This window comes from Thermobia domestica, chromosome 7 (genome assembly GCF_964235325.1).
Source record: "Thermobia domestica chromosome 7, izTheDome1.hap1.1, whole genome shotgun sequence".
NCBI lineage: Eukaryota > Metazoa > Arthropoda > Insecta > Zygentoma > Lepismatidae > Thermobia > Thermobia domestica.
The window spans coordinates 221,361,432-221,433,520 of NC_137460.1; the positions used below are offsets into that span (position 1 = coordinate 221,361,432).

Below are 72,089 nucleotides of genomic sequence, written 5' to 3' on the forward strand. Positions count from 1 at the left end.
TAACTATAAATATTATACTAATCTTAAAGCTGAAGGTCACCAATTTTGTAACGGTTACTTTTCACGTCATAAAAAATGAAAACATACCAGACAAATACTGGATGCTACTTAAGTTCAATGTTTTTTTTATAACTACGGTTTTCTTTAGAAAATTATTTTTCCCGGTTTATATTCAACGCATACTGATTCGTCTTCCAGAGTCTTTCCTAAGACAATACCCGCTCGTAAGAATTTATAAAACATTACTTGATTACTTACGCTAGACTACCAATATTTGATTTAATTTGTTTATAAGGCTAAATTAGATAGTTCCATTTTATATCAGGGATCTCGTTTATTATTTTCAGGTAACATCATACAAAAAATTGACATTAACAATATAGCTTACATAAAATGTCATCTGATTGAGGGAGAATAAAAAATATCGAACACAACAGCATATTTATAAGATTTTCGAAAAAATATCTGTATTCCTTTGACAATGAAATAAAACTATCCAGTTTCATGTTTGTTTTCATAAGTACCTCATTGTAGTATCACGTGAAACGAACTTTGATGCTATTTCAGACTGATCTACGGCACATTGTAATGTAAAAATAAAGTATGGTAGATTGTAATTCTCCTTCTTCAACAAGATTTTTATTTCATAACTCCTCATGAAAATGCAATTAACAATTAAGCTGTCTTTACCAAAATGTGGGTTTATATGAGCGATTATTTATTCTCTATTGTGTTCAAAATGGCGATCATGCACTGGTAGTACTCCAACGTATAAATGCTCTATCTTGGTTTACAATACTGAAGTCAGATCTATCAAAAGCTTTTTCACTTTTGTGCCGAAAGGGAATTCTTGGACATTATTTACTGGATTTCAAGATGGCGTCGGTGTAGCAGCTCAACGAAGCATTTGCGCATCGAGTGACTATTACTACGTTACTTAGCAACTCGAACTGAATCTTGTCACAAATTTTCATCAAAATTCAACTATCACGGTTTATGGACCTTTCTCGTAAGTCACTTACAATATGTGTTTAAAGTTTACAACAGAACAGTTCGCCACCCGAGGAAGCATATGGTTGCTAACAGTCAAGGTTATTTGAATTAAAAGAAAGAACGGAACATACTTCCGGTGTTTAAAAAAAAGAGTAAAATCCTCTAGCTCAACCATAGCTGTTGTTGTGGTTGACTTTTGTGTTTAAAATCTAACCTATAAAAACAACAGGAACCACCAACATGACGGAACACGATCCTTGTAACTTTACGACGTAGATTTCCTTTTAACTGCAAAGAAATCCCTCTCGATTTCGTTTTGTATTTAGAAAAATAAAATAAAATACAAATGCTAATACCAATACTATTTCTAATAGGGCAAGGGGGTACAATTTCGAACAGGTACAATCCTGAACACAGTAAGCTTTTGCACCATTTTTCGAAATACAACAGTTTCCAACACAGTGAAGAATATGGCGTTGACAGTGACTCTTGTGCTTGTATGTTTCTGATAGAGTTGTGTCTTTAGGTGTTTGTTGAGGCCGTACAAAAATTATTCTTCAAGCAAAGGTATGTATATCAACCATAGAAAATGTCGTACTATAAAATAGCTCATTGTTTGACGTTGTATTGTTGCTTTAAATTGCGAAATGTTGGTTGTTAGTTTACTGTAGCATGTTGCACGGTCCATAATAGAAACAAGCATGGTACACCAGATGGCATCTATTAGCAGCATTTGTAACTGTTTAGTCGCAGATAAAGTATAGCGAAAGGTACAATTTCGAACACCAAACAGGGACAATTCTGAAAACTAGGGTGAAGGTACATATCAGCCAGTTTTGCTAGCATTCATAGTGTGCTTTTCGTGTTTTGTTATTACAGATGCCACGACGGAAAACTGAAAAGAAGCGTCTTTTATGGGATCCTAATATGGCAACAACAGTGAAGAGCATCTTATCGGGTGATTTATCGTTAAGAGGAGCATCGGCATTGCATCACATTCCACTAGGCACTCTTCATGACCGTGTAGGCAAGGAAAAGGAAAGGCAGATTGGACTTACTCTACGGGTGACACTCAAAATTGGACATCCTACAGTACTATCGGAAGAAACGGAGAAGTCTTTGGCGAAAAGGTTAGTGTATTTTGAGAACAGAGGATTAAGACGTACACCCTTGCAAGTAAAACGTGCTGCTTTTGATGTGGCTGTGGCCTGTGGAGTTCCGCACCCATGGAATCCAGCTGTGAAGATAGCTGGTGAAAACTGGTTCAAAGCCTTTATGAAAAGGCACCCAAACATAAGTTTGAGGAAACCAGAAGGACTATCGAGAGCTAGAGCTGCAGGTATGAATGAAGAAGAAGTGAGGAACTACTTTAGAATTCTGAAAGGTATAATGAATGACTTTAATTTGTTTGATAAGCCTCAATGCATATACAACATGGATGAGACTGGGATTCCCTTGAATAACAGACCCATGAAAATAGTAAGTCAAAAAGGAAAGCGTGAGATCGTGTCACTAACCAACGTTGAAAAAGGGGAAAACGTGACGGTCGTTGTTTGCTGCAATGCTTCTGGCTCTTACATTCCACCGATGATCATTTTCAAAGGTGTCAGAATGCGCCCGAAATTCAATGATGGTTTGCCACCTTGCACAGTTGTGGAGTTGAGCGAGTCTGGCTACATCAACGAAAGGCTTTTCCTTAGGTGGTTGGAACATTTTTGTACATACAAAACTCCTGGTAAAGTTTTGCTTATACTGGACAATCATGGAAGCCACACCAATTTCAATGCTTTGAAATTCTTCCAGGAGAATGAGATCGAGCCCGTGGGTTTACCACCTCATAGTACGCACGTTCTTCAATCTTCAGATAGAACTTTGTTCAAGTCTCTGAAGGCACACTACCACAGTAAAGCAACAAACTGGCAACATCGCCATCCCAACGAGGCTCTGTCGAAGCTCAGATTTAATCCTATCTTTTGCGAGGTTTGGAACGAGGCAGCTTCCGTTGGCTCGGCCATGAAAGGTTTTGCGTGTACTGCAATCATGCCCTTATCGAACGACATTGTTCCAAAGTCCAAATTTGCTCCTTCCCTCCTGTTCGTATCGTCTTCAGAAGAAAAAAACAGTCTAGAAGCAACACTAAAACTAATGACATTTATGCACCAGGAACATCGAAAATTGATGATTCACCTACGTCACAAGATCAAGATAGGCCCACTATTACCTCACCTACCCCAAATACCTCAGGTTCTCCTATGCCACAAGACTAAGACAAACCTACCATTCTCTTACCTACACCAAAACCCTCCGATTCTCCGGAAAATGCTTTGGTTCGTAACATCCTCAAAATCCCTGAGAAGAAACCTTCTACACGTAAAAGAAAACTCCTAACCTCGCTCCATCTTACAAGCAACGCTCACATTGTTGAAGTACAGGCTAAGAAATCCTGCGTTGTTAACCGGCCTACTGCAGGAAAAAAGCTTCAAGTTACAAGACAGCCGCAAAAGAAGTAGGGCATTAACTGCAACAAATGAGAACATATGTGGTTTTTGCCAGTTGAGCTATTACAGTGAAGAGAAGAGTCCCTCGTGAAAGGCGACTGGATACGATGCCAGTCTTGCCAAGTGTGGTATCATGAAGTGTGTGTAGGTGCACAAGGTAAGAAACAATTTATTTGTGGAAAATGTACGTGATCGAAATTGTACTTACCAGTGTTCGGAATTGTACCTGATGTGGTACAAATGTGAACGTTTCTGTGCTAACAAAAAATTATGTTTATGGACATTGTAACAGAGCTTTTTTCTTAATATTTCTGTAACGCAACACATAGATTACAAACTTTGTATTTACCAAAAATTATCCTGTTCTTACATCTAGTTTGTTCAAAAATAAAAAAGTTTCTAAAGTTCGAAATTGTACCCTCTTACCCTACTAATAATAATAATAATAAGAATACTAACAATACTAACCTATAGACCCCCCAAACATCCCCCCTAATTACGAATAAATTTTATAGCGTTTCCTTGTACAGTCCCTTTCAAAAGATGTACTCTACTATGGTTAAAGTAACTGCATCGCTGACCATTAGAATTAGTATCCGTTATTACCGTAGGCCATTAGGGCATAGACTAACACACAAACCATAGGGCCAGCTCTTCAACTCTTAAGTCTCCTTCTTGCTGACAGAGCCTCTCATAGAAGCTAGCTCCATAGTTATATGTATTCAATCCCTAGGTGCGTTAATGAGCTTGTAATGTCTGTATATTGTTAGTATAGGTATAAAATGCCAACGTGTCTGACGTGATGCATACCACACAGGATGAGAAAAACCAAATCAAGGTCGCGACAGCAAACAAGATGAGTAAATATATATATATATTATACTTTGATCACTGGTATAGGACAGAGTTATGCAGTAAGATTGTAATATATTACACTTATTGCAACCAATGTAGATAGTAATAGCTAGTAATGTTAGTTATATTTCTAGATAAAATTAGATTTAATTTCAATATCAATGTTTATAGACGAACTCAAAAAATTTAGTAAGCATTGTTTATTAATCGTTAGTTGCTCATTATTCAACATACAATACCATATTCAAGTTATATTACATACACGCTTTAAGCATTTAGCATGCGATCGATTCTTGTGTTACAAGAAATGTATTACAAGGTATGTAACATTATACTTAAATAATTTTCAAGTTCTATTTTTTCCTATATGCCATAAATATTCAACATTCACTTGATTCTTGTTTCATAGGAAAGTAGAGTATCGCCTATGCTTTGTTAATTATAAATGGTATATTGAGACAACATAATGAATTTTGTTCACTAATTGTAAGGCACAACCCCGCAAGGTTTTCAGAAATAGGGCGAAAAACGATCAAGTGTACTATTCTATATCGTTATGTTTCCCATTTGGTATACTATAAACAAGGGAAACTGCTCTTGTAATTTTGTTGTACAGATCAGTCAAACTTTAAAACGCTTCACGCTATTTCTTGGGTGTACTTAATTTTCATCTTTTTATTTCTTTGCTGAATCATGTTATTAGCCTGAGAGAATCACATTTAACACGTGTGACTATCTACACAAAGAACATTGGTTTCACGTATCTGAAATTGGTTAAAAAAATCTACTATTTTTGATTTCACACGAAACCTCTTGGCAATTATAAGCTAGAAGGATACCATGATTGTAAGGTTTCATTTTACAAATTTCAAATCATAGAGCTTCGTATATACTATGTACCTATTCTACTGAAAGTAATATTAGACATGCTTCTCTAATCTACTACTTTGTTAATGAAACTATTGTAGCATTTAAACGTAGTGTAGTCGAAAGACATGAAATCTTACAATTCCACTCTATCGTAATTCATTCGTCAAGAGCCTACAGATTCTCGGTTTTCTTTTTAGTCCCTTAGCGCCTTAAGTAAGGCCCGTTTTATATTAACCCTTTAAATCCCAGCAACTTGCCTTGGATAACCGTTTCCGTATTTGGATACATTCTATTAGGAGGATAACATTCGACATTTTTTAAAATTTATTTTATTTTTTTCTGAGGTCGGCGGATAACTGTTACACAGTTAAGCTTCGAAGTCCTAAGCCGGACTCAAATTATGGGGTGAGACGCCCGCTTTTCTAATTGTGTGTCGCAGAGAAAGAGAGGAAGGGAGAACGGAGTCAGGTGAGGCTTTGATTGTATTAGCAATCTGATGCCTCATTGACACCAACCCACACGCATGTAATAGTGGTATGACCCTGGCTTTGATTTGCCCATAATCACAGTGCTGAGTCGCGGCTGTAAATTTATTAAACATCACGCAAGCGATAAGTACATAAAAACATTATGTATTTGGAGCTAAACGTGAAATAGAGATGTATTAGTAAATGTAAAATAGATACTTCCCCCCGGAAAATCATAGAAATACTAGAAGTCTTGGCCACTATTGGGCATGCGCGTGAACAAGCTTCTCCAAGCTCGTCAAGGCTCGTGATGTAGCTCTCGAGCTCCGTCAGAACTAGCAGAAAATACGTGGGACGAAGTCGCTATATAAGCGAGGCCCTTCGCCGAGCTCAGGTTGTTCTTCTCCGGCGTTCAACGTGTGCACTTGACTCTTTGTCACGGACGCTCAATATCAGATCAGGTATGTAATTATTTTTCTAAGTCCCCCCCCCCCCCCCCCGATATGGGACGAGCACCTTGAGACTTGTTAGAAATTCACGTTAAATTCCAATTTAAAAATGAGACCAAAGTTTCACTTCGAAAATTATCACTTCCCCTATGGCCAATGCAAGTTGCAAGTACGAATTGTCAAATTTACTACTTTCAATAAATCGCGGCTTAGCGTGATAATCTTTTAGCACCCGTTTCGTAATGTAGGGGTTGTGCCCATACGTTATGTAGTAATAATCTAAAGTTGTAATTTCAAATATCCGAATTGTAAAATTCTTTGTATTTCATTTTTATTCTTTTATTCTTATAAATAAGAATTAACAATTGAAATGGTATCTTTAATTTAGTCATGCTATTCCTCCCTATCTGGATTCAGTTCACAGTCTTCATGAGTTACCTGGGTTTCGATTTCCAGTACAAGCTCTACCTCTGAAATACGAGTCTCCCCCCCATTGTTGAGACTTTTAGTGCACTTTCTCATCATCTTCGAACTAGTAAAGCCTAAGACGTCCCGATACTGAGGCTTAAAGGGAGTTGGACTCAGTACCAACTTTGACATGCTGGGTGGAAAGTAGAGAAGTGATCTCAAAATACGATTTCACGAAAGAAAGTGTATACAAAACATAACGACAATCTCAAACAACGCATAACAATTTATATGGTAGAACAACGTGAAGGCATAACTTTAGATGCAGCAAATATAATGACAAATTCAGCACGTCGTAGTCTTGCAAAACCCTGTTTGAATGCCTTCTGGGGACGACTCGCTATAAGAGACAATTTCAGCCAAACGACCATCATTAACGGCCTCAAAGACCTGTATCAGAAATTAACTGCTCCAGATATAAAAGTCAACCAAATTTTACCTGTTAATGATTCGTTGTTATACCTTTATTGGCAGTATGAACATGTTCCAGTACAAAATCACAATGCTAATGTTGTCCTTGGAACATTTACAACATGTTGTCAAGCTCGTCTGGGGGTCTACAAATATTTAGAATTGCTGCAAGAAAGAGTACTTACTATATTTCGATACAGATTCCGTGATGTTTACGTACCGACCATCAGAGCCCACAATAGAACCAGAAGTATTTCTTGGTTCAATGTCAAATGAATTGGAATCAATTGGACCAAAAGCATACATTAAAAAATTCGTGTCTGGTGGCCCAAAACAATACTTTTTAGAAATCTACGACCCCGACACGAACTCAACCAGTTAAGTATGCAAAATTCGTAGATTCACACTCAATTACACAGCCGGACAAAAGTTAAATTTCCAATAGTCTGGAGCAAATGATCGTTAGTCAATCCGGTGAAAAAATCTCCATTAGCACGCCAAACAAAATTTACAGAACCCACGATCATCATCTTGTCACAAAACCTGAAGAAAAGAAGTACAATTTCAACTATAAAAAACGCCGATTAATACCAGATAGATACGAGACATTGCCCTATGGGTATAAAAAAGCAAAAACAGAATAACAGCCATATTTCTCCCTAATCCCACCAACATCACCTCCCAAAGAGGGGCAAAGAGAGAACCGCAACACGAGACATGCTTCAACGATGCACGAGTTCCTTTTCATGCCACAACGGAGACAAACTCAGGTGACATCACCTTGCAGAAACCAGTGGAGAAAAAAAAGGAATTCAGGTACGTCACATTTGCTTTTCTTTTTCTCACCTCACTCTCTCTTGCTCAGTTAGTTTATGTTCTTGTTCGATGTTAATAATCTGTTTTTCTTCTTTCACAGGAAACAAAATAAATATAACCACGTATATTCATATGTTTTATTTTCTCTTTACAGAATTTGTACCCGTCACGGACACATCTTTCTTTGAAGAAAAATAAATGCACACCAAGGTGAAGATAAAAAGAAATTCTCTATTTTATTTTACATACTTAAATAAATGTACAGAAACATAAAAAAAAGTAATTCTGTATTTTATTTCACATCCTAAAATCAAATTCTTTTTCTGTACTGCGATTTCAATTTCTTTTTCTAGATCAGTTTAACGGTAAAATAAAGTTTCTGAAATCAATGTTTTGCGAAAAAATCTAACTAAATTTTTTGTTTCAGAACTTTTTTCGTGAACAAAATAAAATGTTTGTGTACAAAATAAAACTGTTTTAGAATTTTTTGTGTACGAAACAAAAACTGATTCAGAAAATTTTTTTGTACAAACTAAAATTCTGTTTCAGAAAAATTTTTTGTACAAACTAAAATTCTGTTTCAGAAAATTTTTTGTGTACGAAACAAAAAAAAAACTATCATAAAAATTTGAATACGAAACAAAAAATCAGTTTTCATCACGAAACTGCTCCGACTAAATGAATCGATTCATTCTGATAATGGTGGCAACACGAAAATCACGCAACTATTATTATTGTATCGCTCAGGCACTGAGTTACAGCGAACACAAATAGATTCGAACCAACCATCCTACACGTCTCATTCATCTCTAAATACATCCAACTAAACAATAAGGTTATGTTTATACGTTTTAATGCCAACGCTTAGAACCGAGTCAGCAAGGTTTCCTTCAAGGTCAAAGTCGCACACGAAGTAAAAAAAAAAAAACACAGATCTCCTTTTCTATATGAAACATAAACCTAGTGTGAAAACTGCTCGCACCGAAATGTGTAATGTAACATAATCTGCTCGTCTTCTTTTCATACGCAAAACTGCTCGCACAGAAAATTAGAAACTTCTCAATGGGGCATATGGCTCAGCGCTTATTCCTGATGTGTGAGGTCTCTGCTTCAATCTTCAGTCAAGTAAGTTCATGTTTCCCCTGTTTCGTCCTATCATTTCTCATCATCGTTTTCGCGGGGACGTTAAACTCAACATTTCCTAAACTAGCACGAAGAATCGAACTCGGGACGATTGCAACACATGTAAGGTATCCATGTTCACCCCTGAAGCGGAACAAAAATTGATCACAAAGTAATTATCAAATTTAAGTGAATAATTTTAAATACGTCTCCATATAATCATATAACGTAATAAAGCTCCAAAATCAATACTCATCAAAGGGAGCGATGACTCAAATTTAAAAAGTAAACCATTGTACTCTATTATATAACGAAAATGTCTCGGTCCCAAATGTATAATCAAAAGTGAAATAGGGTCACCCCGACGTCAAACAAATACATTAGCTCAAACCAAATACCTCTAATTCATTCCCACCAGTAGGGACGTGGTGGCTCAGTGGTAGAGCGTTCACCTCTGCTGTATGGGGTCCCTGGTTCAAACCCCGTGAAAGTAGTTTTGTGGTGGGCAACATTATGCTCAGGATATTCCAATTTTCTCCCGTACTTTCATTCCTTTCTCATCGTCACCGTCTCCTTTAGCCTAACCCGCATAATCGTGGGACGTAAAACTACAAATTTCATTTGCACCAGTGTTAGTCCATCTCATCAAAGGAATAACAATCTCCAAATTTCTTGCCATAAAAGGGAACGAAAATAAAAAAGCATTCATAAACCTGTACTAATTTATAACGTAATAAATCATCAAGAATATGTTTTTAATAATTTTAAAGAATCATCATAACCTCTAATCCAAAACTCCCAATTCAATGACGTCATAACCGGGCCAAGGTACCTCTAGGACTCATTGGCACCAGCGTGCATGGCCCCTGAATAAGCATATGCAAAAAATTCATTAGGTGACGCTATCCCGGTCCAAAGCATCCCTGACTCATTCACTATGGTCCATGAGGCCCCAAATTGGATAACCAAGAGATCGATCAAGTGGGGCCAGTACTGCTCACGTCAATGTTCACCGTACTCACTTCAACCTCCACCATCCTTTTGTAAAGCCCATTCCCTTCGACAAAAACATCGCCATATTCAGCTGAACGTTCTTCGCTTACAAAGGAAACTTCGTTATATTCGTCTCTAGCTTCATCACCATCAAACCAATCTCCTTCATACTCAACCCAACTTTGGTCATGCCTAATTCGACCTTCGCAATACACAAATCCACCTTTTTTATACTCAGCTGGACCGTCACTATCACAGTCTCTTGTGCCTGCGAGAGAACGAATCGAGCCTCAAGTTGATGCAGAAAATAACGGTACATCTACAGAAGCAATGCCATACTCTGCAATTTGTGACATTTTAAGTGACACACAATACACCTAACGTACGTATCTTTCTTTTATTTTCCACACAGAGAAAAGAAAATGAATGCGTAGAGGTGATATCTGATAGTATCTTTTTCAGTTGTATTTTACATAAAAACGTGCTGTACAACTACCTTAGTCCTTTCAACTTCCAACGTTATGTATATATTATACAAGTAAAAATATAAATAAAATTAGTTACCATAATGTTGTCTTTGAGAACTCTGATGATAGCCTCACATGTTTCTATAATAATGCGTCTGGGTTGCAATGGCTGTTCCAACTTTTAAGACCTCGTATGTTTCCGCATACAAGATAACGCAAAGTGGCAAATCACCTCTGCTTGGGAGACACCGTATCCCTCATATTTCTATCCTGTTTTCGAATAAGAGGTGTAACCATTTCCAGTATTTCACCAATTATAATTGAATCCATTCGTAAATAATTTTTATAGTCGACAGTTGATCTTATCTCAAGCTCGGCTATTAAACTTAGACCGTTTCTTGAACCATCATTTCATCCATGTTCTCTTCTTCCTTTTTGGTTTCACGGATCTTTCCGCTTCCAAAGCACAAGCAATGACTATCCCCAAACAAGCTGCTTCAGTGGACATGTTTACGCGATCAAACTCAAAATCGAACTGAAGTTTGTGCAAAAAATTGAACAGTGTGTGGCCAAGTCCTTGCACAAACATGATGTCTGCACATACCGTAAATCATCTATTGACCCCTTTACGCAACTTGACAATTTCGTCACTCTTGAACCGCATAACCGAGCACTAACAATATACTCTCTTTGGAAGAGGTGGCCCATTTTACGCTTCACTGCATAACGAGGAAATAAGAAATATTTTCGTTGAAAAATTCGAAGTAAAATATTCAAACGAGCAAAGAATAGACGCAGTAGGTTATCGCGAACACAAAACGCCTAAGAAACCATGTCTTACAGAGCAGATGTTGCAGAAAATGAGAGAAAGGAAGACGTGGTAACAGGTTGATACAGAAGAGGGCAGAAAGATGTACAGAAAATTAAATAATGAGTTACGGAGAGAAACAGACAGAGCGAGGGAAGAGTTTCACAAAAGAAAATTGTAGCAATACGTTGAAGACTTATATGAGAGTAGGGATAGACTATGTAGTCTAAACGTTGAAGTAGGCGAGGATGATAAATTATTTAGTATGAGATTGAAAAGGCTATATCCGAGATTAGGAATGGAAAGGCAACCGGGATAGATAATATACCAATCCAATTCATTAAAAATATGGGAGACAAGGGAAAGAAAGAATTGTTCTGACTATGCAATGGGATACACGAAAGAGGAGAGTGGCCAAAAGACTACTTGAACACGATCATGATACTAATGGCTAAGAAATCGAACTCAAAGATATGTGAGGATTATAAAACTATTAGTCTAATATCCCATGCAGCTAAAATATTGCTCCGAATACAGAACAGGTTATATGGAAGAACAAATGAAGAAGAGGAGGAGGAGCAGTTCGGGTTCAGAAGGAGCAAGGGCACAAGATATGCTATTGGATTATTAATGGCGATTGGTGAAAGATTTATAGAAAAAGAGAAAGAGGTGTATGTTGTAGTTATTGGTCTACAAAGGGCTTTCGACCTCATGAATTGGCAGTTGTTGTTAGGAGTTCTAAAGAAGATAGGGTAGGAATGGAAAGTTGATGAACCAACAAGTAAGTGTTAGGACAGGGGAAGAACTGACGGAAGAGAGTGCTATTGGAAAGGGAGTTCGACAAGGATGCTGCCTCTCGCCAACACTATTTAATGTCTATCTAGAAGAAATAGTGAAAAAGAGTTTACACGGTGATGACGGCGTTTCGGTAGGAGGTAGAATGATTAGATGCATAAGATATGCAGACGATATGGCGCTTGTTGCAGAATCTGAAAAGGAAATCAATAAAATGTTAGAAAACCTCAGGATGGGCTTTCAAGAATATGGGATGAACATAAATGTTAGAAAGACAAAAGCCATGGTGATTGGAACGAAGAAGTCTGTGTCAAATATAAAATTGAGAGGGGAGAAAATAGAATTACTGAATAGTTTTCGATATCTGGGTAGTATTCTTAGTAATGACGAAGAGCGAACCTAAAATAAAAGCAAGGATAGGAATGGCGAAAGAAGCCTTTAGGAAGAAGAAAAGTCTGTTTTGTGGTACATTGAATAAAGAGTTGAGAAAACACTCATAAAATGCTTTGTGTGGAGTATTGTACTCTATGGGGCAGAAACGTGGACATTACGTAAAAGAGATGAAAACCGACTGGAAGCCTTCGAAATCTGGATATGGAGAAGAATGGAAAGAATTGGCGGAAAACGAATGAGTAGGTGTTAGAAATGGTAGGGGAGAGGAGAACACTTTAGATACTGTTAAGAGGAGGAAGAGAAACTGGATGGGATATTGACTAAGAAGAAATTGTATCACGAAGGAAGTCCTACAGAGTATGGTGGCTGGAAAGAGAGGGGCGAAGGAGACTACAATTAATGAATCGTATAAAAACAGAAAAATCATGGGTGAAGACGAAGAGGTTAGTGGAAGACCGTGAAACATGGAAGCTTCTCAGCTGCTGCAAGTGATCTGCCAGTAAGGGAAGAATATCTATGAAGATGATGTATACTTATTTCATTTCACATTGCTTTTCTAATGCTCTCCACGTAATACAGAGTTTGCCCTAACACCATAACTAAGAGCTATGCGCTACGGTCGACGCTTGACCATTGCAACCGAGATGTTTGACGTTTTCCCACCTCAAGGCGTTTTCATTAAAGTAATAAGCATCGGTAGTAGAAAATCCTTTCGTTTTCATACTTACATACCACATGGAATGCCATGTGATAAGATTGTTGTAAATGGTAATGATTTGATGCTAACCCACCATTAAACGTAATAAAAGTATTAAGACGTAACTTCCAAATGCATGAAATATTTCCAAAGCTAGATCGTCCTCGCGGACTACTGTTTTCCTTTACATTTAGGACCAGCAGTGGCGGTATCAATACTTTCCAAACATTAGACTACAAGTAAACATAAAAAAGGAAATTATGTTACTACACAAAACAACTTCACAAATAGATGACGCCACTTAAGAATTTTTCTTCATATGACCAAAAAAATCAAAATTAAATCTAAATCAGGCATTATAAAGATAAAAGTTGGAATCACATTATACAAATTTAATAAAAGGAATAATAACTTATTATAGTGTTCATAAAATTAGTTGAAAAATTCAAAGAGTTCCAAAATTCCTACGTAAGATACAGGAGAAAGTTACCGTTTGCACAATGATTATCCTGAATTGGGCTTGCCCATTCGGTTCATCAGCAATATGAATTATTATTCTTCGGGCTTAAGAAAATACACACATATAAGAAACTTTTTTAAAACTATTTTTTTTAGTTCTTAGTGCTTAAAAGAAGTTGTGTGTATAATAATTATTTGAAGATGCCAGATATCTTATGCATGGAATAGTAGAACACTAATGTTAACAATTTAGTGCCTCACGAGGAAGCTGACAACTAGGGCAGTGAAAGCGTGAGGGTTGGAAAATTCCTACACATTTAGAAAGTATGTCTTGTGGAATGGATGAAAAATATTTACGTAGAATGTTACTGAACGATAATGTGTTGCATTGAGGTTCTCAATTAAGAAGTAACCCTTTTGAGACTGAAATATTATTTTAAGGTAATAGGTTGTTAAAATATTGAATTTAAAAAAACGGAGAACTTTTAATTATATAAAAAGAGACTTCTTGTGCTCTGTAGTTCAATAATCCTTAGCGTAAAAAGTATTCTGAAGCCCGGCCAGACAATTATTGTTCGACTCAATTCACACAGTCGAAATAATATAAGAGCAAAGAAAATGGGACTTCAAAGTCCCTACGCTCAGTGGTAGAGCGTTCACCTCTGGTGCTAGGGGTCCCGGGTTCGATCCCAGCCTCCGCCAAGTGAACTTTGTGGTGGACAAACACCGTGTGCGTGGGTTTTCTCGGGGTTCTCCCGTTTCCTCCCACTTTCTTCATTCCACCATTTCATTCATTACTCATCATCACCGTCTCCTTTAGCCTAACCGGCATAACCGTAGGACGTAAAACTCAAAGATTTCATTTCATTTCAAAGTCCCTACATCGAAAATGAGTTAAATTTTCCTGCTACTGGCATGTGAGATGGCCTCCTTGATTCCATAAATGTCCATGTTATGAACGTCACTTTGTAATTCTAGTATACGCATTCGTTATAGGATATTGTAATTGTAATTATTGTGAAAAAATAAAATCATTAATCTTTACCAAATTACAGCTCCTAGGTATGTATGCAATGGGCAGTATAGTAATTTGCACCTATATCTTTGTTATTAACTATTTCGATTGTACATTATTGTTGATTTATTTACATTTGAATTTGTTATTTCTTTCATTATGTAATGCATTTAAGAATATTCTTTCAGGTTTGCGAAAGGCATTTTAAACTAACGGACTTCGAACATGAAACGTCTGATTTGGACGAGTGATTAGATAATATAATATCACTTTTGCTCAAGGTTTTTAGATTTAATATATTGCTGTTCCGTCAGGTTAACACAACATTCCTTTGTCTATTCTAAGAAACCACAATACGAACTACTTCTAATTCCAAAATGACACATACAGAAGAATCACACGTCGAAAATGCTTTTGTGGTAAAATGTACTATCAACGAAGAAAATTATCTTCTCTGAATGATATTGAGAAATCTGCATGTGACAATGTACACAGCCCCACAGACGGTGGTATGCATTAAGGTCTCCTGCTAGCAAAACTGCCAGCTCGAGCTGATGGAAGATAGATAGATAGATAGAATAGGGGGGTTAATGGGGACGTCAGCAACGAGGCTATATGTCCCCGTCACGATGAACAGGGTTGCTCAGATTTGTAAAATCAAAATAAGAACATGTTAATAAAAGTGGTCGAGAAACCAAAGCGCTGCTAAATGAGAAAAAGAAAAGCCAAAACTAAAACAGAGAATAAAAGAATAAATAAGATAAAATAGATAACAATAACAATATATAGAAAACAATAAAACATGACAGAAATTTAAAAATTTAGCAGCAATAAAAGAGTACGAACACACTAAAAGAGCTCAGAGAACGTGAGCAACCCCACAAGCTTTAACAAAATCAAGTACCCGGCGAACTACATCACTGTCATCCCCCAAGGCACGGGTAAGAATACAAGGTAGTCGATAACGTTCTCTGAGATCTGAGTATTCAGGACATTCAACGAGAATATGCTGAATACTCAGGGGGACAATACACTCTTCACAGTACGGACGGTCCATGCCACGCAGCAGATAACCATGCGTTAGATGAGAGTGTCCGATACGCAAACGCGCCAGGAGCACTTCATCTCTACGATTCAAGCGGCAAGACGTTCGCCAATTACCTAGAAGGGGCTTAACGGCGTGAAGTTTATTTTCATTTGCCTGGTCCCAAACTACTTGCCAGTGAGTGCGCATCAAGCTGGAAAAATGACAACAAATATCAGAGCACGGAAGGCTATGATCCAAAGCAACTCCATCCAAGGCGGCGTGCTTAGCAGCTGTGTCAGCACGTTCGTTTCCCCGAATGCCGACATGACCCGGCACCCAGCAGACAACGACGACACAACCCTGTAGCTGTAATTGATGGCACCTCACGAGAATGTCCTGAACGAGAGAGTGCGTAGTGAAGACATTCTGTAAGCTAAGAACGACGGACTGTGAGTCGGTGCAGATAAGCACACGACGTAATGAAAGCGTTAAGGCATGGTCCAAGGCAAGTTGAATTGCAGTCAATTCAGCAGTAAACACGGAACACAGGCGATGCAAATGGAATTCTGAGCTGCCCTCGTCGGTGACAAAGGCACAGCCTACAGAATCCCCATCCTTAGAACCGTCCGTAAAGAACACACAAAAATCGGGGTACTGATCTAACAGTGCGGCAAACTCCTGCTGATACACCTGGGAACTAGTCTGCTGTTTGGAATGCAGAAACAAACGTAAATTATAGCGAGGTAGACGAAGCAGCCATGGTGGAATATCACAAAACCGAACCAAGGTAGACGAAGCAGCCATGGTGGAATATCACAAAACCGAACCAAAGTAAGAGAGGGCCACACGAAGTCATCAGCGAGGAAACTCTCACACGCCCGGATGTACCATGGACGTGTAGAACGAGGACGTGCAGCATAGCGCTCGTAATTCCGACCACCACGGACACGTGGTCTACAAGGGTGGTATGGAATACAGCGCACATGTGCAGAATAATTAAGAAGGAGCCTCCTGCGACGATACGCTAGGGAAGGTTCATTGGCTTCAACGTACAGGCTTGCAACGGGACTAGTACGATAGGCGCCAGTAGCAATCCGAATACCCAGGTGATGCACTGTATCAAGTTGGCGCAACAAGGAATCACGAGCAGAGCCATAGGCAATAGAGCCATAGTCTAACTTGGACCGAATTAGACTACGGTACAAGCGAAGCAGAACAGTACGATCAGCACCCCACGTGCGGTGGGAAACGACACGAAGGAGATTCAGAGCACGAACACAAGTATACTTAAGATTACGAATATGTGGTGCCCACGATAAGCGACGGTCAAATACCAGACCCAAGAAACGGACTGTATCAACGAAGGACAAACGGGTGTCACCGAGATACAGGTCCGGGTCAATAATGCAAGTACGCTGCCGGCAGAAGTGAACATATTGGGACTTCTCAGGGGAAAAGCGAAAGCCCGTCTCATTCGACCAGCGAACAAGACGATTGAGAATCAGTTGAAGCTGTCGAGTAATGCCGCGAAGGTGGGTTGAGCGACAGAAAATGACAAGGTCGTCAACATAAAGCAGACCAGACACAGGAGCTTGGATCTGCGAAAGAACGCTGTTGACGGCAACAGCAAACAACGTAACACTAAGGACACTGCCTTGTGGAACACCATTTTCTTGCACAAACCGCTCCGAGAGACTAGATCCCACACGCACTCTAAAAAGGCGCTCGTGAAGAAAATTCCGAATAAATTCTGCCAGATGGCCAAGAAGACCCCAGTCATGTAATTGCCTTAAGATTCCGTAACGCCATGTAGTGTCATACGCCTTTTCTAAATCAAAAACTATAGCTACAAGGTGTTCACCGCTGAGAAAGGCGTCTTGAATTTCAGCTTCAAGATAAGCGAGATTGTCTGTAGTGGACCGGAAACGACGAAATCCACTTTGGAACTTGCTGAAAAATGAATTGGATTCCAAATACCACACCAAGCGCTTGTTGACCATGCGTTCAAACAACTTACAGACGCAGCTCGTAAGAGCAATGGGTCTGTAGCTCCTGGGGCTTGTTGCGACTTTCCCAGGCTTTAGGATTGGAAGAACCAGAGCCTCACGCCAAGCAGGCGGAAAAAACTCCTCAACCCAAAGGCGGTTATACAGCTGCAATAAAGCAAGCTGAGTATTGCGGGAGAGGTTGCGCAACATTTCGTAGGAAATACGGTCAAGCCCTGGGGTAGTATTGGACGATTCACGAAGAGCTGAATCGAATTCAACAAGCGTGAAAGGGGCATTGTAAGCCTCGCTGTTGGCGCTACGGAAGTTTAACGGGTTCCGCTCTAACCGAGTCTTAATATGTGCAAACGCGGGAGGGTAGTGTCCCGACTCAGAGATAGATGCAAAATACTGGCCTAAAGCGTCACATATCTCTGAAGGGTTAGTCTCAAGTACATCATTCACAGATAAAGCAGGGACATTGATAGAAGAATAAGTGCCAGTAAGGGAGCGGACCCGCCGCCACACAGTAGACATGGATGTACGACTATTTATGGACGAAACATAAGTCTTCCAGCTTTGGCGCTTCGAGAGCTTGATAAGACGTCTAGCCCGAGCACGCAGAATGCGAAACTGCTGAAGATTTTCGTCAGTGGGATGACGATTGAAAGCTACAAGAGCATGTCGACGAGCCAGGATAGCCTCACGGATCTCCGCAGACCACCATGGAACACGCCGGCAGGACACTTCGCCACCACATTCTGGAATGGAACCATGAGCAGCAACAAGAACAGTCTGTTCAAAATTCTCTGCAACCGCAGCTACAGGGAGATCATCACGGCAATGAAACTCACTGAGCTCGCTAAATTTATGCCAGTCAGCACGCTTCAGATTAAAGCGGCGGAAAGGTAAGCTAGGTGCTACAGGGAGACCGTCAAGGAACAAAGGAAAGTGATCACTGCCACAAAGATCAGGGTGCACTCTCCATGTCAGTGAAGGCAAAAGTCCAGCACTGCACATGGAGAGGTCGAGACAAAATAGGTACCATGAGCAGTGGAAAATGAGTAGGGCTGCCATCGTTGAGGAGTAGCAAACCACTCTCCTCAAGAAATTCCGTTACTTGACGACCGCGATCGTCAGTACGGACAGAGCCCCACAGGCGGTGGTAAGCGTTAAGGTCTCCGACCAGCAAAACTGGTGGCTCGAGCTGATGGAAAAGCTGAAGGAGATCTGCGGCTGAAAAGGCTTCCGAGTGAGGGATGTACAACGAACAGATACTAAGCGGACGAGAGAAGTAGACTCGCACCGCAACTGCTTGCAGTCGAGAGACAAGGTGAGTCTGCCGAGAATAAAAAGAATCGGAGACGCATAGGACCACGCCGCCAGCAGCGTGACCAACATCTGACTTATCACATCTGTACATAGTGTACCCAGAAAGAAGGAAGGACTGGGTAGGCTTAAAATGGGTTTCTTGCAAGCAGACAACAACTGGCGAGTGGTCGGAGACCAGTTGTTTCAATTCCTCACGGTGACTACAGAAGCCATTCAGGTTCCACTGAAGAAGCGCCATACTGGAAGAAATTAACGTTTAAGGCGAACTTTCCCACGCGGTCCAATCACAGCCCACTCAGTATCCATGAGTTCGTCCTCCACCATATCAGACTTCAGAGAAGCTGCAGGTGGCTTACGAACTGGAGTGAATTTCGGTCTCTTCGGAGAGAGAACCGTGTCGTTCAACCTGCGGATATGCTGACTAAGTTTCAGGCCAGCCGTGTAAGGTGATCGGCGATGGGTTGGAGTACGCCGAAGACCACAACTAACAATGACACGAGGAGTTTTCGGACGTTCGCTCGGCGGTACAGCCGGGGGCTGATGATGTTCGCTCGTTGTTGCAACGGGGGTCTTAAGAAGCTCGCTCATCTTTGTAACTGGGGTCTTCGAATCAGAACTGCGCTTTGGTACCAAGTCCGTTTGGGTGCAAACTTCGACGGTCTGTGTAGCTACAGATTTCTGAGAAATAGCAGCGACAGTAGCGAAGGGAACAGAAAGCGAGGGAGGAAGGCTTTCTTTCAATCGACGCTTCGCATCTGTAGCAGAAATCTTCTCAACTACCATGAGTTCTCGAATACGCTTCTCGCGCTGATAAGCTGGACAATCCCGAGACCAAGCAGAATGCTCTCCCTTGCAGTTAACACAGAAGGCCGCTTTACAGGGTTCCGCACCATGACTAGCCTGGCCACAATTCGCACAAAGAGCAGCACACGCATTACACGACGTGCTGGTGTGCCAAAATGTAGACATTTAAAGCAGCGCAGAGGACTAGGTATGTAGGGCCGAACTTTTAAATGATAGTAACCAGCTTTCACAGACTCCGGAAGCGTGGGCAGACTAAAAGTAAGAATCAGTGACTGAGTAGCGAAAAGTTCACCTGATTTCTTACTTTTGATTCGAGCTACCTCTATAACGTGTTGGTCCGCTAATTCCGACTTGATCTCCTCTTCGGTGGCATTGAGAAGATCCCAACACGATATCACCCCTCGAGAAACGTTCAGTAGACGATGGGGTTCTACTGTCACTTTTACCGGTCCAATAGATTGTAATTTCATTAGTTTTCCAGTTTGCTTCTCGTCTGTCGTTTCCACCAATAAAGTGCCATTTCGTAGTTTCTTTATATCTTTAACCTGTCCGGCTTGATAAGTGATGACTTTATTAATTACAAAAGGGGATAAACCCTTAATAGCACTCGGACGGTTTTCCTCAGTACTGGCACTTTCAACGTCTTTCTCTTTAATTGCAAGATATCGGACAACTGGGGTCGCGACACTTGTCTGTTCCTCAATTTCACTATCATTTTGTTTGGGCTTCTTCCGTGAGGGAGAGCCCGGTTCTGTTTTTTGTGTTTTTGTACCCATAAGAAAAAGATTTTTAGAAACATTTATAAAGGAAAAAAAGGGTGTGAGGTCACACCGGGGCGTTAATGGGGAGAACTAACGCTACCCCCTGGCAATCCTTTCGCCACGCCCTCAAACTTAGGATCAGCGTGGGGCCGACGCGGTCAAGGGGAATGGGCGTGCAACAAAACCATTCCCGTCGACAAAAACGCGTGACCCCGGAAAAAGGAAGAGGGAGAACTAAAGAAAAGAGACCTGGTCAACCAAAAGATAGACCCCCACCAGCCCAGGAAAAACAAAACAAAACAAAAAGGTGCGGATTTTTTTGTATTTTCTAATTGCTTATTTTTTTAATTATTTTATATTTTGCGATTTTTTTTCAAAGACTCAACACCTCGGACAACACAAACACTGGACGTACACAACATTAGGCCGGGTGGGTGCTCGTCCTCCCCAAGTGGAGGAAGACGTCCACTAGACCTTCCTCTTCCCGACTCCCACCAACCACCCGCGAGTCCGGTAGCGGTATTCGCGGCTGAGAGGGCATGCAATTATATGACGATGAGGGGTGAAAAATGAATGACGGATGAAGCCGCCCTCTCAGCTCCACCCCCTCCCCGACGATGACGGTCCGCTACATGGAGGGGGCGAGCTGATGGAAGAGTTGAAGCAGGTCGGCGGCCGTAAAGGCTTCTGAATAAAGGACTATAACGAACAAATGGTCAGCGGGCGAGGGAAATATACTCGCACCGCCACGGCTTGCAGTCGCGATACAATGGGAGTCTGCCGAGAATGAAGAGAATCGGAGATACATATGGCCACGCCGCCAGCAGCGTGATCACCATCGAGCTTATCAGACCGATACATAGTGTACCCAGAAAGAAGGAAAGACTGGGTAGGTTTAAAATGCGTTTCCTGCAAACAGATGAGAACCGGCGAGTGGTCTCAATTAGTTGTGTCAATTCCTCACGTTGACTACCGAAGCCATTCAGGTTCCACTAAAGAAGCGCCATATTGGAAGAGATTAACGTTGAAGGCGAACTTTCCCAGGTGGTCCAATAACAGCCCACTCGAAGTCCATGAGTTCGTCTTCCACTATGTCAGACTTGAGAGAAACTGCAGGTACCTTACGAACTTTTGTTCTCTTTGTAGTGAGAACCGTCTCGTTCACCCGGCGAATATGTTGGGTAAGTTTCAGGCCAGCGATATAAGGTGATCGGAGATTGGCTGCAGTATGCCGAAGACCGTCACTCACATAAACACGTGAGGTTCTGGGAAGTTCGTTTGTCGTGGCAACTGGAGTCTTGGCGTCACAACAATTCTCTGGGACCATCCGCATTGTTCGTGCTCTGGCTAGACGTCTTATCAAACTCTCGAAGTGCCAAAGCTGGACGAATTATGTTTCCTCCATCAACAGTCGCACAGCGATGTCTACTGTGTGGCGTCGGGTCCGCTCTCTTACTGGCACTAATTTTTCTGTTGATGTACCTGCATTATGATGAATTTGCATGGATTTCTTGTGACAGACATTTCCAGGTAGAGTAATTAACCGTTTTGGTGACATTTCCTGGCCGACTCGCTCACCTTATCTTTCATGTGCAGACTTTTTCCTTTGGGGCTACCTGACGCAAGAAATGTTCCGAACACCATGTTCCACCATTTCTGAGTAGAAGGATCGTATCAGAACTACCGTCGGCAATGTCCCAGGGAATACGTTACGCCGAGTTATGGAAACCTTACAACGCCGCCTAGATGAATGTGTTCTGCAGAAGGGGCATCATTTGACAGGAGTTATATTCAAAAAGTAATCCACGCAATGGACAATGACTTACACATTAGTAAATAGCATACCTTTAACTATTGATTGACATAAGAAGAAATAAATAAATTACAATTACTGCTTATGCTGTGTTTTTAATCAACTACTATGAACGCTGGCGCATCCTGTATTTTTTTGCTACTTCATAATAAATTGTATGTCAAGCGTGCGCGGGTAAAAAAGCGTAAGTCAGAAATTGGCCAAATGAGTTGAGTCGATATTTGAGATCCAGAACTAATTCCCAATCTTTGGTTTAAATGGCAAGGGAAAAGGATGTTTCCTGTTTCCACAGCGTTTTCTCGTCACATTTTTTATTCGTCACAAAAAATTACGAATAATTATTCCCACTCGAAAATTTGAAAATAGTTCATTAAGATTTCAAAGAAAATCAGTTACGCTCTGTGTACAGTGGATTATGTTAACAGCTAGCAGAATGCATACTAGGCTGAATTAAAGATACTGATATACTTTAGGAATGTCCAATTAGGGATCGAAAAATGCAACTCATGGTTTTCTGATAGAGAAATGAAAAAAAACACGTTATATTTTCCGCAAAAGAAATTATTTTGTTTGTAGGGTGGTTCATTGAAACTTGGTAGGGTGGTTCATACAAATAATCTACAAGAACTTGCTCAAACTTTATGTTGTAATCCCAAAAACAAATCCTGTTCATACCGAGAATATTTGAAGTGCAAAAGCAAGTCGCTGAATATGACAATTCTAAATCCACAGGAACAGACTTTTTGGTATTGTTGGAACAATAAAAAAGAACGAAGTACAATACGAACGGCACATCCGAAACAATTATAGTACGAGTTACAGAAAAAGAAAAGGAAAGGGATTCGGTGACAGACTTTGCAAGTGCGTTTGAAAACGATATGCTGCATTTTCTTAGACACAATTACAACGTATATCATCAGTATTACTTAGTTAAGACACTTACACAGAAAGAATGTGAACTCTACGTTGATTTCTCTGAGAACTATCAGTGTAAGTGTTCTCAAGAAATACAGCATATGCATGTATTATACCTTATCTTAATATAACATAAATAAAAAAAATGCGATATCCCATGGAAATGATAAATTGTTTTACCTATACGCATTACTGTAAAATTTGCATATATTCGAGTGGCGGTGCGATTTTGGCTTCACATAATGCGATTTGGTATATCTGTTGCATAAATCGGAGGCTTCTAAAATATCATTTTTATCATGATAATGATAAGATATCGTTATGAAATCATTGTAAAATAATTGAAAAACTATCAAGTTCAATACGATCACAAAATCATTTTAAATTTCTTCAAACGTTCCGAATTAAAACCATTTATGTAAAAAGCGGTGCGATTTTGGCTACTCTCCCCTACATTGTCAGATATTTTTATATCTTGTTTACGTATTGTATATATTTTGTTTTTGTTTATTTCACTTTGTGAAATGTATTTTAGTTAAAAGTGAAATTTTCTTCAAATATATTCAGTAAGAAATTGAAATATAATTAATAAAACTTATTAATATTATTCGTAGTATAATTCATAATACTTTGTCACGTACACATGTACATTTTAAGAAATGAAGAGAAAATTAATGTACTTTATTATTTTTCATTGGGTTTCATAACTAATCATTAAATCCATTATCTGTATTACAACTCTTGTTGTTATAAATATAAAAAAAATGTTACATACCTATTTGTCAGACTTTTGTTTACCTTGTGTATCTATTATGCATTTTATTTCGGTTATTTCATTTTATTAAATGTCACTTGTGTATTTTTTTTATTGTTCTCAAGTGTATTAGATGTGAAAGTGAAATACCATAAAGTGAAGTTTTCTGTATTATTTCCGAAGTAATTCATAAGAATTTATCACTTACACTTACATGTTAAGAAACAAAGCAATAGTTATTGAAATCTATGTTTAATTGGGTTTCGCCACTAACCATTACATCAGCTATAGCTAATTTTTTTGTGTGTGTGTGTGTGTGTGTGAATTGTATAAGATATTTTCAGATAAATAACTGATCAGTAGACACACCGAATTCTGGTAGATTTCTATATTTGTAAAGCGTCGTCACTGCTTCAGCCACCATAGCATAATCGTGGAACGTTACTCAAACAAGCCACACACAAAAAATCGTATATGGAGTTGATATAAATATTTACTTCGGTATTAAAATTCTTACAACAGCTGCTGATACCGATATATGTTTTAAACACAAACATTCATTTTAATATTTATGATGCTGACACTAATACTTTAAGTGGATATGTTTATTACCAAAAAGCTCAGTCCTACCAAGCGAACACCGGGATAATAACTTCTGTAAGGCCAGGGCCACTGCTTATCTACATATTTGCTCATATGCTATCACGAGATAGGCTTTACGTGCCCGAAAGCGTAAATAAATAAAATTCCATTCATAACAAAACAACCTTGTTGCGACAACTCATGAAGAACTGTGGTCTGAAACGTGGTTTCTGCAGAACCACGTGCTCACTGCATCACTGTTCTATGCTGCCTTGGGTAGCATTCGCGACCAGGTTTACTCTCAGTCTCATTTCAGAGGCTAAGTCAACTTCTGGCACTTTTGACATAGGTGAAATTTTCAGCTTCACCTATCGGTAATCGAACCCGAGTCGCTAGAATGAATGAATGGAGGATTAATGGAGACGTCGGCTTCGACGCTATATGTCCTCTTCCCGATGAACTTTGTTGCTCACAACCAGTGGCGTATTTAGGATTTTGTTTCGAGGAAGGCTACGTGAATGAGCACTTTTGTGCAAATAACAAATTTATCTCGGGGGGGAAGCTTGACCCCGATAGCCAACCCTAAGTACGCCACTGTTCAGAACTAAAATTAGAAGAACACGCTAAAGCGATTAGAGTTCAATGAACAAAAGAGCTGCTAAATGATAAGTAAAATCAAAAGCAAAAGTAGAGAATAAAAGAATAAATAAGATAAAATACGTAACAATAACAATATAGAGAAAAATAATAAAACGTGAGAAAATATAAAAAAATTAGCAGCAATAAAACAGTAAGAACAAACTGAAAAAGCTCAGAGAGCGTGAGCAACCACAGAAGCATTGATGAACTCGGCTAACTATATCAGGAGCATCCCCCCAAGACACGGGTAAGAATGCAAGGCAGTTTATAACGTTCTCCGAGCTCTGAGTATTCAGGACATTCAACAAGAATGTGCTGAATACTAAGGGAGACAATACACTACTTACAAAACGGACGGTCCTTACCACTCACCAGATAGCTATGCGTTAGATGAGAGTGTCCGATACGCAAACGCACCAGGAGCACTTCATCTCTACGATCGAGGCGTGAAGTTGTTCGCCAATCCCCAAGCATTGGCTTAACTGCGTGAAGTTTATTGTCATATCCCCGGGCTCAAACTGCGCATCAAGCTGGGGAAATGGCCGCAAAGATCAAAACTGAGTAGCCTATGCTCCAGTGCAACACCGGCCAAGGCGGCGTTCTTGGCAGCTGTATCAACACTCGTTTCCCCGAATGCCGACATGACGCAGCACCTAGCAGACAACGACGACACAACCCTGTTGCTGTAACTGATGGCATCTCACAAGAATGCCTTGAGCCAGGACGTGTTTACTGAGGACATTCTGTAGAGTGGAAACCGTGCTCTAAGAATCTGTGAGAACGAGCACACGAAAGCCTCAGATCATGATCCAAGGCAAGTGTAATGGCAGTTAACTCCGCAGTAAAGGCTGAACTTAGGATATGCAATTGAGGGGGTTGGAGCGAAAGTGGTGTAACCCACTAGATAACGATTTATGTTTGTGTGTGTGTTTATCTTTGTGACCTCTAACTCGTGCAGTGACAATTTGAACGTAACCCCAGTATTACTTCATTTTTTGCAGGTTTTCATATAGGCAATAAGCATATGTAACATTTTGTTTGGTGCCGAAATGGAGTAACCCACGATGTTCTTCTTAGTAGTGGATCAGAATATGTTCCTTCTTCTGGTCGCGAGTCCGATGAAAGTGAATATGAGGAGGTAAGTAGTTTCCTTATTTACTAGACTTAAGTTTGAGGTGATTGAGTTGTTTCTGAGTTTAACGTCCCGTTCAGCAGCGAGGCTATATGAGACGTGGACCTACTGATTAACGTGGAATCCGAACCACATGAGCTCCCGCCGGGAATCGAACCCGGGTCTCCCACGCCAAAGGCGCGTACGCTAACCGCTTAGCCACGGAGGGGCTCTAGACTTAAGTTTGAATTACAGTATTTTGCAGATTACGCTGCAATACAAATTGCACAAATTCTTAGCAAAATTTGTCTCGTTTCAGGCTGCGGAAGCAGAATCTCAGATCTCTTCAAAAGTGACACAACAACCTAATCGCTCATCTTCGTCCGTAGTGCCAGCTGCTGCAGCAGAGCAACAGCAGTTAACTAACCCATCGCCAGCATCAACAGGGCGAAAACGGAAGCGAAATCCTGATCAGTGGAAGAAAAATGTGAAGAAATTAAACGGGTGTCATAGTGGAGCCGAAATAGCGAAAAAGGTCGAACTAATTCCCACAAAATTATTTTAGGTTTAAAATGTAATTTAGACCCTTTTATTAACATATTAAAAATATGCCAGGATAAATATGTGTTTAAGGCGCCATTTGAAAAATGGCGGCAAAATTTGATAATAGAAAAAAACTACTATATGAGATATCAAATTGTATTGAAATTTTATGCTAAACACGTATATGACATTGAATTTTGAACAAAAAATATGTTTGAGAATTTGGAGACCAATAACTCTTCAAAACTAGCCTAAAATGACATTTACTTGAACGATCAAAATTAAAATGTTACTGGTACTTGCTTTGCATTCTAATTTCCGATTTTTTATAATATATTTTCAGGTGATGAGATGCAGGTTAGACTGTAAAGGAAGCACAATGGAAGTAGATTAAGAAAATTGCTTTTTGTGCCCTGACATCCTTGGAGATAGTTCTAATTGTGTCACACTAACAGCGAAAGCCTTGACATTTTTTGCACTTTAAATAACCACGCAGTTGACAGTGAGTTCCCTGAAAACCATATACATACTTTAATTAAACTTACAGTTAAAGAGTTGATTTTGAGTTTAACGTCCCATTCAGCAGCGAGGCTATATGAGACGTGGACCTACTTTTTAATGTGGAATCCGAACCACATGAGCTCCCGCCAGGAATCGAACCCGGGCCTCCCACGCCAAAGGCGCGTACGCTAACCGCTTAGCCACGGAGGAGCTCTACAGTTAAGGACTATGTGTAAGAACGCACCATGTAGCCAAAAAGCATGTATAACCAAAAAGTATGACAAGCAAATTTACGAAAGTAATTTTGTTCCATAATCAATAACTCACATGTACAAGTCTGCGCTGATATTGATATTCGTTTCGCGGATATATTTTTAATTGATTTGTGGACGGCTTATTAAATTACGGGTGTTCCTGAAAAATTGAGATTTTTTTATCATTGTTGTAAATACTATTAATCATCGACGTCTTATATTAAAGATTTACTCTATTTTACCTATTTAGAGGAAATAACACCCAGACCAACATTATATTTTCCATCTTCTTTCCTTGCTCTCAAAACCCTATAATAAATATGGAAAGGAAACGTGATTTTATGTGAAGTAGCTTAAGGACATTTTATCTATTTTATTTTTGGAAGTTATATTTTTGTTAGTTACTTACATTTTTGTAAAAATATTCCATAAATTATTTTGTTCAGTACTTAGTAAAATATTTTGTTTCAAACTAGACCGATTATATTTCATTATTTCTCAGTTATCCACAAAGAGCAATTTTTCTTGCAGTTGACAAGCAGTCTTAATTTACTGTATCACATTATAACAGATCTTTTGTCTAATGGATCAGAAATCTTTAAGTTTTACGTCCCACGGTTATGCCGGTTAGGCTAAAGGAGACGGTGATAATGAGAGATGAGTGAAATGGTGGAATGAAGAAAGTGGGAGGAAACAGGAGAACCCCGAGAAAACCCACGAGCACGGTGTTTGTCCACCACAAAGTTCACTTGGCGGGGGCTGGGATCGAACCCGGGACCCCAAGCACCAGAGGTGAACGCTCTACCACTGAGCCACCGCGCCCCCACTAATGGATCAGAGAAATACTCATTTATCTTGACTGTATTATATCAAACGATTTGTAGATCTAGGTACACTGGGAAAAAAGTTATTACACGGACTTTTTTCTATTCAAGCTATTGATTTTATTTTTTTAAAAAAAAGTAAAAAAAATATTTCGCCCTCGGAAAATATGGTACTGTTTCAATCAATTGGTAACATTGTGTTCTTACATAAGTGACATTTTAAGCTAGTTTTAACGTGAATTCTTGTGTCTATCTTTACTTGAAACATTGCTTATGCATTGCAACAAATAGCAGCTGACCGCTTTTTGCCATACAACTGAAAAACAAGTGACTGTTCAACTTACAAAGCTTTCCTAGCTGGAATCACATAGACAATGGCGCCAATTGTCCCTCTAGTGCTAAAAGTAGTAACACTATGGAGTGAACCCTCTCTTGATATTTTCATTTATTCATACGTTTCCGAATTTTGTTCTTAGAGCACACGCACCTCTCTCCTAGATACATATTGGGGTGGAACTGATATTTTGAGAAAACGTAACTCATATAGTACCTAATCACTGGGCCATAGGACCAAACTAATGCGGGTGCACTGATTTTGCATCAAACTCTCTTTTCATGTCACGCCTTTCTTTTTTCATCTTCACTCATGAAATGCCAGCGATTCTGGAAACTAGTCACCCCTTCATACGAATGCACATTTCCTATTATATTTTAATACAATAATGCTAAGTGTATAAAGCCCGATGTCTAGTTACATACATATATAAAAGTACCATTTGAACTATTCTCGTGCATTTAAATTGTTATTATTGTCATGTTCCTGGCATGATTCTTGTTATGGGTATTTTCAGGACAAGCGAAAGCACAAGAAGCCCCACCTACACCCCGGGAAGTGAACAATGAGCCCGTACATAATGAACAGGTTAAGCCAACATTTGTTTCAAACGTACATCCTGACTGGGCAAATAAATTTAAAATTCCGTGGCAAGCAATGACACTTGGATTATTAAATAGTTTGAAACGAGGTGAGAGGCCGAACCCAAAACTTAGAAGACAAGTGGTTAGAGCAGTTGTGAATCATATTCACAAAATATGGAAAAGGCCTCAGGAACGGTATACCGACATCATAGCTCCAAAAATTGTACAAAAATATCCTGATTCATTAGAAGATAAAGTTCAAGGTGTAATTGTTGGAAGCGGATGAGGTTTTCTACAATGGCAACCAATCGTACTAGCATCGTAATGGCCACCAATCGGAAAAAAAAACAGCTGATGATGATGATGAAGCTAACATTTATTATCAAGAAAGAGTATTGACAAATTCGGGAGCATTCATACCAGACATTATGTTGAAATTTCCATCCCTCCTCCAAGTAAATGAATTGTTGAGTCATGTAGAGAAACTTCCTTCCTTCATGTAAGGAATACGTTAGAAAATGGTTTCTCCAACTAGAGGCCACGGAACTAACATTTTTTGAGAGATCAAATGCTGAACGGGTTCCGAAAGCAATGAATGAAATATACACTTACGTTGAAAGTACTGCTGATGACCAAGCACAAATAGCAATATGTAAAGAGATATTCAAGGAGCAGTAATTAACCAGCTGGAAATCTATTTTGGTGGAGATGGATTTCTTTTTAAATTCGTTGAGGTAAGCATCATTCTCATATATATGTTGATTTTAAAATATTTTTTTGTGTTTGAAGAGGAACATAAATGACAACAAATGTGTATTAGGCTACATAGTGATATATACTAATTATTAGTAGTTCATTATACAGGTTCATTATTCATTCTTGCCAGTCTTCAAAGAAAGTGAAGGAACGTTCCCAGGTATGGAAAGAGAGCTAGGTGTTGGTGGTGCTACTGTAACTACGTTATGCTCTAATCTACAGACCGGTACTCAAGTTTATTTCGACCGATTCTTTACATCTATTCTACTACTTGAGAGACTTTTGGAAATGCATGTGTACGGCACTGGTAATATTATGGCAGAAAGACTTCCAAACTCAGTTAAAACCAAAATCATGAACGACAAGGATTTGTTGAAAACAGGGAAAGGAAGTTCTGACGAAGTCGTCAGATCCGATGGACAGGTAGTAGTAGTGAAGTGGATGGATAATAGGTCTGTTATTATGGCATCAATACATGTTCAAGTTTGCAAGCGACGGAGCAAGAAACATAAACAGAAAGTAGATATTCCTATGTCAGCAGTTGTGTCAGAATATAATAGATGTATGGGCGGAGTAGATCTCTGCGATCGAATGATGTCATTTTACAGGATGCAAGGCAGAACCAAGAAATGGACAATTCACACAATTTTGCATTTCTTCGACCTGGCAGCCGTAAATGCATGGTTTGGATACAAAACGGAATGTAAACTGAAGAACCTTTCATCTAAAAAATATTCTAAAGTTTCATGAATTCAAAACGTCTCTGGCTGAGGAGCTTATTTTTGCAGTCCAGGACCAACGTGAGTACAACAATTCCGAAGATGAAAATCCAGCAGGCCAGAGGCGACAATGAACACCGCTCCCCTGTGCAGCATTCAGATATGCAGGTGCACTGCACTTGCCAGAAGCGCTGAAGATCAAAAACTATCCAAAGTGCAGAAATCCTGGATGTAAGCAATTCTTCAGAGTGCGATGTATCCGGTGCAAGGCTTTTTTGTGTTCAACCAGAACGTAATTCGTTTTCAGATTTCACACTAAAATGTGAAAACACATTTAATCAAAGATTCAGTGTGCACACATTTTAGTTAGGTACTGAAACTAAGCAGTTATCATCTCAGTTAGGACTAAGTTAACATTTAACAACTGAAGGTTTATTCACATTTTTTTGCAAAAATATTCGTATATTGTCCACGATGAAAGTTATATTGCACATGCAAATCACTACGGATATTATTAAAACACATGTATGCAAGTACCAAATCAAATGTATTTGTCTAGCATTAAACACTTTTAATAATACTAAAGATCCATAAAAATTCCTATTTTTATTATTACACCCAAAATAGCTAGTGTAAAGATGGCTCTACAGTCGATTCTGCGCATGCGCACAACAACAATTCTTTAAAGTTCAAAAATTATTAATCTTGGTGCCCCAAACATTAATCCATTAACCCTACAACGGACGGGTTGGGTCTCACAGACCCAAGCATATTTAAAAGTACTGCATTTCTGAACGATTTTAAGCTATTGTTAAGTCCTTCTCTATACCTTTCAGGTAATGTCACTAGATGTCAGGAATATGCATATGTTACTTCAGTTGCAATTAGTCTGTGTAAGAGTGAGGATTGAAATTGCTTTCGGTCAGTGAGACCCAACCCGTCCGTTTACGTCAGTCTTGTGGAATAACTGTGAGCTGCGCCAATAATAGGTTTCTTTATGGCATACTGAGTAACGTTTCCCGTAAAAACTTCATATTGTTAACGAGAATAAGAATATAAAGTGCTTATTTGTTGGTGAATGTTTTGGCAGCGTATCTGACCGATTAGACATGGCTGAAGTGCTAAACGATGATCAAATACTACTTGAATTGGAAAGAGAACCTAGTGAATTCGATGACTCAGATGCAGATCCAGATTTCCAGTTGGAGAGTGAACATAATACAGACAGTGAATTAGAAGATTGTGTTGAAGCGGTTCCTGATGATCGTAATTTTTTTTCTACACCTGTGCAAAGGTTGAATGTTGATGATGGTGAAAGTGATGTTGATTCTACGAGGTGTGGTACAGCATCAAAGTATGTTGGACGAGATAAAACAACAAAATGGAACAAAACATTTTATCCCTCGAATTGTCGAACAAGAAGTCATAATATTGTTACTCATTTGCCTGGAGTGAAGGGAGATGCGAGGGAGGCAGATAATCCTTTAAACGCTTGGCTTTTGTTTTTTGATGAAAATTTATTAGATATTGTTGTGACTAGCACGAATACTTTTATTGAAATAGTGAGGCCGCGATACAAAGATGATCCATTTCTGGCAAGAGAGTGTACAAAGGAAGAAATAAAAGCTTTCTTAGGTTTACTCTACCTTGCAGGACTTTTTCATGCTGGACACGCAAATATTGAAGAATTCTGGGACACGTCTGGTTTTGGTATTGAGGCATTTCCAGCTACTATGTCCCTTAGAAGATTTAGATTTCTTTTACGATGTATCCGATTTGATAACGTTAAAACTAGGAATGAAAGGAAATTAGTGGACAAGTTGGCCGCCATTAGAGATATTTTAAATATTTTTACTGATAATTGTAATGCTCATTATACAACAGGAGAATATCTGACAGTGGATGAAATGCTTGTGGCTTTCAGAGGGAAATGCAGTTTCAGAATGTATATTCCTTCTAAGCCATCAAAGTATGGTATAAAAATTTTCATACTGGCCGATTCAAAAACTTTCTATGCAAAAAACTTAGAAGTGTACGTTGGTGAGCAGCCCAAAGGACCATTTAATTGTAGTAATAAGGCCAAGGATGTCGTGCTAAGACTTGTTAACCCCATAAGTGGTACTGGTAGAAATATTACAATGGACAATTGGTTTACCTCGTATCCGCTAATAAAGATCTTGCGAGAGAAGAATCTTACTTTAGTCGGCACAGTGCGTAAAAACAAAAAAGAGATCCCTCCACAATTTCTTCCGGCGAAATCAAGAGAAGTGTATTCTTCTTTATTTGGGTACCAGGAAAATGCAACAATTGTGTCGTATGTTGCGAAGAAAAACAAATCAGTTGTTCTTCTGTCTTCGATGCACCATGATGGAAACATTGATGAGTCCACAGGGGAAGCTAAAAAACCCGAAATTGTGACATTTTATAATGAAACCAAAGGTGGAGTAGATGTGCTGGATGCGATGTGTGCTGAGTACAATGTAGGGAGAGCAACTAAGCCTTGGCCATTATGTTTGTTCTATGCACTGACGAATATCGCTGGAGTTAATGCATATGTCGTTCTGAAAGCAAACAAAGCAATGGATTCTCAGAATTTAACTCGACGTAAGTTTATAAAACAAGTTGCATTGCTTTTAATTAGACCTCATATGGCAACGAGAGCTCAACATGGAAAACTGCCCAGACATATTAGAGAATTGGCCGGAAGGATCAGTGGTACGTCTACTAACATCAGGCAGGCCAGTGAAATCAACAATCAGAACAAAAGAGGACGTTGTTACCAGTGCCCAGACAGCAAAACCAAATACTTTTGCACATATTGTAAAGTGTGGGTATGTTTGAAACACACAAAAATGGTATGTGACAACTGTGCTGAACGTCCAAACTAAAACGCACTATAGACTGAACATTCAAGTTCAAACATTCTGAGACTGAAGTAGCTTAAAGGTAACTGCATACCATCCAGAATATTTTATATATAAATAATAATCGAAAACATTAAGGGATTTTCTAAGAATTTGTAAAATTACCTTTTAATCAATAACTTACAGTTTGCAATTGTTTTGTATAACATTTTAAGAAGAATAAAGGGCCATTATAGTTGTTTGTGCAAAAAAATAAACGAATTTTAACATAGATGTATGTTTATATATAATATTTTGGTGGGGTCCTGTAGACCCAACCCGTCCGCTCGTGTAACTTTTTTTCACCCGTCCGTTCTAGGGTTAAAAACTGAACAAAAAAAAAAAATCCTACTCCTTCATGTAGGTGATTTTCTCTGGGCGTAAGGAGGATTAAAAGTGTATTTTATTTCAACAATACATGCCTTTTTATCATACTCCTACTGATTTATTTACAAGGTTCGTGGGGACCGTCTTACTGTCAACTTAGAAATTTTAAATTTTCAGTAAATATTCACTGACAGAAGACACAAGTTTTCCGCACTATTAGAATTCACAATTCCAATTTTTTTGAAATTTCGCTTTTTTTTTTTATACAACCCTACTCACCATACATACTATATGCATATATTTTCACGATGCTACGTTATCAAAAGACGGATTTTTACAGTACCGAAGTTGAAAATCGGATTGTAAAAGATGAATGAATAAGCTATTCATAAGAAAGAAATGCTGTTTATAGCTGCCTGTTTATCTGACTGTGTTTATGTGGGTTAAAATAGTAAAGGAAAAGTCTCGAAAAAATATCAACTCAAATATTATTATGCAATAATATAGAAGTGAGTTTACTGTGCACCCAGTTAGGGAAATGAGAATATAAACATACAGTGTTTCTTTCAGAAATAATGTTCCGGGTGGTACAGTTAGTATTCTGGGGGAACACTGCTGATACTATTCTATTATAAACATATTATTTATGTGGGTTAAAATAGTAAAGGAAAAGTCTCGAAAAAATATCAACTCAAATATTATTATGCAATAATATAGAAGTGAGTTTACTGTGCACCCAGTTAGGGAAATGAGAATATAAACATACAGTGTTTCTTTCAGAAATAATGTTCCGGGTGGTACAGTTAGTATTCTGGGGGAACACTGCTGATACTATTCAATTATAAACATATTATTTCCGTATGTTCCGGGGGCACTTTCAGTGCTCAGGGGGGCAGTGCCTCCCCAAAAACAGGTCTGCAAGAAACACTGAAAGCATATGATTAATTTTAGTTGTTTTAATTAGGTACAAAAACCGTATTGATGATGCATGTTTTTTTTTTTAAAAAAATCATATTTTATTGTAAACGACCTTCATTTGTATTAACTATTAAATAAGTTTATTAAACATACCAGATGAACTTTCATTTTGGAGCTGGAAGTAATTTGGAAAAACAGGGTCCCCTTCTCCCCCCCCCCGGCTACACCCCTTTGCAATCTGATTTATATATATATACGCGTAACATCATAAGAACAAAGTACTGGAAGATTGTAATATTGTTTTGTAATTTACTTCAAGATAGATTATTTCTTATTCGACAGAAAATATGCACTATGTTTTCTGTTTCTTTTCTCTTTTACATTTCACTACCTTATTATGTGCGACTTTTATTCCTTCTTTTCTCCTCTAGAAGAGATTCAAAAGCGTGAGGCGCCCGAATGATGTCATAAATTATCATAACCCAAAACAAACTCGAGCAAATCGAATTGCTTAGGAATCAGACGGATTGCTTTTGTGACACCTACAGGAAGACCAAGAGTGTTATTTATTATGAAAACTGATAAGAAAACAAAGGGACTAGTTGTGTACAAACGTAACTTCTCGTCTAGCATAAACAGAATTCATCAGTGTCTGGGTTGCTTTCTTCCATGGTAGTTTCTTAGTTCTCCAAAATTATAGCTGGCAATGTCTTTAAGCAAACCGAGTACAAGTGCGGAGTGCTTAGAAGTCAAACTCAAAGAATCATTTTTTGTGTTTACAATTTTTGGAACCCATAATAAATTTCATGACTCAGATTCAGACAGTGACGAAATATTAGCTAACATAGACGATAGTGAAAGTAGGTTGAAGACGAGTGTTTAGCAATTCCACTGAGAAAGTTAACAGGTAAGTAATTTAGTTGCTATATATACTTCTAAAATACCCAGTCAAAATTCTTGAGTTTGCTGGAATAGTATATTTACATTGTGAATAATGTTGCCAATGTATGTGTCATAATCTCAGCTGGAGGAAGGGGAGTCCGCAATCCGGCAACGCCGCACGGAATATCGCGCACCATTGGCTAGTGTCCGTGATGCTTTACATCTGAAACACAGCAGGTACGACGTATGTATTGATGCCACATGGAACATATTATTGTGATTTGTTTGAGATTATAGATCTGTTTATGAGCATGAATGTGCTCACTATATGCTTAAATAAATGTTATTTTTTACGTAAATCTAAACAGGGACAGAGAATTGAGAAATTAAGGCACTGGATGTGAACTGGACTGCAAATAGATTTAAATAAGTGAATTTTGATTCGATAAAATTTTTAGTTATTTATTTACTAGACGTTATTTTACGTGCGTGTTAAGAACAAATTTTTAGTCTTCTAGAATATTCATAATGGAATATTGTGTTGGAATGTTACTGTCAATTCGGTAGATTTCTTTAGCAACCTGCCTAATGCAGAAACGTTCTGGTCAGAAATTCCGCAAGTTCTATGCAGTTTTTTCCGAACATCACCCCCTGACATGGAAAGCAAAGATCAAAAATAAAATCAAAACGACGGCCGTTTAAACTTTTTACAGCTGAATCTCCACAAACTGCAAAAACATATTTTAAAATGGCGTCATTTTGGAGCGTTTTTCAAAGAAATGTACCTCTCTCGTAGTCCCTGTTATGCGATAACTTACAGGTAAAGAGTGCCAGTTTTGATGCAAACTACTCGAGTGCTATTAAGGCCTATCCCCTTTTGTTACTTATAAAGTCATCAAGAAATTGCGGAATGCCACGTTATTTGGTGGAAACGATTGACAAGAAGCAAACGCCAAAGCTACTGAAATTGACTCTTTTTGGACCGCTGAAGGTTTCAGTTGAACCCTATCGTCTACCGAACGTTTCTTGAGGGATGATATCGTGTTGGGATTGATGGAGTTACCGGCCCAACACGTTCTAGAAATCAGGTGACATTACTGCTACCCAGTCACTGATTTTCACTTTCAGTTTACCAACGCTCCCGGAGTACGTCAAGGCTGGTTTCTATAGTTTAAAATTGGGCCTTATATACCTAGCCCCTTGTGCTACTTTAAATGTCAACATTTTGGGCACACCAGCACCTCGTGCAATGAGGGTGTTCCTCTTTGCGCTAATTATTGAGCAGATAGTCATGGTGCGGAACCCTGTCCAGCGATCAAACCCTTCTGTGTCAACTGCAAGGGTGAGCATCCTGCTTCGTCTCGGAATTGTCCAGCGTGAAATGCATCCGAGATCTATGGTTGTTGAGAAGTTCTCAGCTGCTGACTAATTGTCGCTTGAGGGACATTATTTCTTCGCCTTCTGTCCACTTTGCTAAAGTTGCAAGATTAGTGAAATGTTCTTTAAAGATTAATGATTTTAAATTTTTATACAGAGTGTTCGAAAGGTAAGGTTGTAGTGCCCTTAGTAATTGTGTTATTTTATAATAGTAATATTTTTAAGTAGTATTGTTAACTCTCTTTTGTAAGATCTGGCAACATTGGTACTTCCGCTTCTGTGGAGGGAAGACGAGCGGGTGACTTCCGCTGTACTACGAAGAAAGAGATTGTGTACGGCATGGCTTCTCGATATCTGTAAAAATGAAGCCTAAAATTATAGTTAATCTAGGCCTCTCGTAGCCATCCTCCTTTTATTAGTAATCAACAGTTTTGACAGAGCAACATTGAGTGTAAGTGAAGCTTTACGGTTACTTTTTCATCATAATTTTGGTGTGCAATTTCCAAGAGGAATTTATAAAGGAGAGCAAGTGGTCTCCCACGTGTTTCGTCATAGCTACAAGTTTTTGTCTGTCAGTGTGTGCCTCTCCATTAATTATATTTCAAGTTTCTGTGTTCGTCCTAGTGACATTCTCCATTTAATACGATAATGGCAATTTTCATGAAGTTTTTCTTAGTTGTGATAATGTATGAAATCATAATGAAGCACTAAAAACTTCTGTGGGAACCCGCCCCATGCACGCTCTGTCCGGTATCATATCAGCGAAGGAAGCAATGTATTCAACATCTAACACAGAATCATCAAGAGTCCAGATCTTTACAAGGATTGTAACGAATCAGCAATGTACCTTCCCAGGAAGTAACTTGGTTTTCACGTACAAACGACTTAAATGCTGATTCCCATTCATATATTTGCTACAACACTACTTCCTTGAACTTAAAAATGTACTTCAACAAAATGTGGCTTCTATACATTCTAGTGTACTTGTTATTGTACCAAGTATTGGATTCTATGGCTACTTATGGCATTTTAGTAGCAAGTAGCATGTTTATTCCAAACCAATATCCTTTCATATGGGTTGTTGTGAACCAGTGCAGTTTCTTAAGTGAGCAGTATTAGTCTATTAACAAGCAGCTCGTAGAGTGGTGCAGGATTTATGCCAAACGCATATTCAGTTGGAATAACTTAGAGGCATTTTAGTGGCCATAGCCCAGGTGAATGAGCAGCATGAAGAATCCACCCGTTATTTTCGCCGCCGCTCGCTCAGTGTTTAGTCGAGCGACAATGCAGTTCTGGGACATGTTATTTTACACCACTATACATTTCTCTGGAGTTTTTCATACTTTCTCCATTATTAAGGAGTTACCTTGGAGCCCCCTTTGGTTTAGCTCCGCCCAGCCTTGGCTCAGGATCAACTGGTAGTGGGATGAGATGCTGTTGTGTTAGTGTTTCTTATATGAAGATGGGCAGTTTAAAGGTGTTTTCCTGATAAAGGTTGCCTTCGTAGCAACCACATTCGTCATTTTTGATGAGTATGTTGTTTTAGTTATGTTCAATTATGTTTGAGCCCGTTTGTGCGTATTAAAGCTCATCTTTGATATAGCCTGTTAATTTATCAGGCCCAGTTAAGCTCTTCGAAAGTGCTCTCTGAGTTGAGTGAAAGAGGCATGTTAGCCAGTGCTTTCTCATAATAATAGTGAATCCTCCAGCTATGTCTCCAAGCTCATTTCTATGGTGTTCTTTGAAGAACTGTGTTTACAAGTGTGGTGCACTACTTAATTATCTTGCTTTTATGTTGCTTCATAGATGCAGTAAGCTGTATCCTCTATTATTTGTCAGTGCTACTTCACGAATAGCTGTTTTGTGTTCTCACCGGTGCTAGGTGTCCCTTATAATCTCCATATAATGTTGGCCACTCGCATTTTAGTGCAGTTGTGTTGCTTACACAAAAGTGTCTTTATCTTATCTTATCTTATTGAGCATCAATCCTGAATACATGCATCATTCATTAGTAAGTATGCTTTGTGCATATTCTTAGTTAAGAATCACTATGTTGAATAACAAGCTTAACTCTACATGTGTTCATGGCAGCTTCACTCTCATCGGGGTGGAGCATAATGTTGCCAGTTCAATCAAGAAAAGGGCACAGAATGCCCATATGTGGAATGTAAATCTCATAGTAACAGATAATCAGTATCAATGGGTTATTAGATGAATGTGTATAATTTTATTGCATACCTTTTCTTAGTGGTAACAATTTTAATTCTGAGTTTTGTACTTATGTTTGGATAGTGCACATGTAGGCGCGCACCCGATGGTGGGTATACGCTGGCTAGTACCTTTTAGCTATATTATTATCCTTGAAGTCTAGTTGCAGGGTACAACAATTAACAATTATGATACGATATTATCTTTTGCATAATAAATTTAAACTATTTCTTTCATTATCTTCAGAAGTGACAATTCTTCTGGAATTTGGTAAGAATCTAACGTGCATATTATTATGAAGTGTGTTAATGTTTCAATCATTATACAAGGGAGGTGAAGATGGTTGTCCCTCCTCAATTGTTTATAGCTGCAAGAATTTTGATGTAATCATGCATCAGTAATTGAATATTTTCACGCATGACTTTTTTTTATTGTTTTTATAAATATACGAATATATGTTCTCGTGCATGATAGTATATGTACCTGTTATAAAGTATCTGTTCTATATCAAGCTTCCATGGCCCTAACACCAACTTTTGATCAAATAATAAACAATCTTTTCCATTTTAAGTGTTGTTGTTCAAGTGCAAGTCCCCAGTAGCTAGATAAGTTTAATTTAAGGTTAGCTATTTCTAAATTATGGTATACGCAGGAGCAAGAAGAGGAAGGGGGGTTTGTTCATGCCTTCTCGTAGAGCTGGTGTGGGCAAGCCTCGTGTTGTCGGACGTTGTCTGTGCGCCCTATACTTCATTGCCATATCATCTTTCACAGACTGGCGACCCCTTGATACTCAGTTTTCTGGATTTTCTTTAGTCTGCGTTCTAAGTACGTTAGACGCCTTCCGCTCTGTAGCACTCAAAGGTTCCGGGCCATCCTCTGGGGCGCTACAAGGTGTCCAAATTAAAAGCTTGCTTAAAAAGTTTGGTTTAATGACTTTTATGATTACTTTGCTTTGTGGAGATTTACATCGTTGCTAAATTCAGATTAATATTATTCTTGGATTTGACTTTAATGACTTAGGAAAAAAATCAAGAAAACTTTATTCGAGAAGAAAACACATACATAAAGTTGAAAGATGATTGGATTTTCTTATGTTGCTTGTTAATATCTCTCTGAATTAAATTCAATTTCAAATCTGCAGTAATTTAATTATTTTTTAAATTTTTTTATTACATATTCTGACTATATTTATTATAGTTATTGTTGCGTTGTGTTCCTTGTGTATTTACACTATTCTAACGTAATATTGCAAATGTGGGCCTTGCCGGACAAAGGGAACATAGGTCTATGTGCCCTTTTTCCGGCAATCGTTTTAAACGATCCGCCATGTTGTTGTGATTGTGCCCAGAAAGTTTCAAACAAAAATCTCTATTCGTTAGTCTGTGGCAAAACTTTTTTTGAATCTGTGCAGCTGGAAAGAACAAAGAAATAGTCGGCAGCAGACAACAGTGGTGTTTACGTATTTTGCCTGTTGTTTTGAGGTTACATTTATAAAGGAAGTTTATTATTAAATAACAGATATTTAAAGCAATGGAGCAGTCAAAAGCTAAACGTAAACGTAAATCATACAGTAACAATATAAATCTTAAACGTGAAAATGCTAAAGTGAATCGACTTAAAGGTGAAATGTATGTAAACAGATGTGGGAAGACTGTAAGTGGCAAACAGTTTGGTTATGTTCCTGATTGTTGTAGTGAGAAGTGTTGTATTCGTTTTACTAAAGAACATCAGGAAGAATTATTTTCGTTCTTTTATAATCAAGGTAAAGAGCTCCAAGACTCATTTATTTCTAATTGTATAACAAAAACAGAACTTAAAACTCACGCCATTCATCCCAAAAAGGCCCGAATCAATACATGGACCTATAGCCTAAACGTTGGTGGTTTGAATGTATCAGTTTGTCAGGGTTTCTTAAGGAAACTACTACAAGTTAGTCCTAAAAGAATAAGGGTAATCCAACAAAAAATGTTGAATTCACAAGACTTTACAGAACGGAGAGGTCATCACACCAACCGGCCCCACAAATTGAAACCGAACGTTTTGCATTTGATGAAGACGCACCTTGAATCAATTCCACACAGCCTAAGCCATTATAGTGGTAATAAAACCTCTCTCAAATACTTTGACAACCCAGAGCTCAACATTAAAACGTTGTACACTATGTTTCAAGAGTTTTATAGGGCTGAAACTAATGAAAACTTGAAAATGGGCTACCCCCACTATTTTAAGTGTTTTAAGTCTAAGTTTAGTAATGAATTTGGTATAAGAGCACCTAAAAGTGATGTATGTGATTATTGCACAGAGTGCAAAGAAAAACTGGCAAGAAATCCTAATGACCCAATCAAAGTACCGTATCAGGTTCATCAGAGGAAGTATAAGAGAAGACAAGCTTTAAGAAATGAGTACATTGAAAAAGCAAAAAATGATCCATCTTTTTTGGTATGTGAATTTGATTATGCACAAAACTACGCGGTGCCAAGGCTGAATGTTAACAGCCAATTCTATAAAAGGCTTTTATGGCTATATGCATTCAATGTACATGTTTTTAATGATGACGAGTCTTACTTTTACTGTTTCATGGAATCACAAGCATGTAAGAACTCGAACAGTGTGGCTTCATTTTTGTATGATTGCCTTAAAAAATATGTAGAAACATCACAAGTAAAAACTATTGTTTTGTTATCAGACTCTGCGGGAGGACAGAACCGCAATGCTACAATGATTAAGTTTTGCTCTTGGTTCAGCAAAGTGTTTAATGTTGAACTAATTCAGTTGTTTCCAGTTAGGGGACATTCTTTCACACAGTGTGATCGGAACTTTGGGCTCGTTCGGTCTCATATAAAAAAGAAAGAGGTCATTGGAACTGCAAAACCATGGCTTCAAGCTATGGTTCAAGCTCGGCAGAAACCCAGCCCCTTTACTGTAATAATGGATCGAAATCTGATCAAAAGTTGGGACGAGAGCCTTGAACCTTTTTTTTTAAACATTCAAAAGACTTCAAAACATCTGAAGTTCACTATCATGAAATATGTAATGATCAAATACAAATGTGATGGAACTGTATTGTGTTCTCCCAATTTCATCCCTACCTACTCGCCTTTCAAGTTCATGAAAAATGTTAATAAAGCAACATTAGCACAAGTTCAACCAACAACAGTGCTATTTCCTCAAGTGTCACAAGCTAAAATGGTTGATGTTAGAAGTCTGATGAAGTACTTGACCGCTGAGGACCAAAACTGGCTGGAAAGTTTGCTTGAAGAGAACGCTGAGGCCTAACTAGACCTAACAAAACATCCTTTCTATGATTTAGGTATGTAATTTTGTAATAAAGTTTGTTCTTTTAAAACTTGTGTTTTGTTTCCAAACATGATAACTGGTTGCTGGAAAAAGGGCACATAACATGTCTTACAACTTTTATTTTTTACTAAAAGTACTTTTCAGTAATCACCATAGTAATATCACTAACATATAAAGAATGAAATGTCCCACCAAAAAATATTCATCACAGGTGTTTCTTTAATTATAACTAAATATAAATTACAACTCTTAACTTTGAGAGCTCATTCCCGAAAGTACACTTTTACTCTATGTGCCCTTTGTCCGGCAAGGTCCTCAAATACACAACCGCAATTTCATTATACCAAATAAATTATTAAAATTGAATTTTTAGTGTCCGTTATTTGTTATATTATAGACATTTTTTCCTGTGTGTATATATTTTCCTTGTGTATTGGAAATATTGGAATGAACGCATTGTACCACGCGAGTGAGATGAATGTTGACCGATCCTGGCTTCCCCTATAAGTCCCTTCTACGAGGTGTTAGTTGGTTGGACTCGGATTAACAACTATTATTATTATTATTATTATTGTTTGATAATAGCTCTTGGTCTGGGATCGATCTCACGATACTAGGTGGAAAGGGACGGTTACAGCAGGAATCTGGAAAAACGACGAAAAACATCGAAGAACGGAGAGCGCTAAGCTCCAGTGCAACATCGGCTAAGGCGGCTTTCTTGGCATCTGTGTCAGAGCGTTCCTTTCCCCTAATGCCGACATGACAAGGCACCCAGCAGAAAACGACGACACAACCCTGTTGCTGTAGTTGATGGATCTCACGAGAATGTCTTGGACGGGGGCGTGAGTACTGAAGACATTCTGTAGACGCAGAATCAGGCACTGAGAATCGGTGCAAAGCAGCACACGATTAACGAAAGCGTAATAGCGTTGTCCTTGGCAAGCTTAACCGCAGTAAGTTCTGCAGTAAAAACTCAACACAGGCGATGCAATTAGAACTCTGAGCTGCCTTCGTTTGTGGCAAAGGCACAGCCAACAGAATTGCCATCTTGAGAACCGTCCGTATAAAACACATTAAAATCGAAGTACTGTTCTAACATGCGGTAAACACCTGGTGGGACACCTGGGAACAGTGCCCGTTTTTGAATGGAAAGACATTGCTGGGTAGGCGAACCAGACACGGAATAGCACAAAAGTGAAGCAACGACAGAGAAAGCTACATGAAATAGCGAGAAAACTGTCACACGTACGGACATACCAGGGGCGTGTGGCAGGAGGGCGGGAAAGGTAGCGCTCGTAATTCAGATCACCACGGAGACAGGGTCTACAAAGTTGGTCCGGAATACAACGCACCCTTGCACAATAATTCAGAAGTCTCTCGTGACGATAGGTTAGAGACGGTTCGTTGCCTTGAAGAAACAGGCTGGCTAAGGGTCTAGTACGATAGACGCCAGTAGCAATCCGAATTACCATGTGGTGCACTATCTCAAGTTCCCTCAGCAGAAATACGAGCAGATCCATAGGCAATACAGCCGTAATCTAACTTAGACGGAATTAGACTACGGTACATGCGGAGCAGAACAGTGCGATCAGCATCCCATGTGAGGTGTGAAAGGACATGAAGGAAATTCAGATCTCGAAGACAAGAGTACTTAAGATTCCGAATATGTGATGTCAACATCAATGGACGGTCAAAGACCAGACTCAAGAAACGGACAGTATCAAACAAGGAAAATCGGCTGTTATCAGGATACAAGTACAAAACCTGGCAGCCAGGTGGTAGCCCTTCAGTTTGAGCAAGTTTCGGGTAGAGGCAAGATCCGGTGAAGCGCACGTGGGATTTCGATTGATTTTGATCATCGTCGTCCGCCGTGTGTGTGGTTGAGCCCCTCATCGATCTGCTCTCGAGTTCCTTTGCTATAGACTTGACTTCCACAACCGACAACATTTCGGAGTCTAAGTGTACCTGTCGTGGGCGTCGTGTTTCTTCCGACTGTCCAGTTCACTGTGTTGTACCCTACGACGCTACTCGAGTTCCGTCACCTGTGTGCCAATACGCGCAAGATCTTTCACAATTTCTAGACTCGCCACCTAGCCAGTTTGGAGCTATTTCTGGACGTCCTCTCGCGCAATCTGCTCCAGTGACCTCGAAAGTGCATCAGACGAAAACCAGTGACAGTGAATCACGTGGATGTGTTAGTATCGCTTTGATGTCCCCTTCTGTGCAAGTGAATAGTGCTTCTCTTAGTGCTTCTCCAGTGTTAACGTCTAAACGTCTTCATCAAACTACTCTTACGCAATTTTTACTTAAACGAAAGATGCAGGATGGGGAGCGCAGTGAAACATCAGACCCTAGTGTCGCCCTTGTGCAATCCTTACAAGCACTCACCAACCATATTGAAACTCTCAACAAGAATCAACAAGCCCAGCAACAACAGCAAAACCCCCCAAGAAACTATGGTGCTACATTTGATGTTGATGCAGTAATGGTGTATCTCCGATCTCGACTTAATGATCCAACTGTGGCACGTCGAGATGCAACTGCACTTCGACACATACATATGGTGTTTCCTTTCATCGAGCAACTCTCTGAAGAAGACAAGGTCTTTCTTATTGAGTGTATACGTTTATTATGTATTGCACTCCAGTATAATTGGCGTGTTGCCGCTGCCAACGTCACCGTCGCCAGTATACCGGGACTCACCGTTAACATGCCACCGCAGCCCTTTCGGACCACGACCACTACGAATTCATCGGCGAAGAAGATATCGCCTGCAATCAAGCCCGAGAAGTAACCCGGACTTTACTACCGTGGATTTCTGGACCCCACTTCCATCTGATGGTGCTCCTGCTAATCCCTTGGACGACTCACCCGATCAACCTTGGCATCTTGATAATCCTTTGGCGCAGTTAATAGTGGACTTAGATCTTCAACCCGAAGATGTTCGCTGGCCTCCAGAAGATCGCAGAATGTTATTCCTTTATTTAGCGCAGGAGCGCAATGTGGGCGCGGTTAACCAGTTAGCTATACGTGAACCTTGGTTTTACTTACCTGAGGACTGGGACTTCTGGAGGGATCTCATAGAACGATTTAGTAGCATGCCTCGTCAATGATAGGAAGATGAGGGGTGATACATGAATCAATGTTGAAGCCGCCCTCTCAGCTGCACTCCCTCCCCGACGATGACGGTCCGCTACATGGAGGGGGCTTGCAGTCGTAGATATAACTCATAACAACAATATAATTTTTCAATGTACAGATTTGACAGAATCACCGATCTTTGTCATGGAATTTCTTGCTGCTGCTTTTGCTGCTTTGTGTGCATACCCTCAACGGGTAAGAATATATTGTGATACCATGGCTGTAGTGTATTGTTTTCAGAGACGTAAATGAGGTGTATTTTATTTGTTACAAATTGCTCATATTGTATTCTCCTTTAACAACTTTCAAATATGCTATGTACCTACTGTGAAAAATAAAGCTGACGGGGTCTCGCGCGATTCAACGGATCCTGCCTCTACCCCAGACTTGCTCAAACTGAAGGGCTACCACCTGGCTTCCAGGTTTCGTAAATCTGGACCCCAAGGCCTGATGGGTCGAGGGGTGCAGGAATCGAGCAGCGATCAAGATTATTGAGAGTCAGTTGAAGCTGTCGAGTAATGCCACGAAGATGGCGGGAGCGACAGAAAATTACAAGGTCGTCAACATAAAGCAAGGCAGATACAGGAGCCTGGATCTGTGAAAGAACATGTTTGACGGCGACAGCACTCTAAAATGTGGCTCGTGAAGAAAATTCGTAATAAATTGCGCCATATGCTCACGAAGACACGGTCATATAATTGTTTTAAGATCTCGTTACGCCTTGTTGTGTCATACGCCTTCTCTAAGTCAAAAAATATAGCGCCAATATGTTGTCCGTTGAGAAAGGCGTCTTGAATTTGAACCGCGAGATTTTCAAGGGCTTTCCGATGATTCAGGCGCAGATCCAGATTGGAAAGATTCTGAACAAGATGCAAATACTTCGGACTCTGATCTTTCTTGCCAGCTAAGTACAGTAAACCTGATTCCTTCTTTACTTTTATTAGCTTAATACTCTTCAGAGACTAAGGACTATTTTAAACTATAAATTTATTAATGCAAGAATAACATTCATACTTTGATTTCCACGAATTTGGTCACTAGTTCAATTCCAGGCAGAGTTATATGTATCGTATTTAAAACCAGAGTAGTTGTTCAGATCATTTTCTATTCAATAGGTTCCGCCTGACTTATTCTCCATGCAGAGAAGGGATGTTCAACTACAAGCAATTAATAAATTAACAGAACGCAATGTCAAATATTTAATAATTTTTAAAAATAATATTACACTAAATTTCGTATAATAGTTTTCAGGTAACCATACTAGGAGGATTGTTTTGAATAATTATTTTCCTGTTTGTTCTTCCTTCTTCCTAGCCCTCCGTTATTTTATAATACATTATTCCTTAACATTAGATACTATACGGGTAAAGTTAACAATATTTCACCTTTCTTCTATCAGTTGTTTCTGCGAATTGTAGGGAAATGATTTTGAAGATGTCAGTTAAAAATGTGAGATGAGAAAATAATACTATTGAATTTTGCAATTCTAAAGATGAGTACAATTACATGATTTTGAAAATCCAGTTAAGCATTTTAATGTGATTTGAGATTCTACGTTTAAAGTAGTATTATTGGATATTTAATAATTTACTTTTATCTTGTTTGAGGAAAACGACCCACCAGAAACTCAGGTTAATATGGAGGAAGAAAATAAGGAAAAGCACAAAAGGGAACTCAGGTGGAAAGTGTCAACATTTGAAGACGATTTCACCCAAATTACTGACGCTGAATTTAACGTGGGTACAAGAGACCATTAGACTTCATTGAATTATTTTGAACAATATTTTAATTATGAATTTTGGGAGATGGTTGCCGATCAAAGTAATAGGAGGGTATTACAGGATCCTAGAAGGTTGACACCGCTTCGTGCAATTTCTCAAGAGTACAGGAAACTAACTGGTGCGCTTATAATAACAGGATGCTTAAAATTACCTCGCTTGAGGATGTATTACCGAAAATCCTTAAAAGTTCCTATTGTAACACAAATTCCACGTGATAGATTATTCAGGCCCCGTAATTATATTCATTTTGTTGATAATTTAGCTGTAACAGACGAAGAAATCCAAAGAAATAAACTGTGGAAAGTACAACCAATATTAGACGCATTTAAAAACAAATGTTTGGGCAAATTTCCTGAAAGCGGAAGTTGCATTGACGAACAGATGATCCCGTTTGAGGGGAAACTAATCTTCGCCAATATGTGAAAGGAAAACCTAATCCTGTAAGTCTGAAAAACTTTGTGTTAGCCAGTCCAGATGGTTTAGTTTTAGATTTCGTAATTTACGAAAGAGCTAATACATCGGTGGATGTACATCCCAATCCTAAGTTAGGTATCGGCGGGACAACAGTTAAAAAGTTATGTGTACGAGTTCCGAATGGCCATGTTGTTCACTTTGATAGATATTTTACGAGTATACCCCTTCTAGATAGCCTTTTGCAAGATGGAATATTTGCTGTAGGAACTATTCTTACAAGTAAATTGAGCAACTCTATTAAAAGCAAATTGCGAAGTGACAAAGCACTTCAAAAAGCTTGAAGAGGAAGTTTTGATGAAGTAGTAAGAGAAGATGGGAAAATATGTGTTGTTAAGTGGTAACCACAGTGCCACAGTGTTTTTGGTAGCATCTACCGAAGTAGGCTATAACCCTGTAACAGAAGTTAAAGATGGGATAAGAAAACCAAAGGGTATGTATCAGTTTCTAGACCAAAGTGTATTGCACTCTACAATCAATCCATGATATGTGTGATAGATCAATTTCATATTACCGAACATCAATGAAAACAAAAAAGTGGCCTTTTCCTGTGTTCCTTCATTTTGTAGATATGGCAATTACAAATTCGTGGTTGGAGTACAAAACAGACTAAATTGCTTTGGAAATACCTGTGAAGAAAATATTTGATTTTCAGGAATTTAAAATTTATGTTGGAGAAGCGCTATCTCTAGGTGCGCCAGGTTTGGGCAATGCTTCTCCTAAAGCTAGCATTACTACGAAAACTAAACTCTCTGACTCAGACAATGAAGAAAGTAAAGACCTAACAAAAAGAGACCAACTCCTCTAGAGGACGTATGACGAACGCGAAACGTTCATCTTCCAATCTGTGCTGTAGAAAATAAAAATGGTTATATGAGATGTAGAAACAAGGACTGTAAAAGAAAAACACGATTCAAATGTATTAAATGTGATGTGTTTTTATGTATTTCGAAAGAAAGGCGCTGTTTTTTTAATTCCACACGTAGAATTCACCACATAATTTTGATACGTGTGATATATTCTTATATTACTTGTAATACTAATGTTCATTTCTATTTTAATTCAAGCTATTTGGTATTTCTAAAGTGTAATTTGTCATTTACATTGTTCACTCTTTCTTGTGAGTATACAACACTAATAAACATGTTTTATCTGCACTAACAATGTTGCTATTTAAAAAGTTTTTAATTTTTTATTGAATTTTAACATATACAATAAAAGTAGGATAAAGCCCCGAAGTCCAGCTGGCTGGACATGAAATTTTAGGGGGTTGGAGGGAGGTAAACATTTTATTATAAAACAATATCCTTACTTACCCCTAAACTATTAATAAATCAAAGAGAAATGTAAAAGACCAAGAAAAATATCATCTCGGGACTGAGGAGGTTAACCTCCCCGTTCAAAGTGAAATACGCCTCGTCGCTGAACAGTATGCTCTTGGCAAACGCAGGATCCAGTTCGTGTTGCTCAGTAGCCCACATGCAGAACTTCAATCGGGGATCAGGGTCATCCATGTTCAGTTTATGCTCCATGTGCAGCTTGTAAGGATGCCACTGATTGGCGTGCAATATCCGGACAATGCGGGATTTGCTTATTGCACATGCTAGGGACACACGACGGGTACTTCGTTTAGGACTTTTCACCGCCGCCGTTGCAGTTTCCTCATTAGTGGCAGTCTTTGGTCGCCCACTACGTGCCCTATCTTGATCAAAGGCCGCCTCCCGGAATTTGGTGATCACGTGAGGCACCGTGCTGTGCGATAGCAGATTTCTGTCTGGATGCCGTCTGTTGTAGTCAGCTGGTATTGTTCGGTAGCTGCGTTCCCCTGATATAAGGATGATTTCGATCTTCTGTTCACGTGTCAGGCCTATTTTAGATCACCTGGAACAAAGAGAGAACTGGGTCAGTATCAAGGTAATTTCCCACATTTGAACATTAATAACTTCTAAACTGTACAAGATAGAAAAAAAAACAAATTCCTGAGCTCAAGCTAGTGTTATTTGATGTGTCATACACACCCCTTCCCATTTAAAAAATGACTTGAATCCAAAATGGCGAATTTCAAGATGGCGGCCATGAATGACATACACTACAAAAGTTGCGGCCCCTTATCAAACCTCTGTTCCCATCATTACTTTTTACTTTTCCCGTCGGTTTTCAAACTTATGCAGGTGTCCAAGGACTTTTGACTCACCCTATATATATATATATATATATATATATATATATAATATTGTTTATTACTTATATTTTAAGTCAAGATATATATATATATATATATATATATATATATATATATATATATATATATATATATATATATATATATATATATTGAAATCACTAGGTTTGTGACAATCTCCTGAGCCACCAGACCGATCTCAAACTTTCAACATAGATGGGGTTATTGAATGGAATGAGTATATTTTATCACTTTGACGGTGCAACTGAGCGGGAAAGGGGAGATTTAATAACGACGGATATTAATGTCGAATCCATAGTTTCCCGGGTCACTGAGATGAACAGGAACACTTCCGATCCTGTTTAAATATAAATTCAGCCCCTCAACTTGGGGGAGGGGATTATATATAAAAATGATCGATAATAGTGTCGAATCCATACTTTCCGTGTCGCTGAGATGAACAGTGACACTTTCGCTGCCGTTCAAATTGATGCCACTAAAAACAAAAAGAGCATATTTCACGGGTATCAGACACATGAAATAAGGAAAAAGTGAAATGAAATCTGAGTTTTACGTACCACACTTATAACAGCTAGCCTAGAAGAGACGGTGATGGTGAGAGATGAGTGAAAAGGTAGAGTGAAGTAGGAGGGAACGGGAGAATCCCGAGAAAACCCACGCACATGCTCTTTGTCCACCACAAAGATCACTTGGCTTGGACGGGGATCGAACTAGGGACACCACATACCAGAGTTGAACACTCTACCACTTTGCCACCGCGGCCCCTCATGAGGTAAGGAGTTTGTATTTAATTTTTCTATTTTAACACAGCGAAGCAGGTAATCCATGCTAGTATATATTGTAATTTCATATTACATAGAAGATTCAACAATTTAGATTGGATTTTCTTCTCTAGTGAACTTATATCATAGATGCGCGTAGCTTAGACCCTACTTCTTCTTGTTCTTGTTGTAAAATTCATAAGAGAAAGTTTAAGGTACACCAAACTGGAGTTTTCGTATCCAGTAAAAGAGAAAATTTGTTTATTACTCTCATTAATTAGCCCACTACAGGATTTTTTCATGTATTTTAAATAAACATATAACTTATACCTAACAGCGAATAAATACAAAACTTCTTCTGTGTGATTGTAGCTATGAGTTTTTAAGGTTAGATTTGAAATTTGTGAATGCATTAAGAGTAATATTCTATATTCAGCGTTTTACATTTCATTCCGCAATTTGTAATACATAATGTTACTACACAGTTTACTTAGTATTTTCTGATTGTTGCTATTTTCCCCAAGCTTGAGGTTTAAATATAATTTCTTTAATTACTTTAATGATAATTTGATTTAATCAAATATTGAAACCAGGAATAATTGAAGAGCTGAATGCATAAGTCAGTCTCTTCCATTTTGGGCTAAAGGAGCATAGTAGGATAAAAAATCCTGCGTATCTGTTAATACATTGATTTTTTTTTTTCTTGTGACGAGTAACTGAGTTACAAAGTAACGCTGAAGAATACATCAATTTAAGAACATGTGGCTATTGAACTTTTAGTATCCTACAACCTACGAAATATGAAGCCTGCACTTATGAACTCTCCACATTTTTCTTGTGTAATATTTTTTTTTTTCAGAAATAGGAATATTGATACTTAAAACTGCATTACATTAAACTTACTTTTGTAGACTTTAAATTATGACAAAATGCCGTTCATATTTATTCCAAGTGTGAAGCGTAGTAAAATTCACAAGGTAATGTTTAAGGTATACCAACGTAAAGTTTTCGTGAGAAATGTAGAATAGGAACTGTGTTCCTGTAAGCATAAACTATAATCTGGAACTAAATATAGGTACATGTTACGTCGAAACTCACAATTACAAGGTACTTAACTGAGATGTCTCATAAAGAGTACATGTGACCAAAAATTCGAAATTGAGACTTCAATTGGATATTACTTTTCGTCTGCATCTCTATCAAATACAACACACAGTTCCAATCATTTGTCCCTGTATTGTACTACCTGCACAATTGTAGTTTGTGTATAATTATATCGTAGCTTCTCAAGTTTATTGTTAATGCAAAAAAAAAAAAAATTATGTAGACATGTACCTGTTTAAAACGCAGCTCTTGAACTGTGGCTCCTGATTCCTTATGATCTGAAGTAAGGAATAGTTTCCAGATTTCTAACCGTAGTGAAGTAATCGTTGTCATGTCTATAACGAAGAAATTTCTTCCTTGACCGCAATGAAACAATAAACATACCGTATAATAATAAGTAAACAATAGACTCATTGATTTTAACTGGATATAAATATTGAGTCTTTGCAGCTCAAAGCAAATGCAATAGGATGCCTTAAAAAAATGAAAACTTGCAAAAACGAGATATATTGTGTCTCATTTCGAAACCATGAAACACTGCAACGCATTATTGCTTTGTCCCAAAAGGAGTTACCTTTCTAGTCTTTTCTCTGTTTTGGTGTAGGAGCTACGACGTTCACACATGGTGGTATGTTTTTGTATTTAAAACAGCCAAAACTTGCTTTTGTGTAGTCCTAGCTTAGCTCACCACCACAGACACATGGTCCACAAGGGTCGTCTGGAATACAGCGCAAATGCGCAGAATAATATAGAAGAAGTCTTATCTATATTCTTCTAGAAGAATATAGAAGCAGATCCACAAACTCAACAACCATTGTCTAACCTCGACGTATTTAGCCTACGGTACAAACGAAGGAGAACAGTACGATCAGCATCCCATTTGCAGTGGGAAAGAACAGACAAGAATACTTAAGATTCCGAATATGTGATGCCCACGACAAGGGACGGTCTAAGACCAGATCCAAGAAACGGACACTATCAGCGAAGGACAAACGGGTGCTATCAAGGAAAAAAGAATGCAAGTACGCTGCCGGCAGAAGTGAAAACATTGAGATTTCTCAAAAAACGAAATCTGTCCCATTCGACCAACGAACAAGACGATTCAGAGTCAGTTGAGGCTGTCGAGTAATGCCGCGAAGGTGGCGGGACCGACAGAAAAAGAGAAGATAACAAGGTCGTCATCATAAAGCAGGCCAGACACAGGAGCCTGGATCTGATAAAGAACACTATTCACGGCGACAGCAAGCAACGTGAGACTAAGGAGACTGCCTTGTTAAAAACCATTCTCCTGCACAAAGTACTCTGAGAGACGAAATCCCAACGCACTCTAAAATGTCGCTCATAAAGAAAATTCGTAATAAATTCTGCCATATTCCACAAAGACCTCAGTCATATAATTGTTTTAAGATACGGTAACGCCATGTAGTGTCATACGCTTTCTGTAAGTCGAAAAATATACCAACAAGATGTCCTCCGTTCAGGAAAGCGTCTTGAATGTGACCTTTAAGATAATCGAGATTGTCAGTAGTGGATCGCAAAAACGAAATCCACTTAGAAAATTGCTCAAAACTATATTTAAGACCACCCTTGTACACCATGTCTTCGTGGTGGCGGGATTTACGATGGCTATTCTGCACCTCCTCGGTCGACACATCCATGGCACCTCCGGGCGTGTGAAAGTTTCCTCACTGACGATTTCGTGTGGCTCTCTCTTTGGTTGGTTCATTCTTGTACTGTTCCCCCATGGCTGCTCTGTCTAGCTCGCCATGATTTAAGTTTGTCTGTACATTCGACACTGGCTACTAGCTCCCCGTTGTACCAGCAGGAGTTTGCCGCACTGTTAGATTAGGACCCCGATTTTAATGTGATCTATACGGACGGTTCTAAGGATGGGGATTCGGTACGCTGTGCCTTTGTCACCGACGAGGGTAGCTCGGAATTCCATTTTCATCGCTGTGTTCCGTGTTTAATGCTGAATTAATTGCACTTAAGCTTGCCTTGGAACATGCTCTCACACTTTTTTAATGTCGTGTGCTTCTTTGCACCAATTCATTACGCACACTATCGTGCAGGACATTCTTGTAACATACTATCAATTTCAGCAACAGTGTTGTGTCGTCGTTGTCTGCTGGCTGCCGGGCCTTGTAGGCATCCGAGGAAACGAACGTGCTGACGCAGTTGCCAAGAACGCCGCCTTGCACGGGATTGCAATGAAGCATAGTCTTCCTTGCTCCGATCTTCAAAACCATTTCTATACCTTGATGCGCTCTCACTGGCAAGCGGATTGGGACCAGCCACTTGAGAATAAATTACACGCTGTTAAGCCGCACCTAGGAACGTTGCATATATCTTCTTCGTCTTCTCGTCGAGATGAAGTGCTCCTGGCGCGTTTGCGTATCGGACTTTCTAATCTGACGCATAGTTGTTGCGTGGATTAGACCGTCCGTATTGTGAGGAGTGTATTGTCCCCCTGAGTATTTAGCACATTCTCGTTGAATGTCCTGAATATTCAGAGAACGTTACGGACTGCCTTGTCTCTTTACCCGTGCTTTGGGAGATGATCATGATGTTATTAGCCGGGTACTTAAATTTGTTTCTGTTTGTGAAGTTGCTCACGTTCTCTGAGCTGTTTTAGTCTGTTGTGATTGTTTTATTGCTGCTAAATTTTTATATTCTGTGATGTTTTATGCTTTTTTTCCTATATTGTTATAGTTATATATTTTACCTTATTTATTCTCTTATCTTCCACTTTTACTTTGTTTCTTTTTTAATTTGCATTTAGCAGCGCTCTCGTACATTTGACCTGTGTTAGTTTTAGCGCTTAGAGGTTTTAATCTTACAGTCCTGAGCAACGTTGTTTATCGTGACAGGGACATATAGCCTCGTTGCTTTCGTCCCCATTAATTCCCACTACTACTACTACTACTACTACTACTACTACAGTCTATGCTAACAAAAGTCTCAGAGAGTCTTTTTCTTCAGTAGAATTGTTAACTGGGAAGGACGGATTACTTTTGTCTAAGAGTAGTGCTGGTGAACTTCAGCCAATATTAGATGGTGTTGTGAATATTAAATGAGTTACTTTAATAATCTTTCCTATAGGAAAATGTTATGGAAAACAGAAACCGGAAAGCTGTGAACAATTCCTACGTGAGTTTGTGTCTGAGAGTATTAATATTTTTTACTAATGGATTAGTGATGAATGGCAGAAACGTCTGTGTTTATGAAAGTTTTATTTGTGATGCGTCCCCAAAGGGTTTCATTTTAGGAATAAAAGGACATACGGACTACAATTTGTGTACAAAGTGCAAACAAGAAGGAATTGTTTTATAATAGTATAGTATCCTTTCCAGAAATTACTTCTGTGCCCCGAACACACGAAGAATTTTTAAGAAAAGAAATGAGGACTCCCATGTGACAGATATCCCTTTGATTTCATAAAATCATTCCCACTAGATTACATGCACCTCGTATGTCTAGGTTCATTTCGAACTTTATTGTACACCTGGGTATTTGGTTCAATTTCTTTGAATCTTCACCCCCGCTTTATAGATGCTTTATCGAATAAACTTGTTTCTCTTCAAGCCTCAGTGCCATTTGAGTTTTGCAGGAAACCGCGTAATTAAACGAGATAAAAAGTTAAAAGCAAAAGAATTCTGCCAGTTTTTAATTTTTATAGGACCAATTCTCCTGAAGGGTCTTTTACTCCCAGAATATGAATGCAGACATAATGACTTCATGACAATTTTGGTGAGCCAATAATATTCCAAAAAAATAGTTGAAATACGTAAAACAACTTCTTGAACATTTTGTGTAAACGTTTAAATGTATATACGGTCAACAATTTCACTCAACTTTCACAACTTGCTTGATCTCCATGAAACTGTTGAGGTATTTGGATCTTTGGATAGCTGCAGTGCGTTTAACTGTGAAAACTATCTTCAAAAGCTGAAGAAACTTTTGCGAAAGAGAGAGAAACCAGTACAGCAAGTGATAAAAAACTGAGTGAGATTGATCAATGTGATAATCACCCTGAAGAGGTAAGGTATTTTGAAAGTACCTATAAGAAACAACATTTCTCAGGGCCAGTTCTGGAAGATTGTGATTATTTCAGCAATTTCAAGAATTAGAGTGTAAGCTATATAAACCGACTACACAATTTCCAAATTCCTGCCGTAGATTGCGCGATGGAAAAATGGTTGCGATCTTCAATTTTGTGTTTTCCAATCCAAGAAAAACCATGTGCATAATCTGCAAAGAATTTTAAAATTTTACAAATGCTTATTCAGAACCATTCTGTCAAAGCAGTGCGTTGGGAGTGTGCAAGGTAAGCAACTTAGACAACACTTACCAGCTTCGAGAAGTAGATATTTGTGGGAATGTAATGCTGGTTTCATATTCAGAAAGCAATTTTGCTTATCCATTGTTGTCGGACAAATAGTATAAAAACTTGATACACTGCTTTTATTTTTTCCTTTTATTTGTTTGTTTATTTGACTGTAGGAACAGTGGCCACACGATTTGCAATGGTTATGTTCCCAAAAGAAAATGATCCGCGGGCAATAGTTACCCTAAAATGGATTCATGAAGAAGGGAGTGAGTGCTTTTATCCGAATGTTCGCACCGAAGAGCAAAAGAAGTAGTTTCGGGAAGCAGAAGTTGAACAAGAGGATGGTTGTCGATCGTACAAAATCAGAATTCTTCGGAATTATAGTAACTTTAGAATCTGGAGTTATAAGTAAATCAACAGTATTGTATTTCATTCAAACGGCCTTAAGATTTTTTTATTTATAATTTTTCCAAGGCTACAATTTTGAACAGTTATGTAAAATCACGTTCTAAAACCAATATTAGATTTGAGGAAACTCGAAAAGGGTTAATATTATTCTCGAATAATTAGAAATTTTTCAGAGATTCAGAGATTTATTCACTAAAAATGTCTATGCACAGTAAATTATTTTTTAAAAACTTCTCAAATTAGGCGATATTTAAAAAATCGAGAGTAATTTTTAAGATTACCGAATTTTTACTATCCAGTTACAGATTTTGTTTATTTAATTTTAGTTCACTATCTCTCACATCCTTCCTTCTTATCTGTTATTTACGCTATTGACATTTTCTTAATTACAGCAATAACTCGCAACAAGTCTCTTGGGAAATATACAGGAAATCCTTTTTGTTTTAATCAGAGTTATTACCTGCCACAAGTCTCTTGGAAGACATAATAAAAATGCTTTCTTTCGATTACAGCAATTACCCGTCACAAGTCTCTTGGAAGACATACAGGAAATGCTTAAAATTGAAAATGAACATAATCGCCAAGTTAAACTGGTGGAGGCCCCGCCAATACCAAATATATTTGATTCGTGTAGTTATCAACGTCGCAACCTTCAGAAAATTCTTTGAGAACATGTCATCTCGTGTGCGCATATGTTTATCTTTTCAACATATTATCCTTAGCAACTGCTCCTTATGTGGAATTGGAGTTTAGCACCTACGTTATATGAGACCTGGGCCCAACGTTTAACGTGGGATCCAAATCAGATGAGCTTCACCCAAGAATCAAACCCAAGTCTCCAACATTGTACGCGCTTATTTTAAAAAATATACCTACGACCAAGCTCTACGAAATCTCCGGTGATTTATTTGGATCTTACACTGTTGCAACAATTTTAATAACGTTTTAATGTTAAAATAATGACATTAAATTCTGCACATACAAATTCAGATGACACATTTTGAATTTAAGCCAATATATGCAATAAGAATCGATTTAAATGCGTAACATTATGGGCTTTATTATACAAAAGTAGAAACATCATCCATTTTTAGACACGTGTACATTCTCAAATTTCAACAACAACAACAATAGAGTAATGTGTATACGAGGTAGTAGACAATACAGTGACATTAAACTTGTATTGGTTATAATAATGTTTGTTCCTATCTTTTTTGCGTTATTGATATTTTTTCAATTACAACAGTTACTTGTGACAACTCTCTTGGAAGATAAAAAGGAAATTCTTTCCTTTAATTACAGCAAATAACTGCGACAAGTCTCTTAGAAGAGAAAACTAAAAGGATTTTTTTTATATGGAATTATACTAAATCCCTCCCCAAACCCCCTGTGATCAATGTGAAAAGTGGTGAAGTGTTCAGTGAACTGACATGTGCTAAGTGATCGTGCACCGGCCGCCGGCAATGAAAATATAACTTCATTTTAAATTAATTCTTTGTCCTTTTTCGATTTTTTCTGCTATATTAAATGGGCTAGAAGGTTCTGAAAAGATGTTGAAATATACGTATCAATAGGACTATACCAGGAAATGATACACGTAAGTGTGAAATGTAAATGACCTACTAATCAAGTAAAATTTATCCTATGCATTTGTTTTGTTTTCAGTTATGTTTTCCACGTTTCTTACATAAATCAGTACAGGAATTCTTAGCATTTTGTGTAGATGTTCATACATACTTTGTACGCCTCATCGATTGACGCATCAGAGATGGTTGGTAGGTACGAAAGCAACCTCCGCATGAGTTCATCTTCGTTTATGATTTGTTTAAGAGCTACATTTAACTTTTGTTCTAACCACTGCCACCTACAGAGTCAAGTACTTATTCTTACTGACCACTAAAACCATTTTTGGATATAAAAATTAACAGCCCGAACATGGAAAATCGAACCTGGCCGGTCATAAGAATGGCGCCCGAACAGGGACCGAATTCCTGCACCGTTAAATTGAAAGTAGTGATTTATGTTCAAAGACGTAAAGGTAAAACATAAGCCTGACTCGTGTTCAGGATTTTTTAGTCGTGCAAAATGGATGAAAGTAATGTTAAGTTATTGTTGGATGCAATTAAAGCAAATAAAGATGAAATGCAAATTTTACGCGAATCTTTGGAAAGCAAAATAAAAACAAATTGACGATAAACTCGAGGCACAATTAGAATTAGTAAGGAAAGAATGTGTGGGTAGATATGAACAAATATTTAAGGATATAGACTAGAAATGCGAGAAAGTAAATGATAAATGTGAGAAAATATGGGGGAAAATTGTTCAAAACTGTAAAGAACTTGAGATTATTACGGTTGATTTGGGTAAATGTGACGAAAAGGCGGACCGAGCATTCAAAAAATTGGGATCGATTGAGGAGTCTGTAAATAATATTGAAAGTAATTTAGAAAATAAAGAAAAGATGTTAGTGGCGTTGAGTGACACGACTCATAAGTTAGAAAGAAATGTCGCTATGTTATACTGTAGGGTTGATAGTTTGTCACAGAACACTATTCCTCACGATATTAATGTAATAAATATGAATCAAGACATTGCTTTACTACGTGATAGATTGTCAGGTTTGGAAATAAAAGTGGATGAAACTCAAGCGAAGTTAACTTCCTTAGCTGAGAGCGCTAATAAAGAGGGGAGTGAACGTAATTTGTGTGGATCAAGTATATAGGGCGATGATAGTAGCTATAAGTAAAATGCAGTAAGGAAGAAAGTAGTAGTTGCAACCAAACGGATTCTAGTTCCTCGACATCAAGCGAGATAACAAAATTGAAAAAACGAATCAAAGTCAGAAAATCAGATAGGAGTGATGTGAAAATGCTAAACAGCGAATATTACATCACGGTGACATTGAAATGTTTCGAAAGTTTCAGGTTTAGAAGATGAGTCACCAACTTCATTTTTAAAGCAGTTTGAGCACGCGGAGCAAGCTGTAGATTTACCTGAATCTCAATTCTTAGATGTACTAGGATTTATTTTTACTGGTAATGCTTATGAGTGGTATAAGTCAAAATTAGGTAGATTTCGTTCACTCCAGGACTTAACTGAAGAATTCAAAACTCAATTTGCTTCCGTACAAGTTATTGCAAGTAAATTATCGGTGTTGCAATCTCAAGCGTTTAACCCAAAAACTGATGGTACCGTTACCGACTTTGTTTATAAAAGATTCAATAAGATGCGTGGTTTGTCATCTGGTATACCGGAAACATTTATTGTGAACACGATTAAACAGCTCATACCCATTTCTTACCGACGACAGTTGGCATTGTTCCCAAATTTAGATTTTAATTCATCTTTAACTGCCATACAAAATCTTGAAACGTTGTATTATGATAGTAGAAACATTAATGATAGAACAGTTTTCACGGTAGGACTGTACGTGTTAATCAGGTAGAGGAAGTGCAAGAAAACCGTGAGAAGTACAGTAAAAAGGGAAAATATAGTAATGAAAACCGTGAAAATTTAAATAAAGGGAAGTTTACAGGACCGAATCAGAAGAGAAATTCGAACAAGAAAAGGTTTTATTAGAAGAAAGGAAAGAATAGACATGCTGGGAGTAATGATCGTAATCAGGTCAAGGTAAGAATCACAATAATTATGAAGGTGATCATGACTATTAAACTTTGAATCAGAATGAAAGAGTTAGTTTTGTAAATAGTAATTATGATGAAGGTATGAACCGAGCAGTCAATGCCTACATACGGTCAATCTACACCACAATTTTCGTACTTTAGCACAATTTAGCACAAAAGTTATGTTCCCACAAAATAAAGATCAAAATTTAAACTAACGTCGCTCTTCAACGCGAGTGCGGTTGGCAGAGTTGGTAATGTAAATGGTAAACTACGTACTCAAAGTGGAAATGCACTCAAAAATCATTCTCAATGCGAGTTTGTTGTGATTGGAAAAAATGTAGTTAATGTAGTAAGCTGGGACATTGATTCATCTGAAAGTAGCGATGAAGATCAACAGTTTAATAGTCAATGCAGGTCAGCTGAGATAAAGGTACAGATTTTAAATCAATCAATAGTAGCCATGTGTGACTCTGGAGCAGTCAGTCAGTCTTTTGTCTTTAGAGGCATGGAAACGGGTAGCGTCAATAATTTCCCATGCTCACTTGCGACCAGCCCCACATGTTTTGTTGGTGGATTTTTCAGGTAAGAAAAAGAAACAGGTGCAAGGTGAAACGATATTGTGTATTGAAATAGGGAAAGTTTGTTATGACGTACATGTGCTAGTTGTTTCCGATTTAAACGCTTATTGGGTAGAAATTTCCTTACTCAATCTAAGGCGAAAAAAGATTTTGGCAGTAATTCTTTTACGGTTGAGAAAGAAGGGGAAGTCGTTAACGTACCTATGCTAATTGGTCAAGTTGACAATGTCAAAGTTGCTAAAATTTTAACTAAAGGAGATATGTACCAAAAGGTAAACTTTGTCTCTCAAGCTGATAATGAAACTAATGTAAATGTTGTTAGCGACAGTGATGATGAATCGGAATGTTTATTTGAGATTAGAAAGGTAAATGTAAAATGTCCCATAGTAAATAATTTGTAAGTGAAAGCGTAAATTAGAAAAAGAATGGGTTAATCATGTTGATCTTTCTAACCAACCTTACGATAAAATTAGAAATTCTTGTAGTGATAAAAAAGAAATGAAAGTTTTAAATTTAGAAATTGGCAATGAAGATAAATTTTTCTTCGATTATTATCCACTAAAATTTCAAAGATTGATACAGAGATTGAAAAATCGCATTGTAAATCGTTAGATAAAGTTGCAGTTTGTAATAAGAATGATAGTCAAACAGAAAGTGAATTTGTTTCAATATCAGAAATACGGGAAAAAGTTAAGGAAGCAAAACTGTCTGATTTTGAGAAGGAAAAATTGTTGAAACTGTTGTTGAAACAGGAAAATTTTTTAAAATATTCTAGGACGCTGTAATAAATTTGAGTATGCTATTGAGGTAGATAGTGATCAACCTTTAGTTAAAAGGCAATATACATTACCATACAAATTCAGAGAATATATTGATTCACAAATTGATGAGTGGTTACGATGTGGAGTAATAGAACCTTGTGTATCAATTAATTCTCATCTAATTTTCTGTGTCCCAAAGAAAAATACTAGTAAGATGCGTAAGAGAAAGAAAATGTAAAAAGGAGAATACTTACATCCGTGACATAAGCTATATTCCCTTTAAAGTACAACTCTTTAGTACACAACAGATAAAATTGTTCGCAAGACGATGTAACGGGAAAGAACTTTAGCTAGATACAACAGGTAGCGTTGTGACAAAACTAGCATCGTACAACAGTAAAAGTCTATATTATTACGCCACCTGTTTTCAAATAGATCATGGAGAGATACCGATTCCGCTTTCCGAATTAATTTCTGCAGATCACATTTTTCCATCCTTCACTCATTTTGTTCAAAGGGAATACAGTGGTGTCACATCGATAGAAATATCTTTAGTTGAAGTGGATTTTAGTTTTGCCTTACTGCATTCTGCTGTGAAATCATTCTGTCGGGAGACTGTAACATCTTACACCTTTCGATCATGGGATGCCTGTTTGGACGATGGAAAATTTTTGGGAACATATGTTCACATATGTACTGTACACTTGACTTACGCAGTTTCCACCTCTTAGCACGGGAAAAAGTAGCAAAGAGCCTGTGAATTTTTGTTCGTTCAGTTATCCAGAAATTACAAGAATGTACTTCAGTGAAAAAGTGTACTGATTATTTTACAATTGTGCTGTTGTTTATATTCCAAATTCAAAAGTGCCATACGTAAAGATGCACTTAGCACACTACAAGGCAATAGTTTCGGGGCACATGATGATGACATTACTTGTCTGGAAAGTTACAAGCGAACACTTCACTACCAGCATTTGTTTTAATCGCACAGAATGCTCAAGAGAAGGCAATGCTCATTAAATTTACTTTTAAATTACTGCAGAGTTTTAATGAAGAATTTAATGCCATATCTATCTGTATGGGGAGTGTTGATATTCAGCAAGAGAAAACGGTTAAATGGTAAAGTTCGAAGTAATAATTCTATAGTAGAGGAATATATCCAATACATTAAGAACCATCATCTTCAGTGCAAGCTATGGAAGAAACCAAGTCGATTCATTAGAGAACTGTGGAAAATTGTTGAATGCAAAATTGAAATGTATAAATTTGAACGTAAGCAAATCTGGCGGAAACGAAAACTAAACACTTTGTCTATAGCTATTTCTACTTAATATAGCTTATAGCTGATCAAACGTTAAAAGTTGTTAATCATACCTGATCAAGCGATGATCAAACAATTGCCATGAAAATAGTTGTAAATTTGCCTGAAGGAGGCTAACTCTTATTTATTTCGAGGTAGTCCCAGAACTTATTGAAAGCACTTTGTAAACCAAAAATCTTCAAACACTTGACCTAATAATAAACTTGTTTTTCCTTGCATTCTGTAGCGTATGCTTGGTGTCTTGGTCTGCTAGTTTAGTTAGATGTGTGCAGTTGCTCCCTGCCCTCCAGTGAAAATCTATGAAGGAAAATATAATAATCACTGGTCTTATCACAAACTTTGGTCAATTGTCCTAAAGGAATTACAGATCTTGCGATATCACCCGCTGTTCTTCAGCACGGACAGTTCATGAGGTGAAGACACGCAACTTTACCGATACCTACTTAATATTTAAACTTAACAAATACCAATGTTTGAGTAGACACTTGCAAGAAAACGACGTGAATACTTCAGTTTGTTCAAGGTTTGTTCTTATAATAAATTGTTTACAGCATTGTCAACAGAAAACAATGTGTGTCCTTGAGCTATTATGGATGCGAGAGTTTGTGACAAACACAAGCCGAGGGCGCCACAGGTGGCAACTACCGGAACTATATTCTCCACTGCATGATATACTGTACTGTAACGGAATTTTCCTGTCATTCTGTTAGAGATGGATCCAGCAACAGTTGTTAGCGCTCTCGTTAAGAGATTCTGAACAGTTGGCCCCGTTGAATGCAACAGAACAGGCTGTTTTCAGGGAAATTGAGGAAATCCTTTTGGCGATATGGACATAGTGGAAACTGTCAGTACTCTAGGATTTGACGCCACATATCCACACAGTGCCTGTCATGATTATTCGGATGTCGATGACGGTGCAGATGCCATGCAAGTAAGTTCGCAGGCCACGCCTCCGAAACCAGCAGCGAGAAGCGGATCCTCATACGAAGAAGAGTACCCCCGATTAAGAGGGCAAAGACAGCACATGAGAGAGTCAACGACGATTACAAGAGGCAAGCGTACGAGTTCATGATGCGCAATCCCAAAACAGGGTAAATGCGAGCAAAACCGGCGAAAATACGCAGTTTTGAATCAGTTCCCACGCCTTTCCAAAGCATCATTGTACAACTTCATTCAAAAGATGACTCTGCCAAGAGAGTCTGACATAAACAAAGCAGTGCTTGCCAAATTTCAGGAAATGGTGGACCGTTGTGCCGTTATTCATGACAGGACTCTCCAAATTTGGGAAATGGAAGCCAAACGAATGATTGATTCAGACAACAAGGTGAACTTCAGGGCTTCGCAGACCTGGGTCAAAACCTTTAAGCGGAGGAACAGGATTGTCAGTCGTGCAATAACGCATAAGGTCAGTCGCGCAAGTCGGAACAGGAGCAGCTAAAACCACAGCTGGTGCGTTCGTCAAAAATGTTTGCACACAGATGGAGGAGCTGCAATTATTACCTGAAAATCTCATGAACACAGAACAGGTTCGGTTCGATAAGAAGTTACACAGTCACCGCACCTTGCGTCCAAAAGGAGCCCGTCCTGTTCGAGCGGTTATGGGATCTGTTGCATCCACTAGCCATTCGTATATGATCATGCCTGTTATCACCACTGCCGGGCAAATTCTGACGCCAATGTAGGTCCTGGTGTCCGAAGGGAACGGCAAATTCCCCCAGATCCGCCAAAAATGAGATCCTTTGCCGGGAGAACAGCGAATATGTCGGAAGCGCAGCTGTCGGAGTTTTATAACAAAGTGTTCTGGGATAGCATTCCCAACAACAGGGAGAACATCTATCTCTTGCTGGATTCGTGGACCCCAAACAAAAGAACGAGCTTTCCGATAAATTTGTTCCTGCAAATGTCACATTCAGGAAGCAATTGATCCCGGCTGGATGTAGAGGACTGGTGCAGCTCTTGAACGTGTAGTTTTTCCGTCCTTACAAGAACTTTGTCAAGTTCGTCACTGACACAATTGTATTCTCGCAGGAAACGAACGTCTGGCACCGTGACAATTTCCTGCGTCTCCACTCGTTCACGCTGTACCATTTCTGCGCTCCCCTGTTCCACAACATGATTCGCTTTGCTTTCTATAAAGCGGGATACCTCGACATCGCACCGGAAGCACTCCAGACACCAATTCAGCACTGTTTTGACTCCCTTACCACAGAAATGTGTTATCACTGCGCGTCGCTGGCTATCGTCCGATGTTTATATTCTACTAACTGTTCTTGTTTGGATCACTCGATACTTTCTGCTCTTCATATCAATTGTGTGATATAACACTCATTTACATAGCTATCTCCCCTTTCTAAACAAATACCATTTGCTATTGCACACAGAAACAGGTTATTCCTTCTGCTTGCCATAGTCTTTCATGTTCACTTTGCAGCCCCATAATTTTGCCCTACTGGCGAACTGCACCCAATAACGTGGTCACTTCATGCTTGATGCTATTTCAGATAATACTTTATAACCCGTATTGTGCAACGGAAGTCCCTATCACGTACTATTTGCTTGCAAGCTTTTCAAGGTATTCTTATTCTGGCAACACTGTAATTTCTATGGATGGCAACATTGACAATTCTTCTCATACAGATTTTCTTATGTCAAACATCATGTTCTGTGATGGGAATACGTTAGAGTTTATTATCTCTTGTCAATACCAAGAGGAACAAGCCAAATGCTAAGTTTTGTGTTGTTTTCGTACGCCAGGCTCTGAACTTTACAGTCCCATAACTTTTTCCCTACTGGCGGACTGCAGCTAATAATTTGTTAACTTACTACCTTTTGCTCTTTCAGTATATATAACTCTTATTGCGCAATTCGAGTCTCGATATCGCGCCCCTTGCTTGTACGCAGATTGAGATGTCGTGGAATAGTATCATGATTTAGTGAAATATCTAATCTTATACTAACGAAACCATCAAAAGTCAGCTTTCATAGTTCCACTTAGCTCTAGTGCTAATTTAATTGTTCAGCAGTGAAATGTAATGCTAATCCGACAGTTTTCATAGTGTGCCAAAATTTTGAAGAGAACGTCAATGTCTACAGGCTTTTGCCAGTGTCTTTTGTTGGTTCATAGCGTCATATACCTAATTGGTAAAGTTGCATTTTTATATGCTAATGCGATGATGCACCTCGCCAGTGACGGAGCTTCTTTGCAGTCCTTGTGTGTATGGCTACTGGAAATACCACATATAACACGCCTTCAAGGAATGCCACTTCTTCTACATGGGTTTTATATATAGTAAATGAAATCTTTGAGTTTTACGTCCCACAGTTATGCCGGTTAGGCTAAAGGAGACGGTGATTATGAGAAATGAATGAAATGGTGGAATGAAGAAAGTGGGAGGAAACGGGAGAACCCCGAGAAAAACCACGCACACGGTGTTTGTCCACCACAAAGTTCACTTGGCGGGGTCTGGGATCGAACCCGGGACCCCAAGCACCAGAGGTGAACGCTCTACCACTGAGCCACCGCGGCCCCGTTTTATATATGGTGTCTTTAGTGCAAGTATGATTTATCTCTTCATGAGTGGCTTAAATTTGGTCTCAGTCTGCCATGAAATGTAGCTACAATGCTACTCAGCCGCGTTAACCTAAATGTTATTTGGTGATCAAGTGAAAAGGTATTTTCCCCTGGAATATGGAAGCTTCAAGTTATTGAAAATTTTTAACATAATGGTATAAGGAATTATTCTGGAAGTATGATGTTATTGTCGTAAGTCATTTCGTAACCTGTAATACTGTAGCAGGTAAGAGTACTCTTACTTATGTTTTCATTCTATGGTTCTATTTATTAATAATTTTTAATATTAAGCGCGCGCATTTAAGTGTTCATTCTGATATTTTATTTTTGGTGTATAGGCCTATTTTATCATGTAATGTTCACTGCTGCAAGTTATTATGAAGTCCCAACAGACTTCTCTTGTCTGCCTGCTAATGGGTATGTGGCAAGACTCGATCTATTGTTTTTACCATAAGTGCCAAATAATTTCCATAGCTTTATTATCTTTAATGTTTGCTATTCAATGTACTGCTGGAATGTCAGGTAATTTCGCCCTTCAGTAATTCAAGTTATTAAGTTTTAGTGAAAGTGTTTAGCAATGTTGAAGGAGTGAGAACCTGTCCGCTGTAGTTCCCGAATTCGTTGTTTTGTTTTTTTAAGCGATAAATTTTGTTGGTTTACTGTGTTTGTGCAATTGTTTGATTCTTAGTACAATTTACAATTCAAAGTTCAACTATATTCTTATTTTTTGATATTCATAATCCTAGGTATATCATAGGTCATATCAATATAATCGATTCCATGAAACCATTTTACTTATAGTAACGATTTAAGTTAAGAGTGTGAGAGAAAAGGGCTTCCCCGTGCCTACTCGTATGATTAGGTGTGGTGCAGCCTCGCTTAGGTCAGACGTTATTCGTTCGCTTTTTCAGATGTTTTGCTTTGAGTATTTTATCATTTTATTTTAATTTTGCGAGTGCCTGTTCTCGTTGGTCCTCACAGGATGGCGACCCTATTCTATCTCGGTGCCGTGGTACTGAGAGGGGAAATTGTGGTGTCTTAGAGCCTTGGGCGGCTCTGGGGCGCTACAGAAGCATGTGTAACATATATCGCTTGGAAGAAAAGTGACATAATTGATGTTAGAACAAAACACGGAGAGACATATTTCTAAAAAAAAACACTTAAGCATTGTCGATAAGTATGTTATGTTTTAAAACTTACCGGAATAGTCGTTAAAACTTCATATCAAAGAGTTTTTTAGGATTCTGGGAAGTAGAACATTTGATCGAAAAGTGTTAACAATTCTTGAAGAAAATGGAATAGACATTAATAGGTACAGATGCCAAGACTACGAATGCGCAGCGAATATGTCTGGTAAATGCAATGATCTACATATGAGAATAAAGAAAACAATTCCTAATGCCGAGTTTATTCATTGTGCTGCTCACAATTTAAATCTTGTTTTGAATGACTCTGTGTCAAAGGTTCAGCGATTTTTGGTATTTTTCAGGAATGATTGTTTTCAGTGAAAGTTTGCCTCGTTGGTAAGGACTGAATAAAAAATTAACCGAAGACAATCAAATTTGTATAATTTTCAAGTTGTGCGTCACAAAATGGGCATCATGCTTTCATTGTCTATTGGCCATAAGAAATAACTTTAAAATGAAATGAAATGAAATTTTGAGTTTTACGTCTCACGGTTATGCCGGTTAGGCTAAAGGAGACGGTGATAATGAGCAATGAATGAAATGGTGGAATGAAGAAAGTGGGAGGAAACGGGAGAACCCCGAGAAAACCCACGCACACGGTGTTTGTCCACCACAAAGTTCACTTGGCGGGAGCAGGGTTTGAACCCGATACCCCTAGCACCAGAGGTGAACGCTCTACCACTGAGCCACCGCGGCCCCAAGAAATAACTTTCAATGTGTAATAAAATTTTGGGTAAAGTGCAATTGCGGAACTCGAAAAGTCAAGAGAAAAAACAAGCAACAATTCTCAGAAAACTAAAAAATTTGGGTTAATCTTATTGCTAACTTTACAAAGTAAAATATCAATATAATGAATGTATAAGGGGATTAATCCGGACGTTAGCACCGAGGCTGTATGTGCCCGTCACGATTAACGCGGTTGCTCAGGACTATAACATTGAAAGAATAACAGCTTAAAACGATTAGAGTTAAATGAACAAAAGTGCTGCTAAATGAAAAGAAGAATAAACAAAATCAAAACTAGAAAATAAAAGAATCACTGCTGCCATTTCGCGTCCCTTGGGGTTTTGGCATGTACGAATTGATTCCCGCATTCGACAAGTTTGTCTAACGATAACATCCGAGTTGATTCCCAACACCACGAACCTCACTAGCCGTGTTGATTCCCGGGCTGCTTTCACACAGTTCCTGCAGATGTCGCTACTCACTTGCGAGAAACCAGTTCATTGTGTGCAAGCAATAGAGTTTGAAGTGATGCTAACTGAAAAGGGCAAGCAACTGTTGGTGAGAGATGGTTACCAATTTTGTTTCCATAAGTGTCTCGTCGGTGGGGTTGAAAGATATAAATGTACCAGAAGAACATGTAAGTGTTTTGTAATCCTAAACTCTTTAAATTGCGTTGTTCGCTCGCAATTAGATCATAATCATAAGTAGATAACTGGTACATTAAACCGGCAAAGACTTAGTAATTCAGTCAAAAAGAAGGCGGAAGAAAATTTGTGTGACCGCCTGTCGAAACTTATACGCATCGAGTTAGCTAATAATGATATCGACACACTCACAACACGTGATTTAGTTCGAATTAGGAAAAATATTAATGCTGCTCGCTCACGCAAGCTTCCGAAGTTGCCTAATAACTAAAAGAAAAAGAATTGCAAGAAGCCCTAGAGAAAAGTGTTTTGAACACAAACAGGGGCGAAGTTTTTGTTTGTGAACGACTCAGAAAAGAATATTGTTGGTTTCTTGTGTGAAATAATTTTGGATTTTCTTAAAAATTCCTAAGATATTCCACCAAATATTTATAATTCACGGTGTAAATAAAAAAACTATTACCATTTTTTTTCTTCAAACAAAACCTCTGATACATACAAGGAAGCTTTGTGCTTAATTAAAAATATCACCAATTCAGACATTATATACGTTGACTTTGAGACCGCAATCCACTGACCAATTGCTTACGTTTGGCACCAAACGACCATAAAGGGCTGCAGATTCCATCTCGGTCAGGCATGGTGGAGAAAAATTCAATCCTTGGGACTGTCAAATGATTTTAAATCAAAAGACTCTGAACTAGGAGCACTTCTCAAAACCTTGTTCGGACTGCCTTTTTTCCTACCAGATCAAATTGAAGACTGCTTCGTAGATCTAATGTCCCGCAAACCTACACATGAAAAACTGGATGCTTTTTTTATTATTTACTTGAGACCTATATTCTCGCAACTAGCTACTTTCCACCCATAATTTGGGCCGACTTTAATAGTAGTTCTGAACGTACTACTAATAACTGTTGCGAAACATTCACTCTAAACTGAACACTCAATGGTTCACACTATGTGGTTGGTGGTTGGCACACGTGAATCGGTACGGTAAGCGAAATCGGAATCGCAGCGTATGGGAATAGGGGTAAATACGCACTTACCAGATGGGGATCAACTCGTACGCTAGGGATATTTCTACTGTCAGCTAATGAGAATCAACTCGTCCGTTTCGGAATGAATTCGGTACCAGCCAAAACGATAAACAAGATAAAATATAAAACAACAATATATAGAACAACAATTAAAGGTAGGAGAAATGTAAAAATTTAGCAGCAATAAAATAGTAACAACAAACTAAAAGAGCTCAGAAAACGTGAGCAATTCCAGAAGCACGAAGGAACTCAAGTACCCGGATAATTATAGCACTGGCATCCCCCAAGTCACGAGCAAAGAGAGAAGGTAGTCCGTGACGTTCTCTGAGGTCTAAGAATTCAGAACATTCAACAAGAATGTGCTGAATAATCAGGGGGACAATACACACTTCGCAATACGAACGGTCTGTACCACACAGCAAATAACTATCCGTTAGATTAGAGTGTCCGATAAGCAGACGCGCCAGGAGCATTTCATCTCTACGACTCAAGCGTGATGACGTTCGCCAATCCCCTAGAATTGGCTTAACTGAGTGGAGTTTATTGTCATTTGCCCGGTTTCAAACTCCTTGCCACTGAGTGCGAATGAAGCTGGAAAAATGACGGCAAAGATCGGAGCAAGGAACACCATGCTTCAGTGCAACTCCGGTCAAGGCGGAGTTCTTGGCAGCTGTATCAGCACGTTCGTTTCTGCGGACGCCGACATGGCTTGGCTCCCAGCAGACAACGACGACACAACCCTGTTGCCGTAGTTTATGGCATCTCACGACAATCTCTTGAACGAGGGCGTGCTTATTGAAGACATTCTGTAGGCTCAGAACCGCGCTCTGAGAATCGGTGCAAACCAGCGCACGATGTAACAAAAGCATGAGAGCGTGCTCCAAGGCAAGCTTAATTGCAGTTAATTCAGCAGTGAAAACTACACAGGCGATGCAATTGGAACTCTGAGCTGTCGTCGTCCGTTACAAAGGCACAACCTACAGAATTCTCATCCTTAGAACCGTCCGTATAAAACACATTAAAATTGGGGTACTATTCTAACAGAGCAATAAACTCCTGCTCGTATACTTGGGAACTAGTGGCTAGTTTCGAATGCAAAGATAAATCACCGCTGGATCGAAAAACGTCAATATAACATCGAAACTGCTTCATAATGAAAATGCTGATCTTGAAAGAGCTCATATTCTTTTGGAACAAGCGCATACCAATCTAACATATTTACGAGGAAACTTTCCAAAATTCCTGAACAAACCTCGTTAAATTGCAAAAACTTGGAATATAGATTGTACGATGAAACAAACTCGCGAACGAAAAGTAAGATATTCAAAATGTCCGTTTCCAGCGTTGTGTTTAATATTGTATTGAGCCAAATTAAAAACAGAATGACATAACAGTAGTCTGAATAACATACTTGAACATTTCACATTTTTGTCACCCAAGTGGCTGAAAGAACTGACTTGTCAGATTGCAGATAAAACTCAAGCTTTTGTTTACAAGAATAAGGATGACAGTTCGGGAAGTATCTTAGATCAAGTATTAACATTCCGTTGCTTATTCTCGCCGGAAATATCTACCAAGGACACAATTCGAGACATTGCAACTTTGTTAATTGAAAGAAACAGTTGCTTACTAACTAGTAAGTAGTTTGCCGAACTTGACTGCTGCTTTGCAGCTGTACCTCATACTTCCTGTCACAAGTGCTGCAGCACA

At 38.6% G+C, this 72,089-nt stretch overlaps 1 protein-coding gene across 1 annotated transcript; it reads right to left on the reverse strand.

Annotated features, from left to right (window-relative positions):
* Nucleotides 1-9,926: 9,926 nt before the first annotated feature.
* Nucleotides 9,927-18,608, reverse strand: LOC145689567 (uncharacterized). The gene is made up of 2 exons (XM_081763745.1): nucleotides 17,711-18,608; nucleotides 9,927-10,210 (listed from the first exon to the last, which is right to left on the reverse strand). The coding sequence occupies exons 1-2, from the start codon at nucleotides 18,606-18,608 to the stop codon at nucleotides 9,927-9,929; spliced, it is 1,182 nt and encodes a 393-aa protein (XP_081619871.1).
* Between the last annotated feature and the right edge of the window lie 53,481 nt (nucleotides 18,609-72,089).

What these genes read in the sequence shown, in the direction of transcription:
- LOC145689567 (XM_081763745.1), bottom strand. Translation starts at nt 18,608, where the DNA reads ATGTGCAGTGCTGGACTTTTGCCTTCACTGACATGGAGAGTGCACCCT. An exon ending in GTTTTTTCCGCCTGCTTGGC is followed by an intron (nt 10,211 to 17,710) that starts GTGAGGCTCTGG and finishes GTTCTCTCGCAG; the next exon opens with GCACAAGAGACTGTGATAGT.